Source organism: Eptesicus fuscus, chromosome 2, assembly GCF_027574615.1.
Source record: "Eptesicus fuscus isolate TK198812 chromosome 2, DD_ASM_mEF_20220401, whole genome shotgun sequence".
NCBI classification, from domain to species: Eukaryota; Metazoa; Chordata; class Mammalia; order Chiroptera; family Vespertilionidae; genus Eptesicus; species Eptesicus fuscus.
In genome coordinates this window covers 19,215,970-19,288,058 of record NC_072474.1, presented here as the reverse complement: position 1 = coordinate 19,288,058, position 72,089 = coordinate 19,215,970, and the positions used below count along the sequence as shown (strand labels likewise).

General features: G+C 42.3%; 1 protein-coding gene across 1 annotated transcript; it reads left to right on the top strand.

The window, feature by feature from the left end:
• Nucleotides 1-26,262: 26,262 nt before the first annotated feature.
• MSRB2 (methionine sulfoxide reductase B2) lies at nucleotides 26,263-47,152 on the top strand. Its single transcript, XM_008148890.3, has 5 exons — nucleotides 26,263-26,388; nucleotides 35,218-35,318; nucleotides 40,133-40,209; nucleotides 45,339-45,486; nucleotides 46,379-47,152. Exons 1-5 carry the CDS (start codon nucleotides 26,274-26,276, stop codon nucleotides 46,481-46,483), a joined length of 546 nt encoding a protein of 181 aa, XP_008147112.2. The 5' UTR covers nucleotides 26,263-26,273; the 3' UTR covers nucleotides 46,484-47,152.
• Nucleotides 47,153-72,089: the final 24,937 nt, after the last annotated feature.

The following is a 72,089-nucleotide window of genomic DNA, read 5'->3' as shown; positions in this document are numbered from 1 at the left end:
TTCCAGATGGGAGGGGGGTTGGGGGGGTGGTGAAAAAGGTGAAGGGATAAAGAAGTACAAATTGGTTGTTACAGAGTAGTCATGGGGATGTAAAGTACAGTGCAGGAAATATAGTCAATAATATTCTAATAATTATGTGAGGTGTCAGATGGGTATGAGATTTATCAGGATGATCACTTAGTAAGTTATGTAATGTCTAATCACTGAGGTGTACAACTGAAACTAATAAAATAATGTGTGTCAACCATAATTGAAAAATAAAAAATGATTTTAAAAGATTAAACATACCAACATACTATAGATATTAAAGCCAAAGGGAGCATATGATTTATAGTGATTATAAAGGATGCCAGGAATCATTTTAAATAGTAATAATACTAACATTTTTTTAAAAATATGTTTTTATTGATTTCAGAGAGAGGAAGGGAGAGGGAGAGAGAGAAACATCAATGATGAGAGGGAATCATTGATCGGCTGCCTCCTGCACACCCCCTACTGGGGATCAAGCTTGCAACCTGGGCATGTGCCCTGACCAGGAATCGAACTGTGACCTCATAGTTCATGGGTCGATGCTCAACCACTGAGCCACACCAGCTGGGCAATATACTAACATTTTGAATGCTTACATTCCAGGTAATGTTCTAAGCATGAACATACATTATTCACTTAATTATCTCTGTAATCCTTTGAGGGTACTATTATTATCTCCCCTTTAGAGAAGAAACCTGTGTCTGGAAAGTTAGATAACTTGCCAAGCCCAGGGTCATAGAATAATTAATGGTAGGGCCTTGATTGCAACCCATAGAAAATATGTGCTGAAGAGTCACTCACTTTCCCTTCCAAGGGAAGAGATAAATTATGGAGGTTGGAGGTTGACCAGGATGCCTGAGAGGATTCTGGGAAGACCCAGGCCCACAGGATGGCTAAGACCTTCTAGACCTAAGAGACATCCTTGTCTCCTAATTAAGTGAAAACCTGGCTCCTTCCATGTGCCCCTGCCAGACCATGTGGTCCACAAAAATATCATATCCCCATATTTCTGGAGCCCCCCCCCCCCCCCCCCCCCGCCTACAAAAAGCAACTTCCTTTTCCTTCCCTTTAATCTTTTCTCCCCTCCTCCAGTCCTCCTCTCCTCCCTCCTCCCTCCTTTCACCAGTTTTCTCAGTCCCTTACCTCTTCCTTGATCCCCCTTCTCATCCTCCCATCTGGGGGCTGGCAGGGCTCTTCTCTGTCAAACCAATTAACAGACAGACGCAGGCCTTCCAGGAACAGTGCCAGAGCCTCCCCCAGTTAGAGGCCTCCCAACACCAGAGCTGGCAGCCTGCCTCGCTCTGCTCGGAGGTGAACTATTCTGAAGTGCCTGGCGTCCCCTAGTGGTGATTTATGCCAAATCCCACAGGCACAATAATCAATCGTATCCACACGGGGGAAGATAGATGCCTTTAGTTAGGAGCAAAAAGGTTGACAAAATAATGGTCCTGTTCTAATAATTAAACAAAACAAAACAAAACAAACAAAACAAAACAAACAAAATATAGAGACTTTTTCTGTTCCTTCACTTCCAAAAATATTTTTCCAAGAAATTAGAGAAGAAAGAAACTTGTTAAACAAAGAGCCTCTGCACATTGCCTGTGAGCTTGCTAGTTTATACTAGAATGTAAGTTCAAGTACATGTAAGTTCAAAAGCAGTGAATGTAAGTTCAAGAGCATTAAGAATGCTCTTTGGGGTAATGTGCAGGCAAAAACAGTCAGTATTTGCTTTATACACTGCTCCCCTACACTCCCCCGCCCCAGGAAGTAGAGCTACAAACCACAAACTTTGGAAAGAAAATGTCTCTATTTTGAGCTTAACACCTTCCTTCTGAAGATCTTCAGAGTGTCAGGCTACACCGCTGCTTTCGGAGACTCTGACCGAGTCCCAGCCACAGATTCTGGCTCCCTCCACTGGTGAAGACCCCATTCTCTTTAAATAGCAGATTGTTCCAAATGAAAACCTCTCCTGTACAGTCGCCTGGGATGAAAGCAGATTGTTTTAACTTGTAACATTGAAAGTCACATAGTCATAACCTAGAACTCTGGGAAACATCATCATGAAATCTTAAACGCCTGTATGTGGCCAAAAGTGATATGTTCCTGTATCAATCATGCATGCAATCTTGTACAGATGCTATTCTAACAGATGTTAGTGCATACAAGAACTGGTAGGGCATCTCCATTAATAACTGTCTGCTTGTTCTGGGAGACTGGGAGGCCTTGCTTCAGATACAGGCTCAAGTTCAGGGTGGGTTGGGAATAGTATTTCCATTTAGGCATTTTAAGGTAACATTAGTAGAGGCTTACAAATTCCTGACAAATGGCAGGACATAATAATGTGACCAGTGTGACTGTTTTTAATGGATTCACACAGGCAGTAATTATTCTTTAGTCTGATTTGGTACATGCTAATTTCTACCTTGTTCAAATTGATTTGATTTGAGATCCCTGGGTCTCATAGTAACAACAGAGAAATTAAGAAGAATGGTGCCCTAGCTGGTTTGGCTTAGTGGATAAGGCGTCAGCCTGTGGATTGAAGGGTCCAGGGTTCGATTCTGGTCTAGAGTACATGCCTGGGTTGTGGGCATGATCCCCGTTGGGGGTGTGCAGGAAGCAGCCGATCAGTGATTCTCTCTCATCATTGATGTTTCTCTCTCTCCCTCTCCCTTCCTCTCTGAAATCAATAAATATTAAAAATTTTTAAAAAAAGGAATGGTGACATTCCCCAAGAAAGAGCAGCAGTTCCAAGACATGTCCCAGAGGAAGAACAGGCTATGGTTGGGGCCGGGTGGTGGCGGCTGCTCTAGGCACCTGGGGAAACTGAGGGAAGGGAGGAAGGGCTACAATCCTGGCACCAACTTTTTCTTGGCAGTTGCCCATCTCGTTAATAGAAGGAAACTCAAGGAGGGCAACGCTCTTCCTGGCAGGTTGGGTATGCTCACTACTGTGGCTATTCCTGGGGGATAAGTGTTGATGCCAGCACTTGTATAAAGTTCTTGTCACAATCTTATAGGAACCACTGTAAAATTCAGACATGGACATATTTAAAACTAGGGCCATGGAGGCTGTGTTTAAAGCACATGACAAACAGAGAGGAGACAGGGGTTGGCTGTACTGAGTTTACTGCCATTTAAGAAGTTATGTTCCCTCCAGGATCCGGTTGTTTGTCTGCGATGTGCCCCTGGGTATGGCAGGGTAATCAGCTGTGGGCTGTGCCATGTTCAGGCAACTCTCCAGAAGACTGGCTACTGACCACCCAATTTGTTGACATCATTGTCTAATTATGAACAGTTAAGTAATTACTGACACCATTAACTAAGTCCAAGGAGTTATGCTCACAAAACCACAAGCCACTTAAAAAAAAAAAAAGTAATTCCTAATGTTCTATCCATTACCTACCACCTCGCATTAGCTAAGCCTGGATACATTCTGGTACAAGAAGCTGAAGTGCGTTTATGCTCTTATGGCATGGTTTAATGCAAGACACTTGTCCTCACACTAGACAGATAGAGCAGTGGTTCTCCAACCTCAGCGGGCATCAGAAGCACCGGTAACCTGGTGATACTGCGCATCGCTCTCAGAGTTTCTGCTTCGGCACATCTGGGGTGAGACCTGAGCATCTGCATTTGCAATAAGTTCCCAGGTTGTACTGACTCTGCTGCCTGGGGCCACCGTTTGAGAACCACTAACCTAGAATCTGAAGAAATTGCCCACCTAGTCTAGCTGGACTCTTTCTTTCCCAGCATTTGTGTAGCAAGACACGCAGCAGATACCAGTCACTCCTGAAAAGTTAGCTACCATCTTGATTTACAAATGAAGAAAACATGCATTTTTGAGAATTTCTAAATTAAAGTCCCTTCTTTAAAGTAAAATAAATTAATAACCCATGGAATATCCATTTTAGTTTTCTTCATGCCCCGGAGGCATTATCACTAGAACCAGGAAAACACGAAATTCAGAAACAGGTCATCTTCCCATGGCAGTTCCCACCACACTGAGGGCATGTGAGCCAAATAAAGGTACGATCAACTATTTTTTCTTATTCTGTGCACTAAATTATATGCCAAGTCAGCAGAATCTCTGAGATGTCTGGGACAAAGAATGAAAGTAAAGAGTTATGACCTAAATGCAACAATTCAAAAGCAAGTACAGAGATTTAGAAGCACGTGGTAGCTTTATTATACTAAATTGTCCATTTTAGCACAGGATATTTAAGTTGAAAAAGAGAGAAAATTCTACCTATATCTGTATCAAAATGACTCTCCATTCACTCATGGGACCCCAGATTTGAAGATTGACAATACAGATGGGCTAATATGTAATTACATGGGTAATCAATGTGTGATTAATATGTAATTATATGCCCAGGATGAACTTTAGCTGAGTCTTTTGTCTCAAGAAGATGCCCTTAACCATGAGCTCTGCAGCCAGGGTCTTGAAGATTTGACACTCTCAGCAAAGAACTTAGACCAAATCCATATTTATTCAATGATTACTCTCCATGGTCGTAGTTAATGATGGCAACGATATACCAAGGACCACTACTATAACAGCCTAGGTGGGACTCAGTGACTGGATTGTTTGGTCGTTTTTTTAAAATGACAGAATGAACATATCCAAATTCAATTGTGGGCTTAAGTTCTGGTATGTGTTAAAAATTCTGTCACGTTATTTCACAGTTAAATTTTATGTTGTTCAACATATTTAACATATATCATGTGCTTTATATGTTATGGTGAGATTGGATGGGCTAATGAGATTATGAAGTATGGGGTCCAAGTGCTTCAGGACTGAGGAAGGGAAAAGAAGAAATCTCAGGATTCAAGAAGGAACGAATGGAGCAAATGGAGCTCTGAGCGGGGCAGGAACTGGGAGCAGAAGTATTGGGGAGGGGCATAAGAATCTACAGATGCAATGACTCTGTTCAATGAGTGTCCCTTCCCCCCATGGGGTGATTATTTGGAAAGTCCAGACTTATACCTCTTCCCAGTGGAGATTTCCTCAGTCTGAACCCGAAGAACGTGAGCCATCTTTCAGCGGCAGCAGCACTGTGCTCACAGCACTCGATAAAAAGCAGTTGTTATAATGAAATGTTTGTCAGGCACCGACGCTTGAATGGCTCACAATATCACTATTTATAGCTGGTTATTCATCCAAGTGCAGGTAGAAGATGGATAGTTAGACGTTATTTGTAGGACTCAGAATGATAGCTCTGTCTCCAGAAACCTGAAGCTGTCAAATGTCACATATTTCCTTTTTCTATTTATATATTTATATTCTACCTTGTTCCACCAATAATTTTAAGAGGCTTATAACATGCGTGCCACGTCACAATAAGAAAAATGTGAATTAAAAGTCAAGGTGAGTGATAATATAGGTGGAATGAGATAATATGACCAGAAGATCTTATGCAATTTCCCAAATTGGAGACTAAGCCAGGAATTGGGCCCTGGGCTTTTCAGCAGTCAAAGAAAAACAGGAGAAATGCAAAATTTATATTGTTCTCAAGAACAAAACATACAATTCATCTTCTAATCCTTGGGTTGAAAGACCGTTCCTGCATGCACATTCCTGTGGGAGATGCCCTGGCCATGTTGGGTTAACCTCATCCTTGCAGCCCATCAGAGAAAGAATGCTGGAGTTGGAGCCAGAAGGCCTGCGTTTGGTTGGTGGTTCCAGTTAGATGACCTTGAGTCAGTCACTTGCCTCTTATAAAGTAGCAAGATAGACTCCATAGCTGGCATGAGAATGACTATGAGATAAATGAAGATCACAAAGTGCTGTCTGAAGGTAAGGCAATTTAAAATTGTTTTTGTTTTGGTTTTGGTTTTAACCTTAGTTTTAACCTTCCTTGCATAAAGGTCATGCCTGCCCTCTTGCACATCCTCCTGGGTCTCAGTAGTCCACACACACACTCTCCGTCTCTGGACTCAAAGCCAGCCTACACCCTGGAGAGCTGATTCACTCTGGGGGCTTGCACTCAGTCATCAGTGAGTGTGAGCAGTCCCTGATTTATTACAGTCCTTCTCAAGTTCATTCTCTTGATCAGCAAGTCAGAGATTAAGCTGGGGAACCCATTATGTGTTCATTTGTCACAATTTGTACTTTTTTGCCCAGCTCACTCCATCTGTCCTTTCTCACCATCTTTTCTTCATGGTGCAGCCTGACACACATCTCAAAAGGCTCTGCACACACGGCGAAGTCCAAAGCAGAGCAGTGACAATAAATACAATTTTAGTTTGTGAACTCATTTTAAAGTAAAATAAATTGTATTTATTTATACACAAAATAGAATTGTATTCATTTGTTCCTAAAGCCACATAAAGATATGTCCATTACTTACTTTAAAAGGCTCAATATAAGGAAATATTGGTTTTAATTTTAAATCCCCAAATACCAAAGATATGCAGCTGTAATAAAGAAGGATCTCTTACCCTTTGAGACAGCATGGAGGGACCTGGAGAGTATCATGCTAAGTGAAATAAGTCAATCAGAGAAAGGCAAGTATCACATGATCTTACTTATATGTGGAATCTAATAAACAAAATAAACTGATAAACAAAATAGATCCAGAGACAAACATACTGAGGATCCTCAGAGGGAAGAGGGGGTGAGGGGGAGAGATCAACCAAACAACTGGTATGCATATATGCATAACTCATGGACACAGACAATGGTGGGGTGAAGGCCTGGGGAGGGGACGAAATGGGGAGGAGGGGGCTCAATGGGGGGATAAAGGAGGGACATTTGCACTGTTTTCAACAATAAAGACAAATTTTAAAAAATGCAATTTATGAAAAAAAAGTTACAAAACCAAGGTGAAAATGTTATCAAATGACCTTTAAAAATAAGCTCAGACTTGTAACTAATATGCTAATATCATTGGATGTTGGTCTTGGTGGGGGTGACTTAAGATGATTAAGTCTCTTTACTAAAACAAAGGATCTCATCCAAGAAAAAAGAATTGGGTTATCCATTTCTTGTTCTGTAATTTTCCATTAGTTCTACTTCCTCTTCTCATGACATATGGGGACAGGTTCTGCAGATGAATTTGTAAGATACATGAGTGCATTTTATCCATGAGGTCAGCATCTGGAACAGCATGCTGCTCCAAGGCACTGAACATAGGTGAATAGAAGTGGCACTTTCTTCATGCTTAAAGAGACAAGATGTCTTCTATGTTAGAAATTTCTTTTACTTATGACAATATCCATCCCAGATTCCAGTAATTTCCCTCTATTTTTTAAAACAAGAGATTAAATAGCAAGTATGGCCTAACCAGTGTAGTTCAGTGGTTGAGTGTCGACCTATGAACGAGGAAGTCACAGTTCGATTGATTCCTAGTCAAGGCACATGCCCAGATTGTGGGCTTAACCCTTTGCACTCACTTACTTTTTTATCGATTCCTTTATTCTACTCGGGATTTAATTTTTTAAATACACCAGATTTTACAAAGTGCGGCAGTAGAATAAAAAACTGGAGTTTCTTTTCATACAAACTTATTTATTTGGATTTTTTTATATTTCAAATTATTGATACATTCAGAGTATAAAAAGAGCTGCTACCGATGCTAACCGTGTCGAGTCACACTCGACATCCGAGTGCAAAAGGTTAATCCCCAGCGGAGGGTGTGCAGCCCATCAATGATTCTCTCTCATCATTGATTTTATATATATACTAGCTTTCCCGTTGCAGGAAAAATCCTGCAATAGGATTTCCTGCTGCACTCTACCCCGCCTCCGCCCCACCCTTGTCACCCGCCCCGCCTTCTCCTCCAGCCCGCCCTTGTTTCCCTTCGCCCCCGGCCCCGCCTCCGCCCCCCCTTCTCCCTCTGCTTCCCCCCCCCCCCAGCTTGCTTGCTTCTTCGAAGCTTTACTCCCTTCTGCAGCTCTTGGCTTCTTTGGACGCTGTCTTGATATGCAAATCAGCCACCATCTTTGTTGGGTAATTTGCATACTCGTCCTGATTGGCTGGTGGGCGTGGTTTGGTTGGTGGGCGTGGCTTAGGTGTAGCGAAGGTGCGGTCAATTTGCATATTTGTCTATTATTAGATTAGATATATCTTCCTTCATCTCTGGAATCAATAAAAATATATATATTTTTAAAAGAAAGTATGGCAATACTTCATGTGTCTGAAAAATGTTGGTATCTCATAAATTAATTTTCTAGATAGAATAACCTTGCTTCTTTAAAATCCCAAACTTAGAAAGAAATACACCACCTTGGATGGAAAACTTTCTAAAATAAATTATATATGTAAATTATTTACCAGGAATGTCAATCATTTGAGGATATAAAGATATTATTTTCCCGTCAACCACAACTTTCAGAGGTGCTGTGTCACATGAATTTTTCCCTTCTCCTAATGATATCTGAGGCAGAAACCATAATTTCTGGTTACTTTACGTTGTAAGAACATAGTTGGATAAATTTACAGCTCCTTCTGTCCCCATTACAGGCTAGGTTTGGGGCCTGGGGTCTAGTTTTCTTGTTCATTCTTGCTCCCACCGTAGCACGTAGCACGTAGCACGTCAGGTGTGGCTGGGGTACGGAAGGGCTGCCGGCCCCACTCCTGGGTCTGGTGCTGTCAGTGGGAGGCAGAGGGAGGCTAGGGAAGTGCCGCTGCAGCGCTGTGCTCACACACTTGATAGGCAGCAGCCAGGATAATGAAATGTTTTTCAGGAGCTGATGTTTGAAGGCTTTGCAGTAACACTATAAATAGCTGGATCTTCAAGTGCAAGTGAACAGATGATTTTGGCAGGTGGCATGGAGCTCAGCATGACAGCTCTCTGACCAGCCTTTGTTTGGTCTAAAACCGGTCACCCAGACCAGCGATTTTCTACTGGTGTGCCACAGAACATTTAAAACATGCAATGCCTGACGATTGGTCAGGGACATTGACCTCCTTTCAAGTGACAAAAGTCACAGCAGCCTACACAATGGCTGTTGGTGTGAATGAAGCAAAATTATACCTATTTTTTGTCAGATCGGCAAAAAATATATTTTGGTATATGGAATAAGTCTGTGATTGTAGGTTATGTGTGCCAGGAGCGGAAAAGGTTGGAAATCGCTGGCCTAGACCGATGGGGTAGACGCCACATGGGAGGTTTATGCTCTTTCATTGGTTTATGCCCTTTCGGTCCTCTTGGTCAGTGAAGACCCCTCAGAGTAGTAGTCTACTCTCCCTTTAGCCTTTGCAGCTGTCCACAGTTCTGACCCTTTCTCAGGATGGAGCACCCTGCCATTGGGCTCGGTGGCCTCTTAGGAAGCCCCCCAGCTCCTACCCTCCCTCTAGGCTCCATACTCCTTCGTGTGGAGCATGGGAATAGCTAGGATACTTTTTCTTTCTCTTATGAAATAGAGAAGTTGGTTGGGGAGGGGCTGTACTCCACTTCTTCCTAGGCAGCGCCCATGGCTCAAGACTTACTGGTGCAGAGTGCTTCACTAGACCTTCCTCTCTCACAGTGCTCTAGACAAGCATGTCAAACTCACGGCCCACGGGCCACATGTGGCCCACAACAAATATTTTTGTGGCCCAGCCAATATAATGGTATGTAAGAAACATTTTAATTAAAATGTTGTAACTTAATTTTTACAATATCCTGTTATACATAATTATTAATAACGAACTACACGTTCGCTAATGACTGATTATTATAAACGTGTTGCATTCGTTTTCCTTATGCGCCTTGCATGCAGGCGCACCGTTTCTCTCCACTAATACTAGCAGCGATTATTTTAGCAGCTGATTGCCACTAGTCTTGTACTGACTTGTTTGGTGTGCACAACAGGAAATATTTCGCTTTCGGAGAAAAAGAAAAATAGGTTTATTTGCGTTTTGCTTATTAATTTGTGCAGTTATTCAGTGTCTGGTAAGTTAATGTTCAAGAAAAAATATTAAATTTTATTAAAATGTTCTATTATTTTATGTTAATGATTATTCATTTATTTCAGCCCTTTGTATTCAGCATGTCTCTATTGAAATAAACCTGTATTTCTATGAAAATTGAAGCTTTTGTTTTTATGTGGCCCACATAAACTTAAACCTTGTTTATTTGGCCCATGTTAGTCTTTGAGTTTGACATGCTTGCTCTAGACCAAAAATTGGCAACAGCTCCCCTGTGCTTGTATGCCCCAAACTCCAGAGAATTCATGCCAAGTATTTTTAAAATTTCTCTTACCACGCTTTGCTCCAACTTGTGAAGCCTCCAGCCAGGGGATCAGAGGCAAGTCTCCCCTTCTTGTAGGCACTCCTATTTCAGGAAATAATTATACTGAAGCCCAGTTGGTGTAGCTCAGTGGTTGAGCATCAACCTATGAACTAGGAGGTCATGATTGGATTCCTGGTCCAGGCATATGCCTGGGTTGTGGACTGGATCCCCAGTAGGGGGCGTGCAGGAGGTAGCCAATCAGTGATTTTCTCTCATCATTGATGTTTCTATCTCTCCCTCCTCCTTACTCTCTGAAATCAATATATATATATATATATATATATATATATATATATATATATATATATTTAAAATAATAATTTTATTGGAGAAAAGGAGAGAATTAAGTTAAAGAAAAGGAAGACAGAGTTTGCTTGAATCCTATTCTGGAACACATTTGGTTCAATCAGTAAGTGGACTAAAAGTCTTCAGGAAAAGAACCAGAAGGTGGTTTCACTCTCTGGGAAAGAGTAAGTCCTAAAAAGTTGACTATGAAGAAGAAAAGGAAACACATGGTACTCGTGACCATCCAGATCTCCGTTTCTCACTATGTATGTACCATGGGCTGCTCTTTCACTGTGCGAGCCACACTATCTCTTAGCCTTAAAAAAGAAAGCTCCTTATGCATCATGCCTTGCAACACAGGAAAATATTACCTCATGGCCCCAAAAGATCCCTAGCTGGCTTGATTTGTAAGGCATTAGTATGCTACAATTGATGGAGCATTCCTTGGGGAGAAATTAATTAATATGCAGCATGACTAAAGCTTTTCATTAGTGGTGTGTGTGTGTGTGTGTGCGTGCATGCGTGCGTGTGTGTGTGTGTGTATGTGTTCATGTGTGTATGTAGTGTGTCAAAAACTTTGACTTATATAGTTTGGTCAATGAAAAAATTTATCCAACAACTGAATAGTTATCTCAAAATAATATAGGTTGGAGTTAAACCTAAGACTAGAACCTGGTGTGAGGCTGAATTTAAGAAACTCCACACTAAATGGAAACTGAGATGTAATATTACACAAGCACAAGTCTTCGCAGCCTGGTTTACAAAGTAGGTGAAAGTATATAAGGTTGGTGCTATTTGCAAAATCTTAAATAGGAATCAGTCCCATGGGCTCACAGTTAATGAAAATGGATAAAATACCACCTCTGATTCCCTTGTTGAGTTAGTATTAGAGCACAGTGGTTAAGAGTATGTGAAATGCAGCCAGGTATTTGGAATATCAAATCCTAATCACTACCACCGCCACCACTATTGGGTATGGCGCCTGTGGCAAGTCACTTCCCTCTGTGAACTTGAATTTATTCATCTATGGAAGAGGGACAGGAATCATATCTGTTTCCTATTGAAGTCAGATGACAGCTACTGCCTCATCATTGGGGAGCTAACGAAGGTCAGGTGTGCACAGGGACCGGTGCAGTGCCTGGAATTCATGGACTGTTAGATCTCATTCGTTCTCATTTATTATCTTGCCTAAAGTAGCCCCACAGATAGCCAGCCCACTTGCTCTCTCTGTTTGCTCTGTTCCTCTTGCTTTGAATGTTTTCCCTTTAGTAGCTTCACAAATGCTCTTTCCATACCTACCTTCAATATCACTTCTGTGAGACCATCCCTGACTTTCCCCTCTTTTTCACAGTTATGTTTTCATTCACCAGGATTTACATCTTCACTGCCCACCTTGGTGAGAAACAGGAAGATAGGAATAATATCCTGTCCGTGATTTTATGACCTTTCACAAGCCCCTACTAAATACCTGTTTACTTACAACCTTAAACGAGGTGACAGTTATAGTACTGAGAGTATACAGATGATACCTCTTTATTTGAACATATAAAGTTCTATAAAATTATAAATAAAGAGTAATCAAGAGGCAAGCTATTTTTTATTCAAGTGAACATTATTTATTTATGAAGGTATAAAAATAGATGATATCCCATGTGGATAATTACTAGATTTACATGAACTTACTTTCAGAGAAATGGTGTGTGGTATTCTGCTTCATAGTTTGCAATTCAGTCATCCAAAAACCCAGACAGACCTGGGTAAATCAAGAGAAATGAGGGAAGATGTAATCAAAAGAGGCTGTAATGACCTGCTTATTCAGCTAAGATATGCAGTAAAATGGATGCTTTTAAATAAAATGTGTGCATTCATTATAACAAAAATTAATGTATTCAATGAAAACATAGGCCTTTAGAGCAATAAACTAAGAATTAAGAAAATTAGAATGATCAGCATATTCAAGACAAAATAGATATGATTATTCTAGTCATTTCTATTCCACCATGCCCTCCTACCAACTCTTCAGTGCTTAGAACTTATTGAAAAGCAGATCTACCTCTAATAAGACAAGGAAACCAGAATGAGTGAATCATTCATTTGCAAAGTGGAGCATAAAGAATCTACACTAAAGTTCAGAAAACACAAGCTGTCAACCAGCTTCTGGTCCTTTTCGTGTGTGACATTGGGGGAAACCTCAGCCTCTCTGGACTGATTTGACTAAAATGAAGAGCTTAAATCCGATGACCTCTATGGACCCTCCTACTCTAATTAATTCTTGCATAACCTTGGAAGGATAAACTACTTATACTATGTGTTCAAGTTCTTTATTAGGAGTGTGAAGATGATTGCACCTTTAAAACATTATTTCATGAACCTGTAATGGGTTGGCTACCTTCTAGCTTGGTGGTAGTGTGGGGATAGCTTTGAAGGTGGGGTTTCACTTTAACTGTGATCAAATTCAGAGTATAAATCAAAAAGTCCTGCTATTTGCTTGGGATCGAGACGCTTTTCTAGACTAGAAAATGAACTGAATGGCTCCGGGAACTTAGGAAACTCGAATTGGAGTCCCTTGGCCTTGTCTGACCAAAAGACATCGTTTTGAGATCACTCTTGAACAGTGAGAAATAAAACAGTTTATATGGACATGAATATGGAACTAGGATGAAAATAAAATACACAAGTTTCCTGCGAGCTACGGTTACCTGGTTTTCTAAACCCAGCTGTTTATATGCTCCATATGTATAAACCACTCTCTTATTCCCGTTAATACATGTAATTTACTTTAATTGCCAAAATTCCAGTTTGCATATAAACAAACCTTGGACACTCCTATTAACGAGAATCTTTAAAAGAAGGACCTGGATATATGGAAGAGGAAAAGAGAGAAAAATGAAAGAACAGAAGTTTTTTAGAGCCACCTTAGGAAAACAAATGAACAAATGAAAGTATAGCATTCCATCCCCCAAATATAAAGGTTTATATTTCTTAAAAACAAAACAAAACAAAACAAAAAACCTGAGCTGACTTTTGTTTCTGGTCATGATGAGGCAAAAAGTATCAGATTCACCCTCCCAACATAAAAATGAAAAGATTGGACAAAATATATGGAGGAACTATATTCAAGCCATAGACAACAGACAGCAAAGATTGTGATCTTTGAAGAAAAGGAAACAGCACATTCACCCTGGGGGCACTTTCTAAACTATGGCGCAGGAAAATGGAGCCCAAGCAGACAGCAGTGGTCTGTGGGGACTGAGGAGACAGAGATTGGGTTCAAGGGGGTTAAAGTGTCTAGAATTGGGGGGATAGAACACTTACAGAGGAGGGAGTTACACAGAGAAGGAGCGCCAGAAATCTTGGCTCTTTGGCTGAAGACTAAGCTGTGTGGTGCAAAGACCCTATTGGGCAGAGAACAGCTACGGGAAGATTTAAGAAGGACAGAGTTTCCAGAAGCCATGCAGGTCTGAAAGATGCTGGCGTTCCAACTGGCCTGTGTGGAGAGAACTTGCTGAAGACCTCAGGCATCCAGCTGAGGGTCGAGAAAGGCCACACCTAACGCAAGGATGGCCCACCACCTGCTGTAACCAAGCCTAAAATATGTCTCAGCAGGATCAAACTGGCCCACCAGTCAGTCAACAGCATGCCAACAGTAAACACAACATTCTTCAAAGAGAAACATCCAGTTTAGCACTAAGTAGCCTTTTCAAAGCATATAATTAAAAAAAAAAATTACTACATGTGATACAAAGCAGGAAAAGGTGACCCATAACCTGGAAAAAAAATATTAACAGGAACTGATTCAAAGATGAAAGGTGTTAGAATTACTAGATAGGATTTTCGAAGACATTTATATATTTGTTCCAGGATATAAAGAAAAAAATGAACTTAAAAAAGTTAACAGATATGGAATCTCAGCTTAGAAAGGAAAACTATAAAAAAGGAAACTACCTGGAAACTATAGATCTGAAAAATATCTAAAATATAAATTACACTGTATTGGTTTAACATTAGATTACACATGGCACAAGAATCTGAAGACAAAACAATAGAAACTTCAAAACAGAAACACAGAGAGCGTGCACAAGAGAGAAAGTTTTTAAGTTAACATTAATAGAGCCTCAGTGACCTGTCAGACTGCATCAAGTACTCTAATACACACATAATAAGAGTCACAGAGGAAGAGGAAAAAGAAAGAATGAGGCAGAAAATTTTTTGAAAACTCAATGGCTCAAATATACCCAAACTTGCAGAAAAATTTTAACTGAAAGATTAAAGAATCTTAACAAATCTCAAGTAGAATAAACAGCGATAACCATATCTAGGCACACCATAGTAACAATGCTGAACACCAAGCCTTAAAATTAGTAGGTGGGGGTGACAGGAGGATCACGTGGCATGTATGAAAATAAAAATGATTGTTGATTTCCATAAGACACAATGACTTTTTAATGTGCTGGTGTGTGCATGCGTGTGTGTGTTGTGGGGTCGGGGAGGATTGTCAACCTAGAATTCTATAACTAGTAGAAATATTTTTCAAAATTGAAGGTGAAAAAGGAGATTTTCAAAAACAAAAGTTGAGAGACTGTTGCTAGCAGGCCTGCCCTACAATAAATATTAAAGAGTTTTCTTCAGGCTGAAGGAAATAATATGAGTTGGAAATTCAGAGTGACACACAGGAATGAAGAATACCAGAAATGGTAAATATAAAAAAAAACTTTTCTGTTTGTTTGTTTTAAAAAATTTATTTACTGGTAAGTTGACTGTTTAAAGAAAAAAAAAAAAAGTGCTGTGAGGTGTATACAGGAGTGGTCAAAAGTAGGTTTACAGTTGTTCATATGGAAAATAATACAATTGCCAAGGTGATATCCAGCATCTAGAAAGGTTCAGGAATCTGGAGAAAGGCTGCATGTAAATTAATAAAGAGACTAGAAATATAATATAAATTTGTAATCCATGGGGGAGCCAGAGGAAGCTTAGCTGTAGTAGCTAAATTCTATCTCCAGACCCAGGGCTCTTTTTATTCCCACATTTTGCCCTATAGCAAAGTAGATATACATATCAAAGGTAAGGCTTAGTATACAGTAAGCATTGTCAGGTTAGGGGAAATGCCTTTGGCTGTTCAGCTGTTTGGCCAGCAGGAGGCAAAAACAGGTAGATTGAAATGCCCTCAGCTGTCTGGTAACAGGCAATAATATATGCAGCTCTTCAGGTTTGGGAAAATGCTTTTGGCCATTCCAGTAGGCAATAACATGTATTCAGCCCTGCTGAATAGAGAAGCCCATCAACCTTTTGATGAACTTCTTGCATTTATTATGACATGCTGGAATTAGCCTCCAGCATTCAATAATTAATAATACAAGAGTAAACTGTTCTGTATACTCACATTGTAAAACCTACTTTTGACCACCCCAGTAGTGTACATTGAAGGAGTATAACAACAATAGCATAAAGTGAGAGGGCGCTAATTGGATGGATATAGTTTAATATTTTATATTGGAATTGCTACAGTAGCCTGTGATAAGTTAAGACTGTGTGTGGTACTCTTTATAAAAACTATTTAAAAAAAACAAAACAAAAAAACAAAGAGGTACAACATAAAAAGCCAAGAGTGGGGCCAAACAGACCTGCCAGTGGGGGGTTGAGCAGTCCTCTGCATGAACTCCGAGGTTGCCCAGCAGTTGGGCTGGAGAGAAGGACAATGAGCCAGGTGCAGATGTCCTCAATGAATGTGGGAGAGTGACCCAAAGGTTGACACATGGCAGGACTGAGGAACAGGTCATCAGTATTGTGGACATAAGTAACCCGAGCCTCAGAGTGGGAGTTTGTTTACAGTAGAGAGAGTTGCAGAGGGCACATTGAAAGAGGTTATGTGGGGAGGAAGCCGGGGAGGAAGGGGAATCTGGGCTCAGAGACATCGGATTATGGGAGAGGACATGTGAATGAAGGAGGCTTAGTTCTCGGTTTGTTTCCTTTTGATTTTCCTTTTGCATTAGGCTCTTTAACAACTGTCATTCTGCTTGGGCTGTGCCAACAGGAGCCCAGTACATTCTTTTGTGGTTTACAGGTGAACAAGACGAAGGACTGCTAGCTCCAAAAGGGCAGGCAGCATCCAATGGGACAGAACTGAGACCTTTCCACACTGTTCTCTGCCAAAACATTGAGGGGCTCTGGGCTTCACATATGGAGGCAAATTCTTCCTTGACAGATAATACTTCAGGTTTAATTCCATCACTGCTGCCCTGGCTGGGTAGCTCAGCTAGTTAGAGCATTGTCCTGGTACACCAGGGTTGGAGGTTTGATCCTTGGTCAGAGCACACAAAACAACAAATCTCTCTTTCTCTCTCTCTCTCTTTCTCTTTCAAATCAATAATTTTAAAAAGTAATAATAATTCCATCACTGCTGTTGTAACATGAACACCTGTGACTTAACCTCCACATGGTTTGTTATGACCATCTATAAACTGTGGAACCAGAAGATTTACAATGTACCCCACTTGTGGGGAATCTCATGAAACAGTCTTTGCAAAGACTTTTATGCCACACTTGAGGCCTGGTGCACGAATTCATGCATGGGTTGGGTCCAGCCGGCTCTCCCCAATTGGGGCTGATTGGCCGGGCCGGCCAGGGGGAGGGGACACGGGAGGTTGGCCAGCTGGCCCACCCCTGATCAGGGTGAGGGGGGGCGATCAGGGGTGTGGCTGGATGGGGGGAGGGGCCGCAGGCAGTTGGCCGACGCTGTCCCCTGGTCAAACTCCTGGTCGGACTCCTGGTGGAGGGGACAATTTGCATATTAGCCTTTTATTATATAGGATGTGATAACATAGAATTAAGATTCCATTTCTCCAGCTTTTGAAAACCATGTGTAACGAAGTCAATGCACCATTTTACAATGACCAATAAAATCTAATTTAAATACAAATGTTAGGAACTTATAAAATTGAGAGAAATGTCAAGGATTTAAGTTTTGTTTACTATTTTCTTGTTCTCTCATGACCTCTTGATAGTCAGAAAAGCCAAGATATTACGTATATCAAAAATGCTGCAAATCCATGATAGTTTCTAGAGGTGACTATTTACTCCATCACTTTGGTAGTGTTTCTGAAGCAACATTAGGTACAAGAACTAGTCTTCCCTTCATCTGCTTTGTAACTCTGATTTCCTTGTTTTTCCAGTGAAACTTAGAAAGCTTCACTTTTTTTTAACCTCAGAATAGCCATCAAATTAAAGAAAAACATTCACTCAACTCCCAATTTTGTGTGAGTTACCATTTCCTTTTCAGTTCTGGATTATACACTGGATTTCTATGACTTGCTGAAATGAAGGTGGGGTCAAAGGGGTCACAATTCCCAATGTAAACTTTTCTCAGTAATGAGCTCTGGAAACATCTTGCTTCAGATTGCCTCGAACCGGAAGCCAAACAGGCAAAGTTATGCGGTTATTTCCCAAATCCAATGTTTTGATGCTTTTGTCTTACTTTTAAATGTGGCTAGTTCCAAATGCCTCTGAGATCATGAGCAAGATTAAAAAATAAGTAAATAAAACAAATGCACAAACCGATGCAGAACAGCAAGCTCTCTCACACGCAGATAGAACACAACTCAGTCAGACTCAGCTGTCTGCGTGGCAAAGGGCCTAGAAGAAAGGCTTTGCATAAAGCTTTTGAGGTGGAGAAACCCAAGGCTGTGTAGAATAATTTGCTCTTACTTCCTTTTCCCCGTGTTCTAATTTTTAGGTGTAGGGGATTACCCATTGTCTGTAGCTCATTAGTCACGGTAGCTTTTGATTATGAAAAGTGCAATCCAAAAGACAGCACGCTGAGGATTCGGCAGAAAGGCTCTATGCCCATCCCTTACATGTGCCAGCTCACCCTGCACTCTGCCAACTAGGATTACACCTGGCATTAATTGAAGATGCTGAGAGCGATAACCTTCCTGAGTTTTGTCACCTGGAACAGATTAAAATCTGGGTCTTGCCAGTGAGGAGGTCTGAGGGATTGGGAATACAAGGCTGTTTTAATCTTTTCCAAGTCAGGCTGTTTAGAAATATCCATATATCAAATGTTCAAGGATCTCATACAATTTCCCTCTCAGGGGAGAATTCAATTACCAGTAACATGAAGGGGGATTAGCTTGTTGTGGTAAGCCATCTGGAGGGAGAAGATTCACCGTCCCCCGTAAATAGGCTCAGAGATTTGCCACCATGATTTTGGAGGCAGCGCTGAAGGTGCTCCATGGCACAAACGGTGTTTCCTCTGAAAGCCTTGTTCCGTTGACCCAGTGACATTAAAATGCAACTGAAGGAAACCTAGACCTCCCTCTGTGCTAGAAATATTCCTCAGGCCCAGGAGGCTGATATTTGGGTTCTAAGCACTGGCTTGGGTCTTGTAAAGATATAACAAAAAGCCAGTGGAAACTGTCCTGAAACTATACTGCACAGATAAACAGAAAGGCTCATGGAAAGGAAATGAGTGGAGGGAGGGGCTGACAGGGAAATTCCGTGAGTCAGCATTCAGCTCTCTGGATCATTCTTGAATGTCAAATAGGACTGACTCCCTTGAAGAACATGGAAACAAATTTAGATTAGCCTCAGAAAGCAGAGGACTCAGAGGAGCACAGAAGGCAGAAAAAGCTTTAACATTTTAATGAAAGAAAACAAATTAGCATAATCTGGGGGTAGAGAAAAGATGGCCCAGGAGATCAAAGGCCAACCCAAATTCTGACCCATGATTGAAATGATGCCAGTCTGCGGAGCAGTATGTCAGTCGTCTGGAGGGGGAACTAAGCCTCAATGAAAAAAGTAAGTGCCAGCCATACCAATTTGGCCAGGAAAACTCTGTGATATGGGGACAGAATCAGCTAGATCAGAAAATGATAAATTATTTTAAAATTTGTTTTATTAAATGTTTACCATCTTCACAATTAAAATTACCGACAGACTAAACACATAATATCAACTTCAACTTGTAAGTAAATCATTACATTCAAACAATAGCAAAGCTATTAAAATTATGAGACATAGTTACATCAATTGATTTTGAACAATATACATAAGACTTCTAGACTCATTTGGTGAGGTTAGCACAAGTTTGATATTAAAACCAAGCAATGGCACCATGAGAAAGGAAAGTTACAAACTTAATTTAGTTTTTAATATAATTGTGAAACTTCTAAATAAAATCCTGGAAATTATCTAAAAATGCATTAAAAAAAAGAAAAACATCACATAGTCCAGCCGGTGTTGCTTAGTGATTGAGCATCGACCTATGAATCAGGAGGTCAGGGTTCGATTTCTGGTCAGGTACATGCCCAGGTTGCAGGCTGGATCCCCAGCAGGGGGTGTGCAGGAGGCAGCCGATTGATTATTCTCTCTCATCATTGATGTTTCCATCTCTCTCTCCCTCTCCTTTCCTCTTTGAAATCAATAAAAAAGAACATATTTTTTAAAATAAATCATGACCAAGTTGGGTTGATCTCAAGATTTCAACAATGATTTAACATCAATAGAAAATCTATTAGTATAAGACACTATATTAAAAAGAGAAAGGCCATATGACCATCTTGCTAGATATAGGAAAGTCAGCAAGTAAAATTTAACACTCATTCATGTCAAAAACTCTCATTAAACTTGGAATAGAAGGGAACATCTGCAGCCCAGTAAAGACTACTAAAAATCTACCAAAAATCATATTATTAGAGAAATGTTAGAAGCATTTCCTTTAGAGTCAGGAAGAGAACAGAATGCCTAGTATCATTCTATATATTCAATACTTATTGGAGGTCCATGCCAGCACAATAAGAAATTAAAGATAAAAGGATTAAAAAGAAAGATGAGGTAACAATAAGATTGTTTTCATAGAAAATTCAAGAAACTCTTCAAGACAACCTGTTGAATATAGAAGAGAGTTTGGCAAGATTGCTGGGTAAAATATTGATTTACTAAAACTGCATTCAAATAAATAACTACATTCAGCAAATAACTAGAAATTAGAATATGTAATAAACACACAATAGCAATAAAAGTTACAAGGTTTCTATGAATAAATTTAAAAAAATATGGACAGCTCTTTTTTAAAAATATATTTTTATTGATTTCAGAGAGGAAGGGAGAAGGAGAGAGATAGAAACAACAATATGAGAGAGAATTATTGATCGGCTGCCTCCTGCACACCCCCTACTGGGGTTTGAGCCTGCAACCCGGGCATGTGCCCTTGACCATAATCAAACCTGGGACCCTTCAGTCCGTAGGTGGAGGCTTTATCCACTGAGCCAAACTGGCTAGGGCTGGACAGCTCCTTTTTTGAGACTAACTTAAAGCTACAGAAAAATAACAATTGTCTGACTCTTAATTTATAAATTCAATGCAATTTCAACCAATATTCTAACAGGGTTATTTTTATGCAACTAATATTTCATCAAGTATTAAGGCCTGATATAAAATTATAGTTTAGAAACAGTGTGATATTGGTACAGGGGTAGACAAATAGGCCAATGGAACAGATTAGACTTTCAATAAATGGCTTAACAAATGGACACTTAATAAATGATCTGACAATTGGGTCTCCATGTAGAAAAAGACAAAATTAAATCCTTACCTTACACTACATACAAATTGTGTGCCACCACTAAAAACTTAAATTTGAAAAGCAAAACTGTTAGCTTTAGAAGATAACATTAAGAGAATATCATTATTAGTTAAACTCCATTAAAATAAAGTAGATTTTTAAAATTTGTACAGGTAATCTCTTAAAACAAAATGTTGAGTAAGAAAAGCCTTAGAAAAATATACATACATTTGATGACAATAATATGTACTATTTGTGAAAAATTATATACATAGACACATGTGAGAATAAATAAAATAAAAGGACATGAACAAACTATAAAAGTAAAGGTAGATAAATTTGATTACCTAAAAATTAAAATTTCTTTACAAACATATCATAAGCAAAGTAAAAATCCAATCCATATAATGGGAGAAAATAACTGAAACCCATACAACCAACAAAAAATCAGTATGCATAATAACCGAGAATTCCAATGAGGCTGTAACAACAAAAAGAGAAACAATCAGAAAGAAAAAGAGGCAAGAATACACACAATTCAAAGATAGAAAAACCTTAGAGGTTAATAAATATCTGAAGATTCTCAACCCCATTACCAACCAGAAAAATGAAAATTAAAATGAAGTGAAAGCTCATTTTGCACTCATCATATTAGCAAAAAACAGTGAGTCTTGTAACATTAAATACTGGTGAAGATGTGGAGAAACAGAGTCATAAACCTTGTTCGTGCCACCACTTTGAAGAGCAATAGGGGAAGGCCCTGATCCAGCCATTCTCTAGATGTCTACTCTAGAGAAATCTTGCATGAACAAGGAAGTTGGTACAAAGTTGTTCGTTGGCAGAATGGTAGCATGATTTTGTCACAGCTGAAGAATGAAATCATCTTACTGTCTCTAAGTAGAATAATGGACATCCTCTGGTTTGTTGATATAGCACATTCTATACAGCAGTTAAAATTAGCGAACTAGATCTATAACTATCTGTCTATCTCAATAAATATTTAAAAAGTAAAATTACTGAATGACAAAAGTCAAGTTGTGAAAGAGTACCAACACTATAATGCCTCTTATGTGAGATTTGAAAACGCACTGAACAGTAGTTTAAACTGTTTTTAGAATACAGTTATATGAATGCTCTCTGTGGTCCTCAACCAAGGGTGATTTTGCTCCAAAGAGGTATTTGGCAATGTCTGAACTGGAGGGGGGTGCTAACGGCATCTGGGGGGTAAAGGTCAGAATGCTGCTGAACATCCTACCATGCACAGGGCAACAGTTTCTCGTGCACTTACAGTCTGCACGGAAGTATGTTAGCTACACAAAGAGATAGAGTTACAGAACCTTGCCTTTCCAGGAGATTGGGCAATCAAATTCAGGGCACCAGACGTAAAGTGAAACAGGAAATCCCAATAGCAGTGGTTTAAAGAAAATACGGATTTGTCTCTCCTGTATGGGAAATGTGAAGGTAGGCGACCCAGGGCCATTATATTGGCTCCACGGTGTCACCAGCGACCCAGGCTCCTTCCTGACATCTACTTCTTTAATATCAGAGTGTGGGTCTCCCCATCGCACGTATCAGAAGATTGTTAGTCGGTTGGCCACCAGGACTCCTTTCCAGGCGTAAGGAAAAAGGAGAGCCCAATGCGGGCGCTAATCGCGTCAGGACCTCTTACATTTCCTGCAAACCTTCCGTGACATCTGCTTCCACCACTGCCCAGACTGTGTGAAAGGACCAGCACTGGCCGCGAGGGAGCAGGTTGGTGGGTGCAACATTTTAGTTAGGCACATTGCTACCCTCAATAAGACAAAGACTGTAAGTAAAGAGAGGAGAATGAATGTTGGACAGGAAACTAGTACAGTCTCTTCCGTTCAGTGTCAGTAAGTGGAAGGTAAACCATAAAGTGGTGTTTTGTTCGGGCTAAGACGGTATAGCTAATTAGAGATGAGTGCATGTTCTTAATGGTTACATTGGATTTAGACAAATGGTGGAGGGCAAAGGGGGCATTTCTCAACCAGAAAGGGTCTGAGCAAAGATAAGGCAAGAGTTCTCAGAGCAGGTCTGAGGGAGAATAGCAGCAGGGAGGGAGGCTCTCCCTCTGTATTTGGAATCTTTCTGGAAGTGTGGCATGCACAGAAATGCAGGCATGGTTTGGTTATCAATTCTGCTTACCCATCACTGACTTCCTAATTAAATCTTCATAAAAACAAGTGACATTCGTTAAAACCAATATGTGCTAGAAGGTGCGCTAGGTTTTAAAATATAGACAGTCTCTTATCCTCATACTAACCCAATTTTAGGGATAAGGAAACTGAAGCCGAGACAGACTGAATACGTAACCAAGGTCATGCATCTTTTAAATGTAAGATATCCCGAATTGGGTCTTAGAGCAGACTCCATGTTTTTCACTGACACAAGTTAAATTCATTTTTTAAAAATTGATTTCAGAGAGAAGAAGGGAGAGGAGAGAGAAAAACATCAATAATGAGAATCATCGATTGGCTGCCTCCTACCCATGCCCTACTGGGGATTGAGCCCACAACCCAGGCATGTGGCCTGACCAGGAATTGAACCGTGACCTCCTGGTTCATATAGGTTGATGCTCAACCACTGAGCCCCATTGACCGGGCTAAATTCATTTCTTAACTTTGTGATTGGGAAGTGAAGATGGGTAGGTTAACTTCTGCTATTCCTTTATAGTTTCTAAATTCTTAACTTTAGAGGGACTTTACACACTCTTCCACTAACTAGTAGCGTGACCATGGACATGCTACTTAACTTCCCTGGATCTGAATCGGTTTCTTTATTTCTCAGATACAAAACCAAACAAACAAAAAAACTATCTCTAATGATCATAGACACAAAAACTCTACACAAAGGTTTAATCCATGAAATCCTACAATATATAAAATTGATAATAAAGCAGATAAAGTTGGGTTTATGACAGGAATACTAAACTGGTTTAACATCTGAAAATAAATCACTAAAAAAAGAAAGAAACCATATGATTATCTTAATTGCTGCATAAAAGCAAATACATGGGAATTTCCTTGCTCTGATAGAGTATCTACAAAAAAATCTATAGCTAATTTCATACTTAATGTGAAAGACTGAACACAGATGACATGGTTGTCTATGTAGAAAATGTGATAAAATCCATAAAAATATTACTAGAAATAATGAGTTTGGCAAAGCTGAAGAATACAAGATCAAGACACAATCACATAGAAATAACCAGAAATAAAAAAACAATACAATAGTATCAAAAATATAAAATACTTCAGGATAAATCTGTCAAAAGATGTGTAAAACCTATACACCGAAAATTGTAAAATGCTGCTGAGAAAAATTAAAGAAGACCTAAATAAATTGAGAGGCATATCTTATATATGGGTCAAAAGAATCAATATTATTATATCAATCTTCCCCTAATTTATGGAAAGAGCCAATACAATCCCAATCAAAATTGTAGAAATTGAGCTGAACCTGAAATTTATGTTGAAATACAAAATACCTAATGTAACCAAAACAACCTTGGGAAATAACAGAAAAATTCAGCACTGACACTAGCTGATTCCAAGTGTGGCAATCAGAACATTATGGTACTGATGTAAAGATAGACAAACTAAACAGAACAGAGTAGAACATCCAGAAATAGACCCACACATGGATGAAAAACTGATTTTTGACCAATATTCAAAGGCAGTTAAGTAGACAAAGAGTAGTCTTTTCAACAAATGGTTTGGGAACAATTGGCTATTCATATGCAAAAACAATAGAACAAGAAAAAGAACACACAAAATTTTTGGTATATACAAAATTAACTCGAAATGGATCGTAGACCTAAATACAAAATTAAACAAACAAACAAACAAACAAAAAAACCCAACCCTATGAAACTTAGAATATAGGAAAAAAAGTTGAGTTAAGAGAAGAATTTCTTAAATATACCAAAAAAGAAAAAAAGCATGATCCATAAAAGAGAAAAAAAAATACACTAGACTTCATCAAAATTAAAAACTTCTGCTCTTCCTAAGACACTATTAGGAGATAGAAAAACTAAGCCAAAGTCTGGGGGGAAAACCTTTGTAAAGCATATATTTGATAAAGGATTTATATCCAGAATATATAAAGAACTCAATAATAAGAAGCAGCCCAATAATAAATGGACAAAAGTTTTGAACAGATGCTTCACCAAAGAAAAGATATCCACTGTAGATAAGCATATGAAAAAGATGTCCACATCATTAGAGAATGCAAAACAAAACCACACTGAGATACCGCTACACACTATTAGAAAGGCTACAAATACAGAGGCAGAGAAGCATCAGACAGACTGTCAAAGCCGGGGGAAGGTCAATGGGGAAAAAAAGGAGACAGATGTACTACTATTTGTAATAGTTTAAACAATAAAAATAAAAAGTCAGGATATTCGACTGTTGACAAGGATGCAGAGGAACTGGAACTCTCACACCTGCTGGTGGAAATGTACAAGGAAACGACCATTTTGGAAAACATTTTTGTAATTTCTGAAAAAGTTACACTTACCTATGACCTAGCCATTCCATTTCCAGGTATTTACCTGAGAAAAGCACGTATCTGTACATAGATGTGTACAGGAATGTTCCTAGCAGCTTTATTTCCAATGAGGAAAAACGGGAAACAAGGTACATGTCTACCAACACGTGACTAAATAAATTCTAGTACATTGTGGTATTGGTGTATTCATTCATAGGATAGTCATAAATGGAGTATTAGCACTAACAGGGGATGAATAATTTACACCCCAAAAAACAAGTGTTGAAATATTTATGCTGAGTGAAAGAAGTGAGACAAAATCAAGTACATTTCCTATGATTTCACTTATATTCAACTCAAGAAAATGCAAACCCATCTATAGTTCCCTTCATCTAGAATTCTAGAAAATGCAAACAGACCAGCGTTTGGGTTCGGGGAGAGCGGAGGGGGCCTGGGTGGCGCGGGGCTGGGGCAGGCCCGAAGGAGAGGCCGGGAGAAGGGGAGGGGGCAGTCGGGAGGGCAAGGGGGCGGGGGGCAGGGAGAGCCAAGGGAGGGCGGGTAGGGGCGGGAGCGGGAGGAGGGTGAGAGGAGGGGCGCGGAGGGAGGGAGCGCGGTGCGCGGGGCGGGGCGCAGGGCGAGGCGGCGCGCGGGGCGGGGACTGCGCACGGCGGCGCCATGGCGCTCCTCCTCCGCAGGCTCCGGCCGCTCTTCCGAGAGGCGCCTGCTCGGGCGGCGGGAGGCCGACCTGTTAGTCTTGTGCTCGGCGCCAGGGCGGGACACGGGGACGCAGGTAGGACGCGGGCCCCGCCGCCGCCCCCCGTCTTTCGGGCTCTCCGTTTCCCTCGCCGCGACCTGGGTGCCTGCGCGCTGGCTCCGGGCCCGGCGAGGACACTGGCTGTAAGCGCGGAGGGGCAGCAGGGAGGTCCTGAGAACTGCAGGAAAGCTATGGATCCTCGCCCAGGACGGGCACACATTTTCCTTTCTTTTGCGTAAAATCGCGGGCCCAGGAGCCCCTGACGCTCGTCGTGGGGCTGCGGTGGAGCCCACGGCGCGACGCCGCGCTCCCCTGTGCGCGCCTGGGTGCTGACCCTCCCGCCTCCAGTGCGGGCGCTTTAGACCCGGGTTCCTGTGCATTGGCTCCCTGCCCTGCTGTTTGTGGGTGTGTTCCAGGACCCAGGGACACAGCGGCTAATAACCCGTCCCCCCGAAACTGAGAGTCGTGCTTTGTCAGGGGCTGAGGCAGACCCGAGGAATGTGTGTGTGTGTTTTGCAAAAAGCCTCTGGCGCCTCGGTCACTTCGGGGAGTCTTTGCATGTTACTCTTTCAGATCTGTTTCCAGGTCCTTTAGTGGCCCCTGAGGGTTGGCCTCCAGGCCATCTCTGAATCCACTTCTGTTCTGTGTCCATTGAAGACATTTAGAGAGACCGAACGCCCCTGAAAATGTTCCCCGTCACTTGGAACTCTTTATTCCTGGGAGTTTTCAAAAATGTAGTGTTATGGAGTAGTAGCTGATCCCACATGACTTCCGGTTATGCCCTTCAGAACCCCATTGGTGCCTATAATTAGCCAATCGGACCGTATTTGTTGCCTGCCTACTGTGTGCCACGCACTGGTTTGCTGAGAACCTCCAGTGATGGAAACGTCATAATTGTAGGCTAGAGCTCTCCTTACTTCCCTTTCTGGGCTGGTGGTTTCAGCAGAAACGTGTCCTTTATGAATGTACTTGGTGCTGTCGGAAACAGCCTAATGAATTGCCTTTGGGTCTGAAGCTCTTCAGCAACATTAAAATTTGGCCAGACACCAGTAGGTAATTAGAACTGTGTAACTTATCAGACATCCCTCCTAGGCGTTTATTCTAAGGAAGTTATTCTAAAGGACAAAGCTACGTGCGCAAAGATGTTTTAAGAGCACTGTTTTTAAGAACCAGAAACTGGCTATAACCTAAATGTCCACCAGTTAAGGAATGCTTATATAAACCAAGCAAGCTCAACAGACTCTGAAGCACCCATTAAAAATGATTAACAGGAAATAAAGGGCTTCGGTGTGGACAGTATTCCTTACTGGCTATGTCTTTGGACACATCTTGAACTTGGTGAGTTTAAACCTGTTCTTCTATAAAATATGGATAATGACAATAATGGGGTTTTTGTACAGAACAAATGGGAAAAATAATTTTAAATGCTTTATCACAATAATTGGCACTTAATAAGCACACAATGAATGTTAGTTATGCTTACATAAGTAAATGGGAAAGACAAAAGTGTAGTCCACATTTAACCTATGTTGTGGACTGGAAGATGGCTGGAGGGAAAGAGAAATGAGAAGACATTGCAAGTGACAGAGGACTGTTCTCCAGAGGACTTCTGATAAACAAAAGGCAAGGCCCTTGTGATTTTGTCATCCGGATTGAGAAAGAGCAAATTGAAGAGGAAAGTTAGGAGTATTTGGAGAAAACAATCTGTTGTTTCAGGAAAGCATTCTTCCTAGAGCTACTCTGCGAGGAGACCACCTGAGCCAAAGTTTAAAATGGTCCAGTCACTGTGGTGGGAGAGAAGGTCAAGTCTACAGATGAGACTGGTTTTACCCCAGTCCCTAATTAGTTCTTTTAGTTTCAACAAGTAGTTATTGAAATGAGGCTGGCTCATGTGTGACAATTGGCAGTGTAGCATCTGTGGCCAGAAAGGTTAGCAAAACCAGAGGGAGGTAACCAGTGGGTAACCATATGAGCAAGAGTGTGTTTGCTTGAAGAAGAGAAAATCAAGGTCCCCCTTATGGAACATATGGCCAACAAGAAATCTAGCCTGTGCAAAGCACACAGCACAAAGAGCGTATTCCTCCGCTCAGGCTGCCCTAACAAAATACCATAGGCCGGGTGGCTGAAACAACAGAAATGTATTTCCTAACAGTTCTAGCGGCTGCAAGTCCAAGATCCAAGTGTCCAGCAGGGTTGCTTTCCCCTGAGGCCTGTCTCCTTCCTTTGCAGAGCGCCTTTGTGTGTGTGTGTGTGCTTTCACATCCCTGGTGTCTCTTCCTCTTCATACAGAGACAGCAGTCATATTGGGTTAGGGTCCATCCAGTTGGCCTCATTTTAACATAATCATCTCTTTAACAGTCCTATCTCCAAATACGATTACATTCTGAGATACTGAGGATTGGGACATATGAAGTGTGTTTGGGGGTTGGGGGAGGGGGGCGGTGCACCATTCAGTTCATAACACCCAGCTTAAACCTCTGCAAGTGAGGCAGACCACATATATCCTGACCTGAGAGCACTCAACTGACCATTTGCCATTTGGCTATCAAGGCAGAGTCTATTCCCCTTGACACTCTCATCCACACTGGCAGATTGGCAACAAAGTGTTGTGTACTTGGTGCTTGAATTTGTGCTTCATCAACTAGTCTGAACATTGATACCCATCAATGAAACCTTTTCCACACAATAGCAGCGTAAAAGGTACGTATAGATAAGGATTAGAAGAGCCATGAAAAATGTAGTTTCTCATTGTTTAGATGAAGGAGTCATTACTTTGTTTCAGACTTTAAAAAATATGTTTTAAACTAAAAGCAATTAGGGCAGAGGAAGAAGGTGAGAGTCTGACAACAGGTAGGCACTCTAACAGTTGAAGTAAAATACAGAGCTGGGGGAGAGGGAGCTGGAAGCTCAAACAGGATTCATGCCTTAGGTTCAAAGTTGAAGCATGGGAATCCCGCTGATTCTGGCCCTATAAGAGTTCCCACTTCCCAGTGGTAACTGTTATATTGAACTGCATGCTGAAAGTCACTAAAGGGCAATACTTCCAGGAGACAATAGGTTTTTTCCTCCGATCCCATTCCACTCCCTCCCCAAAAGGACCTAGGAAGATAATGGCAGCTTTACAGACTATAAATCCCAACCTTAATACCAAAAGTTGATCCTCTACTTAGCTATCTGTAGAAATAATGCAAGATCTTCGCCAGAGCCAAGAATACACGTGGAGTGGCCTGGCAGCACAGGTGTTTGAAGGGTAAGGAGAGCTTTCATCAAGGCGCTCTGTTGTTCCTTTCTTTGGTAGATGTCAGTGATAGCCAGGGTTCAGATTTCATAAATTCCCCTCTAGACCAGAGTTAATGCTCTAGAAGGAGAAACCGAAACAGTCCATTCTCACTAGCAAAGCCTGTTTTAACTCTACAATTTTTCACCTTTTGGGGTGGCCTTTGTTGACACGTCCCAGCTTAGATCACTCTGACACATTGGCACTGGTCATCTCTTAGCATCTTGCCCTTGGTTGAAGGCTTGTAAAATGTAGTTATACCCATTCATCTACCAGTTTTTTAAGTAGTCTAAAATGGAATGCCTTTTACTTCCCTTATGCTTAAGCAAATAATTCACGTCCATTAAAACTAGTTCTCATCCTATTTGCTCTTAAAGTAGTAACAAAACAACTCTACCTGATAACCCAGCCTAAAATGATTTTAAAACGTTTCAACCATTCTGTTGGTAGTTAAGCTTGCAGTGCTTTATAAAACTCCTGTATTATCATCTTGAATAGTTATCTAAAGCTTATATAGTCAGTTAAATTTTTCTCAATTTAATTGTTTTCCATATTTGGTGTACTCAAGGTAGAAAATAACTCCACAATGATCCCCTTTCTTTCCTAAATCATCAATTTATCCTCTCCACTGAATTAGTCCCATCAACATACTAGAATACTGTGACTTTCTCATGTTAAAAAATGCTCTTGACCTGACTTTCCTTCCCAGCTTCCTCCAGACACCATCTCCCTTTCCCTCTTTCTTTTCTTTTATTAAATCTATTCCAATCAGATTCGCCTACACTCCTCCTTTTCACATCACCAGTGATCTCCACATTGCTAAACTCGGTCAATTATCACTCATCTCTTTCTTGATCTTTCAACACAGTAGATTATGCCATTTTTCTTAAAATACTTAGTGGCCAGGACACCGCATTCTTTCAGTTCCGTTCCACCTCTGTCCATTCCTCCCCGAATCCTCAGCCTGCATGTTTGGAGTGCCTCAGAGTTAAGCCCTTGGGCCTCTCTGTTCTGTCTACACTCATTGACTTGGGGCTTTAAATACATCTTAATGCTGAGGAGTCCCAAGTGTACATCTCTACCTTGAGCCTCTCCCTGAACTCCAAATCCATATATATCCAACTGCCTACCTCACCTCTCCATTTGAATATCTCATTGACATTGTTAAACGTACACCTAACACCAAGCTTCCACACCTGCTTCTTCTGTAGTCTTCCCCTTTGTCCAGTGCACGACCAAAGCCTTGGAGTAGGGACCTGTGACCCTTTCCTTTCTCTCATACTCCCTGTGTGACCCATCAGCACACCCTCCTGCTCTGCCTCCAGAATGCTTCTGGCGTCTGACCACTCTAGTGTCTGCTCCCACCCTGATCCCAGTCTCTTCCATCTCTCAGCCAGATTGTTCGTTGCCTTCATACTGATTTCCCAGCTTCAGCCTTTGCCCTGCTTCATTTTTTTTTTTTAAACGTATGTCAGCCACTAATCCTTTTTAAATGTTAGGTCATGATATGCCTCCGCTAACCTTCCAGTGACTTCCAAACTTACTCAGAATAAAAGTCAGTGTCTTTACACTAGCCTTCAAGGCCCTAACTGATCTGGCTTCATTGCCTTTCTGTTCTCACTTCCACTAACCTTCCCTTGCTCACTCCACTCCAGTGCCTCTGCTCTCCTTGCTGTTCATCACGCGTGCCAGGCCCACCCCACCTGCCTGCAGTGCTCTTCTGGTACATATTCCCATGGCATGTTTGTTCGTTTCCTTTAAGTCTTAGGTGATACGTCATCTTCTTAATAAGGCCTTCTCTGACTACTCTATTGGAAATTGTGTGTGTGTGTGTACATGTGCACATATATATGCACACATAAATACACGTATACACACATCCTCACTCTCTGCTTGCCTTTGTGATTTTTGAAAAAATCACCTAAAGGTCTATATCCTTTACTTAGTTAATTTTACCTCTACTCCCTAACGGCAGTGATTCTTATCTGTTTTCTTTACCCCTAAATCCCTAACATTTAGAATAGTATCTGGCATACAGTAGGTATTCTATAAGTATTTGTTGACTGACCGAATGAAGAAATGAATATTAAATGCCAAAGCACTACAATATATACTAGGGATACATTGGACAAAGACAATTCTTTCAGATGTTCAGCTTCTAGTCTGGCTTCTATCTTACTACTTTATAGACTCGGTAGACTTTATAGACATCCACACAAATTAGCTTCCCATCATTGTGATTAAATAGTCTATAAAGGAAGAACACAGAGGAGGATCTTGCAGCCCAGACTTGGGGAGGGGGTGGTGGTGGTCAGGGAGGGTCTCCTGGAGAATTAACATATAAACTGAGACCAGAGATTGAAGGCCTCCAGTTTCTGGTCCAGAATGTAAGGATCTTGGAAGTTTTCACTCCCATCTCACCAACAAGTAAAAAGCTGGGCACACCATGACAAGTTCTGAGGACTCAGAGGACTGCAGTTCAGAAGAACTGGAACATAGTGGAAGGGAGGAGTTGAAGGTGGTAACTAGGCTAAGGTGACCAGATTTTAACATTGGTAAAGCGGGACACCCTTGACCGGGGCCAGGGGGGGGAGGGGAGGCGGGGGGCGTTCTTGATTAAAAATTTGGTCTATATTGTAATCGCTTTTGTTTTTTTTAATAAAAGGAAATTCACTTCTTAGATCATCATTGAATTTGCATCCTCTTTTCTTACTCATTATCTCATTATGTTAAAAATATAAAAAAAATAATTTAAAATTATATTATAAATTATTATATACATATTGCTTAAAAACACAGTAAGTAGGTACATAATTACATGAACATATTTTATTGTTAGTTTATAAATTAAATTAATTTGATTGTTATAAAGTAACTATATTTTAAAAATTATTTTAATCCTATATTTCTTTCTAAATAATAACAATACTAACTTGTATTATTTTTCCTCTGAATTTGCTGTAACGTAAGTCATAAGTGTCACTTTTAAGGCCGGCGCTAGACTTTTTGCCGCCACTATAAAATATAAATAATATGAGTACTGTCTGCTAAATTCAAGAAAATTTATGTATTTATGAAATAAATAAATTACTTACCTAAATTATCTGAATAGCTGATTTGTAATGACATCACTTGTTTAACTAGCTTACTAGCACGCAGTACGATGTGTATCGTCTGAGATACAGTTACAAAATGTTTTCATCGTTGCCAATCCCAAAAAATGCCATTGTTCATTAAGTCCAAACAATGGTGGTCGAATTCTAACAACTGATCAACAATGCGAACTTTGATAAGCAGTTCTCGATAATCAGTTCTCAACAATTATTTGTTATTATTAAAGTTTAACATTATAAAATTAACAAAAATAATATAAAACTCATATCCTGGCTAAATAGCCACATGGCCGCCGAAAACCGTATATTCCCTTCCCGTTCTCCCGCTGTTCCCTAGCTTGTCGTGCATTCTTTCCAAAAATCGGGACTTTTTTAAAACGCTGTGGGACGCGGGACAAATTGTTAAAAAGCGGGACATCTGGTCACCTTAATCTAGGCTCAAATCACACAGGGCCTTGAAGTCACATTAAGGAGTTTGGAATTTAACTTGAGTGTATTATGTTGCATTGAACAGTTTGGTGCAGTGAGAAAAAGGAAGTGGTTAGGATGGGCAAGGGCATACCAATGAGACTTTTGTAATAATCTGTGCTGGAGATAATGGTGGCCTAATGCAAGGTGGCAGCAGAAAAGTGAGAATGAACAGATCTAGAGTTATTTAGGAAGTAGGACCAACAGGGCTTGGTGCAAGGAAAAGGGAAGAATCATGGATCATGGCCTGGCTTTCTGGTTTAAATGATGGGCTAGAACATGTGAGAAGGGGAGCAGATTTGGGGTGGGGTGGGGGAGGTACATAAAGGCCTTCTGTGCATGTTGTTTGAGATGGGACATCCTAGTACAGATATCCAAGTGTCGATTATACAGGGTGGGCAAAAGTAGGTTTACAGTTGTTCGAATGGAAAAAAGACATGTAGATTATGATTATTATAATAGCTTTATTAACAAAAAATGTCACCCGCAACTGTAAATCTACTTTTGCCCACCCCTGTATATGGATCTGGAGCTCAGCAGAGAGATTGAGGATGGGGATAAAAATATATTTGGGGGTCTTGAAGCTACCAGATGGATAAACCCACCCAGGAAGCAGGTGTGGAGTGATGATAGAAGAAAGCCTAGGATGGATAGATTCCTCTGAAGCACACCGAGATACCAGGGATGGCTAGGGGAAGGGGAGTTGAGTAAAGATACTGAAAGGGAGTAATTGGATGCTCTAGAGAATTTGGTGTCATGGAAGCCAAAGGAATAGAATATACCCCAAAAGAGAGATGATCGAGTGTATTATCGAGAAGTAAAGGAGATAGGGATGAAATGTTCCTAGGGACACTTTTACTTAGAAGTCCTCCATGAGCTATCCGAGAACAGATTCAGTGCAGTTGGGGGGAAGATGGGGGGGTGGGGGGTGATGTATCCCCAGTGCATCACACGCACGACACATTATGTGGGCTTGCCCTACTGTTGCTGATGCTAACTTTGCTTACTTGGTTAAGGTGGTGACTTCTTCATTTTTCCATTGTCAAGGAATATTTTGAAAATATTCTTCCTTGTAATTAATATTTGGCATCATATTTTGAAAATGTTTGACTATTCCATTCTTCAACAGTCTTTTACCTAGGGAGTTTGGAATCCCCTGATGATTCTTACTTGAATCGGTTATTATTTTAGTGATTGCAAAAATGGTGACTTAAACATTTTTATCATTCCTTCTCCATTTATAACTTGGCGTCCTGCCTGATAACTCTGAAAGCCACTGACCAGTAATTATTGTCACATAAATACATTTCTCAAGAGATGGGTTCCTGAAAAATTATGTGTAATTGAGCTATATTTCCATAGGGATAGAAGTAGTAAGATAGAAGCCAGAGAGAGTAGAAGGAAGAAAACAAAATGTGAACAAAAACCACGAAGCATTAGAATAGATTATGGTGGGTCTCAGTTTCCCTTTCAGGAGTATATGCTATAGGAGTCTTTTTTTCCTCACAAAAAATTTTTTTAATAAAGACCTCCCTTGCCAAACAAAGTCAGAGATAGCTTTATAAACCCGCAAGGGAAAGGAGTTTAATAATCCACCAGCTCAGCGTTCTTTTCTCTCCAATCACTCAACTACTCCCAGATGTATCCTGACAGAAACTTCTCCTTTGAACATAAGTAATGGAAGAAGGATCAATTTCTACCCTCAGGTACCTGAGGGGAATTTATTTGGCATTATTTCATATTTCAGCTGCCTCTTTAGCTTCTATGCTCTAGGGAGACTAGAAAACTGGCTCTCTACTTATTACTCATTTCTTATTAAACTAATGACTCAATTAAAGCATTTTGTACCGGAGCTTTCTGGTTCCTGTGAAGAATGAAGGCGTGGGAGAAGGGAAGGGATGGACTTATTCTGCTGGGTGATAGTGCCCTTTAGGAGACAGGCTGAGGAAGAAAAGGTCATTATGCCTTTTTGTTTTAATAAAAAATCAATCTTATTTAACAATACAGGGTCTCTTACAAAGCATGAGCCATCTCTCACCAAGAGTGAGTGGCGAAAGAAGCTGACTCCCGAGCAGTTCTATGTCACCAGAGAAAAAGGAACTGAACCGGTAAGCTAAACTGACGGACAGTTTTCTGCTTGCAGGCCTGGAGATCAGGATTGGGAGAGATCTAATCACAAAACCTAACTCATCATCACCTACTCGACAGATCGGGGCCCCTGCTTCGTTCTCAGGCCATTGCTGTCCATCCAGCTGTAGAAACCAGACACCTTCCCTGGGCCATGTCACTCTCCACCCTCCATCTCTTCTGCCTCCAAAATTACCTCCCACTCGCTCTCCTGCTGTCCACTGCTCTTGCTGCCAGGCTGGCCCAGGTTCCCACCCTCTCTCGCTGGTCAGACTGTAGTAACCTCCAACTGTTCTACTTACAGCCATTCTTGCTCCTATTCCCCACACGGCCGCCAAAGATCTTTTCAAAATGCAAATCTGATCACATCGCTCCCCTGCTCAGAATCCTTCCGTGGCTCCCACTGCTTTAAAGGCAAAGAGGGAAGTGTTTAAATAGATAACAAGGACCTAAGGGGTCTGACCCCTACCTCCCATCCCCATCCTCAAATCCTGCCTTTTTACCTCTCGATCTCTGCATGTTAACCACACTGTCCTCTCACCTCTCACAGGCCCTGGGCTCACTTCTCCCCTAGGGCTCTTGTACCTGTGTTCTCCTTTCTCATCACCCCCGCCCCCCAATTCATTCAGACCTATATTTCAGCTCTCAGCCCATGTTTCATTTCCTTAGAGAAGCCTTTTCTCAGCCCCAAGCTGGGTTTGCTTTAACAGCCCTTTTCCTTCATAGCATTAGCCATGGTTGATGTATTCCTAGCACATAACATGGTGTCTGGCAATAAAAAATAAATTTTCTGAATGTTAAGTGACTGAAGACTAAGAGGTGGAAACATTATTTATACTATATTCAACAATCTCACCTTTATTCATTTCCTGAGAGAATAGGCCTCAGTGGCTCCTCATTATAATGTCATTTTTACAGCCCTGCATTTCTTAACAGGTGGTCTGTCTTAGACCCACATATGGGCACTGGAATATAAGTATTGAACTTGTTATTAGATGCTTTCATTTGTGAAGCAGACCCCATAGAGGACCACAGCACAGTGGTTTGCAAAGTTGTGGAGTATTTATATCTTTACCTTAGCACTCCCGGCAAAGTTCAAGTAGCTGTCCAATTGCATGTGGCCTTATAATCATGGTCTCACCCTCAGCTTCTCCTATGCTGCAGTCATAAGACAGGCCAGCAGATCCCAATAGATTTTCATGAAAGACTGGTAATTTTGAAAACTTCCTGTGGGCGGCATTTTAATAAAGCCTTTACTGGGAAAGAGACTATATTCACCATTATTGCAGATGGCACAAGGGAGCCATACGTGATGCTCTGTATAGTAGTGCATATTTCCAGAATATTCTAAGCCAGCCCTGCTCTCAGGCAGAGTTTGGAATGTTTACAGAGCCTGGAGATGAATTGCCAGATGTTTAGGAGAATAAATCTGTGGAATTCTCAGACAGATGGTACATTATGTTCTGTGCATTTGGCCATTTTACAAAATGAGCCTCATCCATTATTTTTAACTAATGTTATAAATCCTTTTCACTTGATCCGTTGTCACATTTAACTTTTTAGAATATAAGCCTTTGTTGGCTTCATGGGCCTAAGGAAAGAGAAGTAAAACATCTAAGCTTTCTATTTGGTGACTCAAAGTTAACATTGAGTTCCACGTGTTTTTATTGGGCAGCAGTAATGTGCCAGCACTCTGCGAGGTGTGGTGAAGGAGCTTACAGCGTGGCTGAGCAATAACTAGAAGTCAGATAGCAATAGAGGTAGGCTTTATGCAGGCCTCTGTCTGGCCTCCACATCTGCTCTCCACTGGGCTTCACCTGCTCTGAGCACTGAGAAGAGTAACCATCTCCCTTGTCCTCTGGCTACTGATTGAGCTCCCCCAATGGGAGATGCCGGGAGGTGAGATGGCAGGATAGAGAAGCCGGGAACCACAGTGCTTCCTGGAACTGTGTTCCTCTAGTATGAACAATTGAGATGGAAGCTGAGTTTAGCCCTAAATGAGAGCTAGGGCTGGATGAAATTGGGGACGGGAGAGGGAGACATCAGGAAATCAGGCAAGGAGGCAGCTCAGAGATGTCGTTTCATCTAATATGTCAGCTAGGGCTTCCTTTTCATTTCAGTTTTTAAAAAAGTATAATACCTGCCGCTTTCTGTGTCCAGGTTGCAGCTGCCCAGGCAGCCCTCGCCTACAGCTGCAGGGTCACAGGTCCTGCTGACCGCCCCTGCCTTTGTCCCACAGGCTTATGGTCATTGGCCCAGGGGTGCCTACCCTCCCTTGTGGATGTCCATTCGCCTTGTGGAAATAGTTTGTGAGTAGTTCTGTATTAAATTACCCACAAATCATCCCTTTTCAGGGTGTAATCTGTTTCCAACAGGTATGTTGTATTGACAAGATCAAAGAAGGGAGAACTCCCATTGGTCCAGATAGTCTGTCTTAGTCAGTTTGAGCGGCAGTAGCAGAATACTATAGACTGGAGGGCGGAGACCACAAACATTTATTTCTCACTGTTCTGGAGGCTAGAAAGTCCAAGATCAAGGAGCCGGCACGTCAATGACTGGAGAAAGCTTTCCTCCTGGTTTACAGATGGCCGCCTTCTTGCTGTGTCCTCACATGATGGAGAAAGAGAGCAGTTTCTCTCTCCTGTCTCTTCTTACCAAGGGCTCCGTCTTATTCAGGAGGGCTCCACCCTCATGACCAAGTCACCTTCCAAAGGTCCCACCTCCAAATACCATCACATTGGGGATTAGGCTTCTACAAACATTCCGTCCATAGCACAGACCTTGAAAACCCCAAGGGTATCTTGAGAGTCATGCCATCTCTGACCCTGTCCCCTTCCCCATACAGTCATTCAGTTCTCTCTTCGAAATAATTCTTGAATTTATCCTCTTATTTTTATTGCCACTGCTCCTGCCGCAGCTAAATGTAGGCCTGTATTAGTGGCTATTCGATTATTATCTGCCTCCGGTGTGTTCTTCCCCTGCTCCAACCCCTTCTTCATGTGGACACCCAGTGTGCACACCCAGTTTAAGTTTCCACTGGGCACATATTAGGCTTCCAGGTATGAACACTAGTATGAACAATTGAGATGGAAACTGAGTTTAGCCCTAAATAAGAGCTATGGTTCGTATGAAACTGGGGAAGGGAGAGGGAGACATCAGGAAATCAGGCAAGGAGGCAGCTCAGAGATGTCATTTCATCAAATATGTCAGCTGGGGCTTCCTTTTTATTTCATATTTTTAAAAAACTATAATACCAGTTCTCTGTTACTTTCTCTGTCCAGCTGGCCCCTGTAATGATGCAATGACAAAATTATATTTTTTAAAATATATTTTTATTGATTTGAGATAGGAAGGGAGAGGGAGATAGAGATAGAAACATCAATGATGAGAATCATTGATTAGCTGCCTCCTGCACGCCCCCTACTGGGGATAGAGACCGCAACCAGGCATGTGCCCTTGACTGGATTCAAACCTGGGACCCTTCAGTCTGCAGGCTTGCGCTCTATCCACTGAGCCAAACCAGCTAGGGCCAGAATCATATTTTTAATGTTATCAGGTTGTCTGGATCCTATGAGTAGGTTTTTCTAGATCAGCTTTAGGATTGGGAGCCCTTGGGCTTGTGTTTATCATCAGGCCCGGTGGGAGGTATGTGAAACTTCATCCTCCTGACAGGTGCTCATTCATACCAACGTTGGGAGCAAGCGTTCAGGGGGATGGGCCGTAGAACAACCAGGTCACTACGGTTCAGATTTCTTCAGCTACGACGTTTAGGGACTTTAAAGAGGAAAAACATCCAAGTGTGGCCAGATGGTAGGCTCAGTAGGTTAATTTGAAATGGTCCATTATTTAGCTCCCTGGAAATGTGCTGTTAATACCACTTCAGGGAATTTGAATGTTTAACCTGTGAACTTGTTGAGTTGAGAAATCGAGAGTGGCCAGAAGAGTCCAACGTATTTCCTGAGTCAGCTCTGTGGCTCAGTGAGCCATTCTGTACTTCCGCTTCTCTTCCATCCCATAAAATGAGACAGTGGTTCATAGTTGGCTAGTGAAAGGGTTATTTTTCTTTAATTTTCTTTGACAAAAAGAATTGGACAAAAATCATCTTTTTTTTTAAACCAATGAGATTCATTTTGTAAAATAACTTTTAATAAAACATTGACTCAGCTCACTCATTGCTTGAAGTCTCTGTGTTCCTCTTAAGAGACCTTTGAAAACCTACAAACTCTGAAGCCACAGTGAGCATAGTAATTCCATCTAAGTCGTCACTTAGGCACTGGAAGAATTTAGCTCATTATTTAACATTTATTAAGTATGCAGTGTCCTGAACACTATGTGAAGCATATTAAAGGCACAATCCTGATCTCACTGAGCGATACTTTTTATGTATTTATGTTCTCTCTTTAATTGGAGATTTCAAAGTGTTTTCAACGAAAAGCTAGATTCCTGTTGTATTGACTCTTTTCAAATGGAGACTGAAATCTTACACAATCCAGAGGACTGTTCTCTCCCCTTTTCATGGACTTTGATGTTCCCGGATGAAAGGTGCTATGTAAATACAGGGCATTATGAATGTCATAATTTGAATATTTGGCACAATTAGTGTCTGGGTTGTAAATAAGCCCACAGGCTGCTTCATTGGGGGTGTGGTAATCTTCTCTCTGGTGATATTTGCACTTTGTCAAATTAGTACATAAAGTCCTTTATTTGGGGACTTCATCTTGGATTTAAATCTATTGTATTATCTCCTGTTGGTGTTATGAGAAACCTGAACATGACGTATCGGATTGACTTTCAGCCTTTCAGTGGGACCTACCTGAATAACAAGGCATCGGGAATGTATCACTGTGTGTGCTGTGACAGCCCACTCTTCAGGTGAGATCAAAGACCAAGGGATTCTGAAGGGTAACAGACTTCTAAGGTCCTTCAGCTCTGCCTCATTTGAGGCCCTGGATAAAAACGTACTCGTGTTGTTTTTAATTGTCCTTCTCATCTGGCATGGTTGCTATAAGGAGAGCTATTTGTATAAGATCCTTGCTTGTCTTAATTATTTCTAGCATTTAGAGCAGTAAACAAGACTTCTTAGCCTATATTCTTTCTTTCTGTATCCTCGAAAAACAGCAAGATAATAAATCTTGGTGGGCACCATAAGAGAAAGCTATTAGTAGTTTTTCCTGGGAAAGTATTTAAAGAAATCTAAACCATAATAGCATTTGCTTGGCCATGTGATTAAAACTATATCTCTCCCAGGGAAAATGGGTTTATAATTCAATTTAGAAAATGTAGAATTTTATGAGGACAGATTCCCCACAATGCTTGATAGTAGTGAATACCATCCCTCTTCTATGTAGCTGAAAGTAAATTTAATTGTCCCTTGATTTCAAAGCCTCTTTTAAGTCAATCAGGATCTGAAATCTCTCAACAAAGACTTTTTTGTTTAGACATGCAGGAAACAGTCTAAAAAAAGAAGACTCAATGGAGAAGAAAGGAAAACATCTTTGAAGTCTTGTTTTTTAGAACTTCAAAGATGTTGTTTTCTTTTTGCATCAACCCTAAATTGGTTTAGAATAAAATATAAATCAAGCCAGTTCTGTGAGTCTTCCATTAGGCAGTGCTTCATTCTGTCCTTTGGGCTTTGAGCCGACTGGGTTTTCCTGCTAATGTGAGCTGAGTTTGGAAAGCCAGGCCCGCCTTCAAGAATGAGGAACAATTAAGATTGATTTTCCTTCATGCTCATGGAAGGCAGGCCTTTGCCCAGATTCATTCATTCTGTCAGTAGCCCGTGAGGAGATATCTAAGATGGCAGTCAGCCCAGGATGGCCTGGGACAGCTAAGAGACAAAGGTTAGTTTTGACACAGTAACATGTGCGTATTCTGAGACGTTAATTATGCCATGACCTTTGGTCCCATTGAAGAGGAGGAGCAGGACTTGAGAGGGCCAGCCTGCTTTAAGCCCAAGAACCATGTTGTGAAAGTATCAAGGACTGCTTTGTCACTATATGGCAAAGAGACAGATGTTCTGTGTCTGTCTTTGGACTGTGACGACAAAAGATTATTATTATTTTTGTTCTTAATCCTCACTTGAGGATATTTTTTCTGTTGATTATTAGAGTGAGTAGAAGGGAGGGGGAAAGACAGGAGAAAAACAGTGTGGTAGAGCTGCATTGACTGGTTGCTTCCCACACACACCTCAAGGGCCGGGGATGGAACCTGTAGCTGAGGTACGTGCCCTTGACTGGAATCCAACCCAAGATCCTTCAGTCCATAGGCTGACACTCTAACCACTGAGCAAAACTGGCCAGGGGGAAGACAAAAGATTAGAAGCCGACCTTGTAAGAACATTCTCCTACATTTCCTTCGATGAACTGAGTTCTTAGTTAAGACATGCAAGAGCATCAGAGCAATGCCTCACACATGCCAAGCACTCGATACTAACAGCAGCATTAGCAGTGATAGAGATAGATCCTTTTTAGGGCTATATACATGAGTGGATCTGATAATGAGGCATTCTTGAGAAGGTATTCTGATTAGTGAGAACCTATAAATGAAGACTATATTCTTGAACATGCTTCCCATTTAAGAAGCTAGTCTTGGGAATTATTCTTGTTTTGCCTCTCATTTCCCCCTCTCTCTGTCCCCAGTTACCAGCCTTAATAATAGGGAGTAGGGTAGAGAAAAATACACATTCCTTCAAATACTTGTACAGAGTCAAAAGAAGGTGAAAAGATGGTCCACCACAGCTAAACAGTTAGAGTCAAGTGGATGTGGGACCACTGCCTCTGGGTAGATGGGTTCGTTGCTGCCTGCAGACTTTCCTTCACTTGGAACCAGTATGGTGCAGATTCTGGGAGACCTGCTGACTCTCCAAATCAGAGACCTTTAAATCAGGGTTTCCCAGGGTCAAGGACACTCTCAGGATGTTATCACTCCCCTGGGGACTCCAGACTGTCACTTTGTGACTTTGCCCCCTCCCTACTCCCTCCATTCACCTTCCTTCTCCTTCCCTCCAGACACCAATTTTGGAAGTGTGTACTAAAATTTACTGTGGTCATATTTCATGGTCATAAATCTTAGGAGAAAACAGAGCCTGATATTAGTTCCCTTCTTTTTTTAAATCCTCACTTGAGGACATTTTTCCATTGCTTTTCAGAGAGAGTAGAAGGGAGAGGGGAGGGAGGGAGAGAAGCATCAGTGTGAGAGACACATCGATTGGTTGCCTCCTGCATGCACCACACCCTGACCGGAGTAGGAAGCAAACCCATACCCAGGTATATGCCCTTGACTGGGAATTGAGCCTACGACCCTTCAGTGCACAGACCAACGCTCTAACCAGCGCTCAGGGCTTAGTTCCCTTTTTATGTAACATCTCATGTCCTACATGTTACCAGTAACTAACATTGTTTAAAACCCCCTTTTTGAAAATTCGAATTCTTTCAAGTTAACAGAAATTTTTCTAAGATACTACTAGGGTTGTCAGTTATCACCAGATGCCTGTGCTATTGGTTTGGAGGCTTTAGAACTTTCAGAAATGAATAATAAATGAAAGAGTATATGAGAAGCAATGATCCAGAGTGGTTTTAGTTTTCCAAGGGTGGGCCTTATAATCTGCTAATTATTTCATTATGTATATTAGAATTCTAATTGGCCTTAATATTTAGGTTCTCAGTCTTAAATTATGTATGATGGCCCTCTCTTATTACTTGGCAAAATCTCCAGATTCTGTTAATTGCATCAATAAAGGTTTATTGTTTCCCATAAAATATTTTAAGTGACTTTTTATTAGTTTGAGATTCATTCATTAAAAAAATTTATTGTGTTCATAATTCTCCACGGAAATTCCTTTAATAACCACTAGTTTATATATAATGTTGAGAGTTGAAAGGATATGTTTAAAAGATACTTGAGATGTTTCTACCTGGGCCAGAGTGGCATGGATGAATATTTTTGAACCCTTACAAAAGGATCGTAAAGAACTCAACCTGAATATGCAGACACTTCTAATTGGACCCCCACCTGTTCAAATGTCATGGATAATAATGATGATATTAAAAAAATACTAGCTACTGACTTATGTACCATATGTCTGACACTAGGCTATACAGAAAATATCTCAGCTAGTCTTCTCAGTACCCCTGTGAGGTAATGATGACATCACTAATCTATTGATTAGGATGCTAAGGCTTTAAAAAACTAAATAACTTGCTAAGGTCACATAGATGTAACAGGCAGAGTCCAGATTTACACCCAAGTCTTTCAGAAGACAAAGCCCTTACTCCTCAAAGTCATACCTGTGGTTCTCAAAGCCTGGTCTGAGGGCCCCAGGAATTCCTGGGACCCTTTCATGGGACCTCTGAGGTCCTCTCTTTTCTAACTGCATATTTGCAAGGCCACGCCTTCTTCCTACACTTCACTCAGAACAACACTGCAGCAGGCTGAATGCAAAAGCCCATATAAAGGTTCAGTTGCCTTTAGTTAAGCTAGACATTAAAGAGATTTGCAGAATTGTAAAGCAATGCAACTCTTCTCACTAAATGTTTGTTTCATTATGGAAAATATGACCATCATCATAAAAATGTTATTTATATTATGTAATGAATTTATTGTTTTTTTTAAATAATGCATGCATATTTTTTAAATTCTCAGTTTTTATAATTTGTTAAATATTGATACATATAACTCATGTAAACAAAAGCTCTCAGCAATCCTCAATAATTTTTTAGTATTAAAGGTTCCTGAGACCAGAATGTTGGAGAATCACTGCATTATATTAGATGTTTCTGCTGGGAATCATGCTCTAAACTGAGCTTTCCTTCCCTGTTCATAGTCTAGAGAATTGATTTGCCAGATTTTTCTTTTCACTTTGCTCAGGGGTTTTTTTTTGTGTTTTTTTTTCAATATTTATAATTCACTTCTATTCATTTTTCCTAAGAGCCATCTCACTGCCATTTAAAATGTAGATATCTATTTTCCTGGTGCTATTTAAGGGAGCTTGTCTGTTAAAGCACTTACAGAGCAGGCGGGTCTTAGGTGGGCAGATTGTTTGTTGCCTCCTCTTGCCTCCCCAGCCTTCAGCACCACTGGTCCCTGTGGGACTCCCCCAGAGGGTCAGCTTCACTGCAGTGACTGACTTGGAGTGACCAGGCTTATTAATTAATAATAATCATAGTGAACATTCTTTCATAAGCACATTCCATATGCTCCACAAAGTAGCTATTTAAATGCTCAAAACACCTCCATAAGGTAGGTATTGACCCCCTTTTGCAGATGAGGAAACCAAGGCTGAAAGGTGAAGCAGCTTGCCCAATTCCACACAGCTGGGAAGTGGCAGGGTCAGCTCGTGGATCCTCACAGGTAGCCAGGCCTCTGTGTGTAGATAACCCAGAGTTTCTGTTGCTAAAAGTGGCTGCTTCATCAGACCTCAGGCTTCTCTGACAGGCCAAGCTCAATATGCCCTCCTTCAACGGCTGCTACTTCACTCTGATTTCCCCCTTTTCTACATTTACAACACATGGATTTAATCTGTTTCTTAATATGCAACACAGTCCACAAAGCTTCTTGTTGGACATTGAGAAAGAAACCTTTAACATCAAAGAAACACTGTGATGGGACAATGTGTTTCATAGTGAAGGTGCAGTGGGCAAAATCCCTGTGGAATTGATTGTCATATCACCGGCCATGGGATCTGGCAGAGGAGGGAGGGACTCAGATCTGCTGAGTAGAAAAATGAGTTGGGACCCCAGCCGGTTTGGCTCAGTGGATAGAGCGTCGGCCTGTGGACTCGAGGGTCCCAGGTTCGATTCCGGTCAAGGGCATGTACCTTGGTTGCGGGCACATCCCCAGTAGGGAGTGTGCAGGAGGCAGCTGATTGATGTTTCTAACTCTCTATCCCTCTCCCTCTCTGTAAAAAATCAATAAAATATATTTAAAAAAAAAAGAAAAATGAGTTGGAGCCTAAAATGCTCTTTGTGTGTTAATAACGGTAGTATTGGGAATGTCTTCCTTAGTTCTGAGAAAAAGTACTGCTCCGGCACTGGATGGCCTTCGTTTTCTGAGGCCCACGGTACGTCTGGCTCTGATGAAAGCAACGCAGGAATCCTGAGGCGCGTGGACACCTCACTGGGAGCAGCTCGCACAGAGGTTGTCTGCAAGCAGGTGAGTTTCTTTGTGTTGTCGGTCGGGTTTTCCCTGATGCTGTCCCAGTGCCCCAAAGAGCTCCCTTGTCCTTGGCATGTCTAGTTGTCACTGAAGCACAGGGGATTTCTACTCATGCAGCTTCCGATCCCTCCCTCCCCTCATTCTGGGCCGGGCCGAGAAGAGAAAGAGCCTTCCTCCCACCCCCTGAGAAGCCTGTCCTGGATCTAGCCTTCCAGAGCTGGGGCAGAGTCCGGATCAGAATCAGAAGGAGTTGGCCCTACACATTCTTTAGGACAAGGACAGGCAGCAAAGGCCCAGTGTGCATGGCATCTCCCCACCTCCTTCCCCACTTGGCAGTGTGTCATGGACAGAGTGACACGGCAGTGACGTCAGCGCACTGTTCCCTCTGTGAGCTTGGTAGGAGAGCGCGCTTCAATCCAGACAACAGACTCATTTTGATTCGCTTGTGTGCTCAAATGTTCTGGTGGTGTAAAACACCGGAGGCAAGCAGATAAGTAGAGCCTAGTTTTATCCTTAATAAAAAAAAAATAATAATAATATACTGGCCACAACCACATTATTGAGTACTTACCCAGGAATTGTGTTAACGCTTTATAGGCATCATATCAATTAATCGTCAACAGCTCTCTTAAACAGGTACAATTATCATTCCTATTTTATGGATGAGTAAATCAAGGCCTAAGTTCAATAACTTGCTCACATTCTCTCTGATAAAACAGAGCAATTGACCACTTCTGTGCTCTGCAGACTTTCATGTCTTAATCAGATTCAGTGGACTTTCCCCCACACAGATGTTGAGCACGGGGTGGCCTGTGGGGTTCATCTGACTACTTTCACGTAAAGATCTCTGTCTCGGTGGAGAAATGACAGAGGCTTCTCTCCTTTGCAGTGTGAAGCTCACCTCGGCCATGTGTTTCCTGATGGACCTGGGCCTGCTGGTCAGAGGTTTTGCATCAACAGTGTGGCCCTGAAGTTCAAACCAGGGCAACCCTGACTCTCTCCAAGAGTCAGTCCCTTTCCCTTGCCACTCCTTCACTTACACCCTCACTTTTTAAAATTCCTGTGACTGACTGGTTTTATTTAATACCCAACTGGGCTACATTTGCTGCTGGCACCAAGCAAGTCACAACCTCTCTAATTTATTTATCTGGAATGAACTCATCCCTGACTCCTGCTCTGACTGAGGAATTTCACAGAATGACAGAAGGGCAGCCATTTCCAGCCACTGACTTCTGTAGGCTCTGCCTGGGATGCGAGGGCATGATTCTTTGGGGACATTAGGAGGCTAATGGACTGTAAGCCCAAAAATTCCTACAAAACTACCCTGAACTTTCCATTGCAGTTAAGTCCTTCATGGATGTATATACATGAGGCATTGAGTGAAAAAGTGGAAGGAAAATAAGGGATTAATCAACAATCCAGCATTGAAAGAAGTACCCAGGAGTAGGATTGTGGAAGAGCTGTGATTTGGGAGGCACCCATGGTGATGGATGGGGTACATGACTCTTAAAATTTTGGAATGTCTTGAACATTCTAATTCCAATCTTTTGACCCTCAAATAAGTTCTAATGGGAGCTTGTTAGATTTCAGCAATAGTGAGTAAAAGTGCATACTAAACTTTTCAATGTTGAAATAAAAACCAATATTTGTTCACTTTTTGTCTAAGTTTATGAATTTGCTCTTTTATTAAAAAAAAATGACTAAATCGTCATGAAAGTTATTACTTTTTTTACTTCTCTAAGAATGCTAACCTTTAAACACTTTAAATTCCATGAATATCCTTCCATATTTTATGTTACTATTGTCATGTATTTAATTTTACACACATCTTAAACCCCACAAATTATTATTAATATGTACATGTCAATATCATTTATATTTATCTGCATATTGCAACTCTCTGTTGCTCTTCATTTTTTCCTGATATTTCATGTTTCCCTGTGTGATTATTTCCCTCTGCCTGAAGAACTCCTTTTACATTTTCTTTTAGATCATGATTCCTTGTGGTGAATCTTCTGTTTTTGTTGGTGAGAAAAATGTATTTATTCTCCTTTTATTGCTTTAAGCTTTATTAAGAAAATAATTATAAAAATTTGTACATATTTAGTGTATAAATTTTTATGAATTTGGTCTCCTTTCATTTTTGAGGAATTATTTTCCCTGGATATAGAATTCTAATTTTGGAGAAACTTTATTTTGGTATTTTAAAGTTCTATTCCATTGTCTTATGGCTTCCATTGTTCCTTCTGAGAAATCAACTTTCAGTATTATTGTTGCTCCTTTGAAGGTAATGCGTCCCCCTCCTTCCCCAGCTGTTTTTGTGAATCCCTGTTCTCCTTTGATTTTTAGCAGTTTACGATGTGCTCTGGTGTGGTTGTCTTTGTGTTTATCATGCTTTGGATTCATTGAGCTTTGAATCTTAGGTTGATGTTTTCATTAGTTTTTGAAAATTATGTTATTATCTCTTCATACTTGCTTTTTTCCTACTCTTCTTTCCTTCTGGAACTTGAATTACACAAATTGTAGACTACTTATTGCATTCCACATATCTCTATAAGGCTCTTTTCTGTATTTTTCCCATTCTTTCACATTTCTGTACTTCAGTTTGAATGTTTTCTGTCAACGTGCTCTCTAATTTACCAGTCTCATCTTTTTGCTTTTCTATTCTGCTTTTAAACAGATCTTATGAGTTCTTAATTTTAAGTGTTGCACTTTTTTAGTTCTAAAAATAACCATTTGATTCTCTTTTATAAATTCCAATTCTCTGTTGAAATCCTCCATAGGTGTATTTTTCCTTCATATTTTTAATTTCTTGCCTTCGGGAATATCTAGGAGAGTTTTTTTTAATTGAATTTCAGATATTGTGTATTTTTAAAATATTGCACTCCCAGCTGATAACACCTTTCACTAGAGAGGATATACTTTTCTCTGTGCTGAGTAGAGTGGTAACCACTTGCTTAAATTCAATCAAAGACTGAATTGTATGTCCAGAAGCTGTTTATACACTTGAAAAAGCTCAGTCTACCTATTTTACCCCTGACCTTCCAGCCTGAAAGTCAACTGAGAGCCTGTGTATTCTGTGAGGCCCTTGTCCTAAAACAGTTTGAACTGTTAATCTTTGCTCACAAAAGTGATGAAAAGCAATACTCTGTTTTTCAGAGACTTTCCACTTAGGGTTTTAGCATCCTGACCCACACAGATCCCATATTCATCAAATGAGGAAAATTAGCCATTTACTTTGGGTTCCAAGTCTGCTTAGTGTTCCTATTTCCGTGTCCCCTAGCAGATGCCCTTTGTGCGAACAAAGCCCAGATTCTCAGGCTCTTGGCAGAGTTTACAATTGGCAAATGATCCCAGAATAAAAGTGGCTCTTTGGGGGTTCTTCCCTCCCTGGAGTTGTGGTAGGCAGAATAATGATTCCCCAAAGATGTCCAAATCCTAATCCCCAGAAGTGTAAATATGGTATCATTCTTGGTGATTATAATGTATTTGTGATGTGAATAGGTTAAGGACTTTGATATAAGGAGATAGATTATCCTGGATTATCCAGGTAAATCTGTTCTAATCACATGAGTCCTCAGAAGTAGAGAACTTGGATGGCTGAGGACAGAGAAAGATGTGATGATGGCAGAATGGTCAAAGAGATGCTGCATTTCTGGCTTTGAAGATGGAGAAAGCGAACCATGAACCAGAAAAGGCACAAACACAGATTCTCCTGTAGGAATGCAGCCCTGCTGACGACTGTTTTGTCTCAGTGAGTTTCTATTCTCACAGTTACATGAGATAAATATGCATGTGCTTTTTGTTTTCAACCCTCACCAAGAATATGCTTCCACTAATTTTGGAAGGGAGAGAAAGAGAAACATCGATGTGAGAGAGAAACATTGATCGGTTGCCTCTTGCACGAGCCCCAACCGGGGATTGAATCTGCAACCTAGGTATTAGCCCTGACTGGGAACCGAACCTGCAACCTTTTGGTGAGTGGGAGGATGCTCCAATCAACTGAGTCACCCAGCCGGGGCAAATTGTGTGTTTTTTAAGCCATGACATTGTGGTTATTTGTTACAGCAGCAATAGAAAACTAATACAGGAGTGTTGGCCCCTTTAGTTCTTATTACCGCAGGAGATTTCTGTTGCCTAAAGAGAGGTAATTTCCATGTTTTTGTTTATCTGTTGTAGTTTTTCTGGATGAGAGTACACCTGGTATGCTGCTAACTACTCATTGCTCCTGGATAATAGCCCACAATTTTCAGTTTCCAGTTTTAACTTTGCCCTCACAAACATCCATGAGAGGGAGATAAAGGCAGTATTTTTATTCCCATTTTACATTTGAAAAGTTCAGGAAGGTTAAATGAATTACCCAAAGTCAGATAATGGGTAAGAAGCCAAGTCAGGACTACAATACTAGTACAGGTCTCCGGACCCCATTATTCTAGTTCCTATGACCCACCATCAGAATCAAGGACTCCTTTTTCCCCAAAAAATTATTTACTTATAGGAAAATGCACTTATTTTAAAATGTACAACTTGCTGAATGTTAATAATTTTATGCAATCATGTAAACTCTACCACAAGTTTTCAGATCATTTCCTTCATGTGTTACAGGAAGCTGCCTCTTCTGTTAGAGTGCTTGCTATGCTTAATATGTACATTAACTCTCTTGGCAGGAACCTTGCCCTTCACCTTGTTAGTTTACCCAGCACGCCAAGGTTAGGCATGCTGGGTAACATTGTAGGCTCTCCTGGTTTTGCCAGGGTAACATTGGTGGGGCCTTCCCTTGATGTGTAGAATATCACTGTCCTGTGCACTCACATGTATGTGGCCAAAGGAACAGCTCCATGCTTCCTAATAGACCTAGAGAACATATAACAGGTTCTTCTCCTGTTTCCCTTTGTTTTTGTCATTTTGGCAAATTCATTGGAATATGGTGGTTCTGGCTGAAGCCCTCATAGCCTTTTGTGGTGCTTCAGGATGAATCAAGGTGAATCAAGATGTTTTGTGCTGGATGCTGACTATGAATACAGACTATTTGCTGTATTCTGGCTCCCAAACTTTAGTGGATTGTAAAGTGTGTTCATTATATTATAGCCAGTTGAGATCTTGTTACAAACATATAAATCACCATTAACAGCTGGTTATCATCTTATTATAAAAAATATAAATCATTAGTAAGGACCACAGATTCCATTTGCAAGCTGTTACGCTATCAGTTAAAAAAGAAAAAAATCCCTGATGCCAATTTCATTTTGCCTATCAGTTGGGTTCTACTGTTTTATTTTTTATCCCTGTATAATAGTTTGAGGAAATGTATTTATTCTAGAAAGGAAGGAATTCTAGGAAGAACAGTTGTATATTTATATGGTGACCATTTTTCCTTAATATTAAATGTTGATTTCCATTTTTTGTTTGTTTCTAGAAAGCAAACTTTGCTTGTCTCTGCTTCCTCTCTTTGCTTCTCACCCAACTTAAAACAAAGAAATTGAAGTCAATCTAGTTGTCAGAGACTATATAATTCAGACTCTTGGGTGCTCAGAGAAGAAAATTCAGAAAATACTGACTGATCAGAAAGGTTCCTTGGCCCCATTCAGTGTCCACCTCTGTAGCACTTTTTCCCCAGGATTTCCTGATTGCAGCAGTGTTTTCCACATATCGATTTTGCCAGTTTTCACTTTGATTAAATTTTCATTTAAGAAGGACTTTCCCCAAGAATAGCAACAGTTATTGCTTCCTCAGTCTACCCAACTTTCTGGAGGCCTCTACATGCAAACCAAGTACGAACTGTGTATCACTCTCACACTAAAGCGCTGAGTAATGCAGGTGGAGAAATTACAGCAATTTAATAGAATATTATTATTTTTCTCTCCAGGTATGATTTTCTTTGGCCACAGAAGAGAATCTTAATCATTTTCATGGATTAACAACTTTATAGATTAACCTTATATTCAGGCACTTTATGTCTACCTCATCATCAAATCAGTACACATATATACAAGTGTAAAAAAAAAGATGTAGTAAGAATTTGTTTGATGTTTGAGTAACTAGAGAGTTATGACTAATGAAATGATCATTGGATTATGTGTGATGGGTTGGTTACATATCTGTTCCTCTTTGTTAACAAAAAAAAACAAAACAAAAACCCCAAAACATACCATAAGTGACTGGTTTGACTTATATCTTAAGCTCTGAAAGGAATATCAAAACATGAGAACATTTTGGGCAGAGGATATGAATAGATATTCCTCCAAAGAAGACATACATATGGCCAACAGACCAATGAAAAGATGTTCAACATCACTGATCATCAAGAAAATGCAAATCAAAACTACAATGAGATAACACCTCACACTGGTCAGAATAGCTATTATCAATAAGTCAACAAACAACAAGTGTTGGAGAAGATGTAGAGAAAAAGACACCCTTGTGCACTGTTGGTGGGATTGTAAATTAATGTTGCCATTATGGAAAACAGTATCATGGTTCCTCAAAAAATTAAAAACAGAATTACCATGTGATCCAGCAATTCCACATCTGAATATTTATCTGAAGAAATTCTGAGCACAAATTTGAAAAAATATATGTGCCTATAATAGTCAAGATAGGGAAACAACCTAGGTGTCTATTGCTAGATGAATAGATAAAGAAGATGTGGTACACATACAGAGTGGGTAAAAATAGGTTTACAGTTGTTTGTATGGAAAATAATACAGTAATTAATAAATAATTATACAAGAATAAACTGTGTTTTGAATACTCACAGCTGAAAACCTACTTTTGCCTCACCATGTCAACAATGGAACATTACTTAGCCATGAGAAAAGAATGAAATATTGCCAATCACTACAAATGAAAAGACCTAGAGGGTATTATGCTAAGTGAAATAAGTCAGACAGAGAAAGACAAGTGCCATATGATTTCACTTAAATGTGGAATCTGAAAAAAAAAAAAAAAAACAGAAACAAGCTCATAGATAATGGTCGCCAGATAGCGGGGGTGGGGGGGGGGGATTAAGAAAGGATGGGTGGAAAAGGTGAAGGGATTAAGAAGTACAAATTGGCAGTTACAAAATAGGATTTAAAGTACAGCTTAGGGAATATAGCCAGTAATATTGTAATAACTCGTGCCAGATCAGTACTAGACCTACCAGGGTGATCACTTCATGAGTAATATAAATGTCTAATCACTATGTTGTACACTTGAAACTAATATAATACTGTATGTCAACTGTAATTAGAAAGTAAACTCATTTTTAAGTTCATTATTAATTTAAAAACATGACATTAATAAAATAATACATAATATTAAATATTAATGTTAAGTACTATGAATAAAATATTAAATAAATATTGACTGCAATGCAATTCAGATGCTAAGCACCCAGAGTTAGCATCCACTCCACAGTTTGGGGCACAGTCCCCAGTGACGCTGCCCTTATGTCAAAGGCCATCTGCAAATTTGGGGGACCCTAGACTACCTGCACTTCTGACCAACTGGGCTTCAAATTCAAGGGTGCTCCTACCAGCCCTCCTCCCCCCACTTAGGTGCAATAATTCATTAGAAAGACTCACAGAACTCAGGAAAGTGCTATGCTTATTACAGATTTATTCTAAAGGATACTAGTCAAGACTAGTCAGTGAAAGGACATATAGGTTGAGATCCCAAAGCAGAGCTTCTGCACCCTCTCCCTAGGAATCAGGCATCACCCTCCAGCATGTGGATGTGTACACCAACCAGGAACTCACCCAAGCCTCAATGTACAGTTTCCTTACATAGAAATGACTGATTGAGTCACTGGTGTGGGGATTGAAGCCAACCTCCATTTCCACTTCCCTACCCAGTGGTCTGGAGGTCGGACTGATATTATGTGCCTCAAAACACCTGAGGTTGGGTCTGAATCAGGAATGGAAGAGAGGATCCCCTTTTAGAGCCCATAGGGTGACCATTTCCACCTTGTCCATGCCATTTATAGTCCCTGGATCCTAAGGTAAATTCTTCAAAGAATGGGTAGTCCTTGAGAGAACCAAGATGGCGGCATAGGTAAACACCTATACTTGCTGCCTCTCACAACCACATCAAAATTACAACTAAAAGGCAGAACAACTACCACCCAGAACCATGGGAAAGCTGGCTGAGTGGAAGTTCCACAACTAGAGAGGTGAAGAAAGCACAGTGAGACTGGTAAGAGGTGCGGAGGCACGGAAAGTGCTGGCACCTGGATGTGCTGCTTTTTCAATCGGGAGGGAGATACAAGCTCTCGCTTGCTCTGAACTCCAGTTCCAGGCAAGACTCTAGGGGACCCAGACACATACGGGGAGAAACTGGACTGTCTGCCATCGGGACAGGAACATGAGGGCAGCTTACTCTTAGAGGTGCTTGCAGCGGTCATTGTTCCTGCACCCAATTTACAATCCCACCTAAGCTGTGCACAGCAGCTTTTGCATATGAATGGCCTGTCCTTTCTCCACCTAAAACCTGTCAAATTGCAGCTGGGTCAGAGTCCCAGAGCTTCCAAAAGAAGGCCCAGCAGCAGCAGCCTGCCTTGCTTCACAGCTGGGCCTCATCTGGGCACTTCCAAACCCCATACAAAGAGGAGGAATCTGCAGATGTCTCTGTAGCTCCTGCTGGGCGGCCCCAGACAGTGGCTGACCTTGCACCTCCTTGGAGACCCAAGAGCCAGTGTACCCAGTGGTCAGTGAGAGACCATACCAGATTACAACTCTTCACATCCATAAGAGACACACTCAAGGGGCAGACTCAGTGAACACCAAAGCCCCACTGAAGCAAGTCCTGCCCCATAAGGGTGTCTCCTGCACAACAGATCTTCCAGTGTAGACACAGCTGGTCATCACAGCCAATTGGCTTGGAGGTCAATTCCTCTCAGTGGTACCAACAGCAATCAAGGGTTAACTACAACAAGACTGTGCACACAGCCCACAAAGGGCTCCACCAAGAGTGTCCACCTCAGGTGATTGGGGAGGCTGAGCCACAGGGCCCTATAGGACACCTACCACACAAGGCCACTCTATCAACATAGGGAAGCAGCCAAAATGCAGAGACAAACATGTCACAAATGAAAGAAATGGAGGAAAGCAAACTACTGGATATAGCGTTCAAAACCACAGTTATAAGATTACTCAAGAATCTTCTAGAAACCTCTGAAGAACTTAGTGAGACCTCCGAGGAACTTAGTGATACCTTCAAGGATCTTAGTGAGAATGCCAAAAAAAAAAAAAAAAAAATGGAAAAGGATCAGTCAGAAATTAAGCATACACTGACTGAAATAAAGAACAATATACAGAGATTCAACAGCAAACTAGAGGATCCCAAGAATCAAGTCAAAGATTTGAAATACAAGGAAGCAAAAAACACCCAACCAGAAGATCAAAAAGAAAAAAGAATCCAAAAATATGAAGATAGTGTAAGGAGCCTCTGGGACAACCTCAAGCGTACCAACATCTGAATTATGGGGGTGCCAGAAGAAGAGAGAGAGAGCAAGATATTGAAAACCTATTTGAAGAAATAATGACAGAAAACTTCCCCTTCCTGCTGAAAGAAATAGACTTAGAAGTCCAGGAAGCACACAGAACCCCAAACAAGAGGAATCCAAAGAGGACCACACCAAGACACATCATAATTAAAATGCCAAGGGCAAAAGACAGAGAGAGAATCTTAAAAGCAGCAAGAGAAAAACAGTTACTTACAAGGGAGTACCCATATGACTGTCAGCTAATTTCTCAACAGAAACTATGCAGGCCAGAAGGGAGTGGCAAGAAATATTCAAAGTGATGAATAGCAAGGATGTACAACCAAGATTACTCTACCCAGCAAAGCTATCATTTAGAATTGAAGGTCAGATAAAGAGCTTCACAGACAAGAAAAAGCTAAAGGAGTTCATCACCACCAAACCAGTATTATATGAAATGCTGAAGGGTATTCTTTAAGAAGAGGAAGAAGAAGAAAAAGGTAAAGATAAAAAAAATTATGAATAGCAAAGTGACAACAAATACATATCTATCAACAAGCGAATATAAAAATCAAATGAATAAAAAACCTGATGAACAGAACAAACTGGTGAATGCAATAGAATCAGGGGCATGGAAAAGGAGCAGACTGACAATTCCCAGGGGGAAGGGTTGTGGGAAGAGATTGGACAAAGAGCTTACACCTATGGAAGAGGTCAGTGGAGGGCAGGGGGGAGAGATGGATGAAGGCCTGGAGTGGGGTGGGAACTGGGTGGAGGGGAGCTATGGGGGGAAAAAAGAGGAACAATTGTACTAATCTGAACAATTATGTAGATATGATACTACATGAACAATGTAGTTATGATACTCAAGGTTACAGGTGTCTTTATAAATATGTTATATACTCAAGGTTACAGGTGTTTGTTAGATATGATATGTACTCAAGGTTACAAATTGTCTGTAAAAATAACTTACACAAGGACCTAAAAAAATATATAAAAAGAGAATGCTTCCTCCTTTGGGTGTTCAGAATTTGACAGAGGTAATCTGCTCTGAACCTGCATGCAATAAAGATGACTCCTAACTAACTGGCTCATTAAGGCGTCTTGTCCAGCTCGCTGATTTGTGATACAACATTTTCTACATCTGTCCAATTGCCTCTCCTCATACTCTGACCTTTCTTCCATATTAAAAGTCTAGTTCTGGGAAGCAGGGGTGGGAGGCTGGCCTGCTGAGAGGCTTCTGCTCATCTCATGGGAATGGGGGCCTCCCCAGGCTGCCTCCCTGCCTCTGTCAGGACAGGGAGGGAGGTAGTGTCTGTCCAAGATGAGGTCCTGCCATCTCAGAGCATGAGATGCCCTTCGCCTGACCCTTTATCTCCTTCCCTGAGAGTTAGGAACAAAAGAATATTTCCTCTTACATTTAGATGCTGATTATGGGGGAAGGGGGGTAAGAGATGCGGGTGGCGGGAATATTCTTAGTCGGAGTATTTGGCTGATTGGTAACTATTTACAGCTTGTTTCTTTGCAGCGCATACCCCTTGAAATCATTTTCTTTGTAAATGTTAAAAGCCATATTTAAAAAACCCAACCTTGATTACTCTTCTTTATGCTTCAATCAGCAGCATGTCAGCCTCTGAATAAACTGTAATTCCTCCACCATGCCTGTCGAGGAGAACATTTAGGCCACATTTTAAAAAATTATCTTGGCAGGGGTGTCGAGAACAATTAGCAATTAAAATAATCTATTTTCTACACTTTACAACATAAACATGGCTGGGTGGCTGATTTCAAGTCTCGGGCACAGCTTTGCTCAGAGAATCGTCTTCCCCAGTCCTGCAGTGCCTGGAGTCACGGCCCTCGCAAGTGTCGGGAGGCAGCTCTAGTGCTGCTGAATCTATTGCTGCATCATTAACCTTAGAGCTGAACTTGATGCCTTGTCTGTCCTAAGGACGTGCTTCTGGGAGTCACCAGGACCCCCCTCATATCTCCATTGCTCAGGACCAATGTCTTCATAAGAAAACACCTGGCAGGGCGACTGCTGGCAGAAGACCTGTGCGCCTGTGCTCTCCCTGGCACCCAACCACAGCCCACAGGGCGCTTTGCCTAAAGATACTATCCTATCGGGATTATTCCCAGAGCAACAGACTCCTACAACCATAAAATGCCACTGACAGGAGAGAATGAGAAGTCCCCGGGTCCAACCCCTGTGGATTTTCCAGATAAACAAACGGAATCTCAGAGACACTCAACTAGCTAGTGATGGCATGACTGTACCCAAGGCTCCAGAATCCTTAGGCCAGTCTCTCCCCTAGACGGTCTTTATGAGTGGAAATTATGTTACATGGTTTCTTGCAGAAGCAAGGTGATAAATTCGCACACAATTCCGCGTGATCCTGATTTCAGGCAGAGGAACGGACTTGAGGAGCCTCCGAGCTGCAGGAAATGTGTCTGTGCTCCGAATAAGTAGTGGCTGCCTGCACCACCTCTTCCCCACCCTCTGTCTTAGAGCAGAACCCGCAGGATTGGGCTGAGGCCCACAGCAGGGCCAGGACTGGGCTGAGGTGGGAGAGGCACCTCACTGAACAGTAGGCACTCACTCTCAGACGCCCAGATAAGCTGACATTTTACATCCTAGATGCCTCCTTTGCCTCACCCTTATTCCTAGGGATACCCCAAAGGGTGTAGGCACGGGGCATGAAAATGGCAAGGGGCAGCAGGGAGACCTGGACAGGGTACTGGCACCTGGAAGAGTCACCAAGATGAGGTACAACAGAGAAAAAGTGTCGCCAGCAGGAGTCAAGCTTACCACACCTGGGTCCTTCCTGGGTGTGAGTCAGGAATGGAAGGGGGGGATCCCCTGTTAAAGCCCCTAGGTGACCTTGCCTAAGACATTTGTCATCCCTGGATCCCAGGCTAAATATCATTCCAGGATCAGAACAATGACTGCAGAACAAGGACATCGCTCAGGCAATCCAAAAGCAGGGGACCCTGGGAAGAACAAACATCCCCCTGCAAAATGTCTTCAGTGGCTGGTGAAACCCAAACCAAAACTGCAAGTTCAGCGACACTCCCAATGTCTGAGCTAATGTTTTAGTTATTGTTTTGCTGCGGATTGAAAGTGGCCAGGACCCCGGAAAAGTGGCTTGGATTTATTTAAAAAAAAAACAAGTAGGTTGATACCTTATGACACTGAATAACCACTGATGGAAATGATAGTAAAACGTTTATGTGCTCTTAAGCATTTTTTTCTCATACCATGATTTTTAAAAAATATGTTTTTATTGATTATTTTCAGAGAGAGGAAGGGAGAGGGAGAGAGAGATATAGAAACATGGATGAGAGAGAAACACGGATCGGATCGACTGCCTCCTGAATGCCCCTCACCGGGGATCGAGCCCACAACCTGGGCATGTGCCCTGACTGGGAATCGAACCGTGACCTCCTGGTTCATAGATCGAAGCTCAACCACTGAGCCACGCCAGCTGGGTGCTAGTATTTTTACTGTTAATGTTTGTGTGCTCCATGGTGATTACATGTAAACTAGAGGCTCAGTGCACACGATTCTGCACGGGTGGGGGGCCTGCGGGATTGGCCTGCTGTGGGAGCTCCGCTCATCCCAGGCAGCCGGTTGGCTGTGGACCCACCCTCTTGAGTGGCTGCTCCCACTGCGGGGAGCATCTGCCCCACGGTGGTCAGTGCGCTGATGGACTCTGCCCTCACCCACTTCTGTGTCGTGGAGCAAACAGCCCAACGGATCTCCCAGTGAGGACCTAGTAGTGAAAGTCCTACCCCAGAAAACGTGGCAGAGCCACCCACGGAGGCAAAAAGCCTGTTTTCATCACTGACAGATCAGCCCGGCTGGGCCCCATCTCTGTGACAGCCCCGACACAGGATTGCTGGGTCCCTGGAAAGATAACACCCGAACACAGGAAGCAGCAACAGGGAGTTTGGGATATCAAAATCCATCAGCTCATAAAAGCGCGCGGGCGGCCCTGACGGAGCACAGCTGCTGTCCCCGCTGATGGGGAGACCCCAGCGCACCAGTCACGGTGACACTGGCTTCAGGCGCCGATCAGGGTGGGCTCTGGGCTCCGTCCCCGGGCAGCGTGAGGAGGGGTTTGGTCCTCCCCCTCCTGGCTGTCCACTTCCCGGGAAACGGAGCGAGACTGCTTTACTCAGAACCTCCAGAAAGCCTTTTATTGCTGTCAAATGCTCACAGGGACCTGCGGCTTTCAAGATCAGGATGTGATTTTTCTTTAAAAAAAAAAAAAAAAAGAATTAGAAAAATGAAGAAATCAAACATATGGACGTCCCTTCTTTGTGCTCCAGCCATATTAGAGTCATTTGGATCCATGAATGTGCCATGTGCCCCTTCTCCCTTGTAAACACACAGGACCTCTGCATGGGACCCAGTTCCCACCCCCCACCCCCTCTTTCCAGCCCAAGTCCTATGTCTCCCTTAGGGCTCAGCTTGCTGTCACTTCCCTAGGAAACCTGGGAGTCCTAAACCAGGTCAGATCCTCCTGTCCTACACCCTGGACGCAAGTCACTTATTACACTTGCAATTCATAAATTATGTAATTCTTTAACCTTCTTCTCCGGATGATGGGCTGCAAATACCCCTATAATTAGCTGTGGTCCCCTCCATGTCCTCATCCCCCCACCACCACTCCCCACCATAGAGGAATCAAATATAGGTTTAAATGCAAGTCTCATGTGTAGCTTAAAAGCCAGAGTCTGACCTTATTCTCCTCCAGAGCGGTGGGCCCGGGAGACACGTCCAAAGGCAGGGCTGGCGCTGTCAGTGGAGGTAATGAGCTGTTTTTCCAGGATCTGTGTGGGGCCTGGGTCCCAGAAGGTGCTCAGTAGATACTCCTGGCCTCACTGAATGGATGTTGGATGCCGGGCCTTCTGGGAGCTGCACAAAGCACTTCCAACGGTCAAACTGTCCTGATATTCCTGGGGTCCTCACCCTGCCTAGAACGGACCACCCTAGCAGCAGTATCCATCCATACAAAGTCTTCTATTAAATAAAAATGTCGTAATGGGGAAATCAAAATCATTTTACGGATTCATATTTTTGAACCAACTTTCACATCGTGTAGCGCAGGTCTTTTAGACGTGTGCTCTGAGCTGGAAATGAAGACGGAAGTTGTTTCTCTCTTGTCTACGGAAAGTGGTCTATCACTATCTGATCCTTGCCCCAGGCCTTGTGTAAAGATCAATACTGACCCTAAACGCTTCTTTTTGAAGAAGAAGGGGAGTCCGGCTTAATTTTACTTTTTCCCAACAGCTAACACTCAAGGGCTGGGCGGACATACTGACCACAGAGGAAGGGATGAAAATATTTCCCTCAGGACTCTGAGTTCCTTTCTTACATGGATTCTAGATTCACCAGAAATTTACATGTAAATCTCTTTTCCTCTTATTATGAAGGTAGTAAATATTCAATTTGGAAAATTTAGAAAATACAGATATGCAAAAAGGAGAAAATTGAAATCACCATAATCCCAACATCCAGAAATAACCACTATGAATGTTTTGAGGTCACCCCCGTCCGAAAATATATACTTTTTATTTTATAAAAATGAAAGCACACTTGGGGGGAGGGGTGAAACATGTTAATACAGAAAGTACAGAGCAATCCAGTAGCACTGACAAACATGACCTGGTGGTGATACTGTGTGGGTTTGTGTGTGCACATCGGCATGTGTCTGTATGAAGGACATGTTCCCCATCAAGTTGGCATCCCCTTCGTTTCTCTCTGCTGTTCCAGTCCCCTTCCTCCTTTTCCAACAGTAATCAATAGCATCAATCCTTCCAGGCCATAGATAGGTATATGCACAGCATCCTCCCTTACCCACGGTTTCACTTTCTACGGTTTCAGTTACCTGTGGTCCTGAAAATATTAAGTAGAAAATTCCAGAAATAAACAATTCTCAAGTTTTAAAGTGTGATGAGTAGTGTGATGAAATCTCCTGCGGTCCCACTCTATCCTGCCCAGGACATGAGTCCTCCCTTTGTCCAGCATCTTCACACTGTAGACTCTCTCCCACCACCTCTAGTGACTTAATAGACACCTTGGTCATCAAAGAGAGAGACCACATTCACATAACTCACAGAAAAAGTGATGTGTATTGTGATAATTGTTCTATTTTATTATTGTTGTTCATCTCTTAATGTGCCTAATTTATGGATTAAACTTTATCACAGGTGTGTATGTATAGAAAAAAAAGCAGTGTGCATAGGGTTTGGCACTATGTGTGGTTTCAGGCATCCACTGGAGATTTTGTCTCCCGAGGATATGGAGGGACTACTGTATGTGTATGTGTATGTGTCTCCTGTGTGTCTACATCATTTACATACAAGGTGATGACTGTGCATAATGATCTGCAGCCTATCACTTCCACTTTACAGTTTTTAGATCTGTCCATGTTGACATATGGAACAGTAACCGATTTGTTTAAACAGCTGCATGCAGTCTGTTGTATGAATGTGTCACATTTTATTTACTCCTCTATTGTTAAAATTTAGGTTGTATCTAATATTTTACTATTACAGCCATTGCTGCAAGGAAGCCCCTTGTACGAATTTCCTTGTGCATGTCTTCTTAAGATGTGCATTTAGAACTGGGATTGCTGGGTTGAAGGGTATAAATATTTCAAGATGCCAAGTTGACTCCCAACGTGATTTTGCCAGTTTGTACTTCCTCCAGCAGGATGTACAGCTTTAGAGTTAGGTTTCCAAGACTTGGCCGTTATTAACAGCACGTGGGAGCTGCTACAGCAGAGTGGAAACCATGATGGACTTTAGATTCAGACAAACCTGCTTTCAGTCTGGGACCCACCACTTACTAGCCTTGCAGCCCTGGGCAGGTCCCTCAGAGATGACGATACTAACATGGATCCCCCAGGATCTCATGGCACAGCAGGGGTTCAGCCTGCAGCCAACCACTGTTTGAATCCTGGCTCTGCCACATACTAGCTGTGTGGCCTTGGGAACATTCTTTAAGTTCTTTGTGCCTCTATTTCCTCGAGTATAAAATTGGTTGTTAGAAGGAAGATGCAATATAATGGATGATGTTAGCACAGCCTGGCATATATGATATCTAGCATTCATTATATGCCTACTATTCAAGTCTAATTGAAATAAAGTGGATGTGTGTACCACAAAGGACCTTTGTGGTCAAGTCCGATTTGCCCGGATGAAGGAAGTGAAGTTCACAAGAATCAGTGACTGGCCCCAGGGGACGCAGCCAGTTACTGCCAGCCCGACCCGTGGGGATAGAATGAGGGCGGCCATCAGTGTGCTTCGTCTGGCTCTTCAAGCCTTGTGGTGACAAGGGACGGCTGGAACGCCGCACATGTGCAAACCACAAATCCCGACCCTCGGCACGCTCTCATTCCACGGGGTCCAACTGCCATTCTTCTCAGCAGCGGTCCTGCAGTGTGAGCTGCTGCAGTCACCCTTTCTTGAGGCGGGTGTGCTCCAGACAGACGGCGTCAAGCACATTACCGTCAAACCTGGATGCAGAGCGTTGGGGGTGCAGGGCCCTGTGTGTTCTGCTCACCGTGGGAAACAGGAGAGCCTGGTCCTGACTGTGGCCACTAACACAGCAGAAGCTCTGAGCGTCTGCCCAGAAGCCTGGTGGGGTGCCGGGAAGGGGGGGCCGGCCAAGGAGGGGGCGGGGCGCAGCTAAGATATGCAGGTTGCTGGCAGCACGTAACCATTGTGACCCCAAACATCCTGTTGCTGTTCCTATGATTTGTTATCTCACCGGGAGCAGGCTGGGGCACTCCTGCCCTGGGTGCCTGCTCAGGCTGGGCCCGGCCCGGCACCAGGCACAGACAGGTGGCAGGGTCCCCGGCGGGGCATGGCCACCAGCTGGCAGCACAGGCCCTTCCACCCCTGTGCTTACTCTGTTCTGTTTCAGAATAGTTCCGGGGCTTTGTCACTAAAATGGACCACAAGGACATTTCCAAAAGGCAACACATATCGTTTCCTTTTAAGAGTATATCACGTAGGGATCCAGAAGTTTCTCCAGACACAGAAATGTGACTGATGAGCTTTCTGGAATCTTTCCAGTGCTCTGTCCGTGTGCTAGGGTACAGGAACGGGTCCTAAAAGCCTGGAAGCCACCCGACAGCGGGCCCTGCCAGCCCTCCTCCTGTGGGCACAGAAACGGAGTCCGGGAGTTCCTCCTGGATAAATTGAACAATGTGTCTTCCTTTCAAGACCCTTCCAGAAGAAGATAGAATATAGTCTGTTTTATTTATAGATTCTACTGTGTGTGTGTGTGTGTGTGTGTGTGTGCAGATTTATGTATATGTATGTATGTAAATTGTTTATTTAAAAATCTCTCTCATCGCCTTCTTTCTCCATAGGTCTTTCTCGTTGGTTTTGAGATCAACTTTACAAGTGACGGTTGGTCATTAAAAATACATTACAAAGCCAAAATGCTTCATGTGTCCACTTTAAGATTTCAATACTTTTTAGGATAGCCCAATTGAGAGTTGTATGTGAGAGAAAAGAAGCAGCAGAGTTGGGAAGACGGAGAAGATGGGCAGGTCCTGGGAGGTGGGGGGTGGGGGGGTAAGAGGCCAGCCTGGCGGGAAGCAGGGAGAGGAGGCGCCAAGTGACACTTTGTCACGTGGGGTGGAAGCTAAGGCAGGTATCTCCATTGCCGCACATTCTTCCCTCTAGAGATTAAGGCAGATTCCTCGGGGCAGGGAGAGCAACTCTGCCTGGAGCTGGTGAGGGGAAAGGAGAAGGAAGCTTCTGACTTCTGTGAACAGGCTTTCTTCGCCACAACAGAAGTTAGTATTAAAAATCTCACAACAGCCGTCCACAAACTGCTGGGGGGAGTGGAAATCGGTGCAATCACTTTGGAATAGTATTGGGCAGCGCGGTAAATTACAACGGTCTCGGATGCTCTGCTCCTTCTCCCGTGCAGAGGTGGGGCTCCCCCCGCCCCTATATAGGAGCCGCCTCAGTGCCCCGCGGGACCAGGGGGATGTGGTAGGTGACGCTGCATATCTCCCAAGGCCCATCATGAACAGCCTTGCAGACTTCTGCCTCTGTCTCCTCAGGCACTGGCTCTGGGGGAGCCGGCTGCCATGTGAGCCATCCCACTCCCCGGGAGTGCCACGCTGGAGAGGCCTCATGGAGGGTCCGACAGTCGCAGCCTTGCCCGGCCTCGCTGATGTCCCCGCTGCGGCACCAGATAGGTGGGTGAAGTCATCTGGGACCTTCCAGACCACCTGGTGGCCAAACCTAAATGACCGTAGTCCATGCCACAGGTAGAGGAAGAACCACCCGCCAAGCTTACCTGAATTCATGGCCCGCAAAATGGATTCATCGTGGTGGTTGTTTCAAACCACTGGATTTGGGGGTAATTTGATCACCAGAACAAGGAACATCCACTAAAGCTGAGCATCCTCACACCTAGACCTGCCAGTTCCACTCCGGGGTAAATACCCAGCCAACTGTGTGTCTGTTTGCACCGAAAGACACAGGCAAGAATGGTCATAGCAGCTCCATACGCATAACAGCCCAAACTGGAAACAACCCGAAAAGGCAAGATGAGAACTATCCATCTGCCTGAGGGGCGGGTGGCACAGTAAGATCAGGGAGAAGGCAGCAGAGCAGCTGATGGGCTGCTTGTGACCTAACTAGGCGAGTTCCCAGTGAGAGGGTTGTACGGTGTTGAGTGTGACACCCATTGTCTCAGCTAACCACCCACGGACGAGGAGGCACTCAGTGGCCACCTCCCTCCACCCCGTTACCACGTGTGAGCCGGACCCTCTGAACCACACATTTTCCTCGCCTGTTTGCTCTCGTCATTGCAGGCTGACAGTGTGCCCAGCTTGGTGAGAGGGAAAGCAGGGAGGGAGGCAAAGGGAACAGCCAGTCTTTCACTGAAGAAAACAGGTGTAAACAAATAGTTGCCGTAAACCAGACGGCACTCCAGATTTGCACACCGCTTTTGAGCTGGTCACTCGATTTTACACACCTGTCTTCTGTTCCCCTCCTAGAAAGGAAATGCCTCGAGGGCAGGAATTGTGTTTTACTGACTTTTCAATTTCCATAGCATCCAGCACAGGGCCTTGTGTGTGGAAAGTGCTTCAAACTTAGTTTTTAAAAGATAGAGTAGCTGAGTTAAGCCAGCTAGTTGGGTTAATGGAGTCACTGAAGAGATCACCTTGATCTGACGTGAACCCTCCTCTGTCTGCAGACGAGAGACAATGTGCCTGGGGTTGAGGACAGGAGAGCATGTGAGGTACTACAAGAACGAATGTCCCTTCCCTAGTGTCCCCTGACGAGGCATGAGGGTCCCATTTAAAGATGCAGAATTATAAAAACACAGGCAGAAACAGTCCTTAGTCAAGGGGGCAAGCCAGCCTCCAGGTAGAAGGAACACCAGGAGGACACGGTATGTCACTGGGCCTGCTCTTGTCCTCCTGGGGCTCCAGAGAGCCATGGACCCTCCCAACCTGGGAAGGCCCGTCTATCTCCTCCCACAGCGAGGGCAGGTAAACCATGTCCCACTGACCGGCTGTAGTTTAGAAACTGTGTGTGGTTTTGAAAGTGTATGTGTGTATACACACACACACACACACACACACACACACATGCACCATTGACAGAATGCCAATTGTGCATTAACTTCATTGACTTTTTATCATTAAACTAGAGGCCCAGTGCACGAAATTCGTGCACGGGTAGGGTCCCTAGCGGCTGCCAGCTGCCACATGAGGCCTCCTTTCCCTGGCTGCCGGCTGCTGGCTGGGGCCTTCCTTCATTTGGTGCCACCCCTTGGTGGTCAGTGCATGTCTAACTCCCGGTTGGTCGAACTCCCGCCGTGGGAACAATTTGCATATTAGCCTTTTGTTATATCGGGTATAGTTTATCAATCAATGAGAACTTACATTGTGTGGGTTTGAGTGGGGGGGTGTGTGTCCTGGAACTCTAAAAGGCTCATAAACATTGCTCTAGAGTAGCCACAGATTCTGATTATTTCAAATGGAGAAAATAAATCTCCCTTAGGAGACTTATCCAAGCCAACAGAGGGCATCCTTCAGCCTTTCAACACTTGAATTTTGAGGAGGTGGGGTGGTGTGCGTCAAAACACTGAAATGTATTAAATGGGCTTTTGCTGTAAACTAAGGCACTGCAGGTGGCAGAGTGGGACCAGGGGGCTGGTAGCTAGAAAATGAATATCAATAATGCTAAAGGGTCATATCCCTTTTGCATAGAGAGTAGACTTTAATCAATTTTATCTCCTTGATTAAGTTCTGGTTCCACCTATAAATGGACCTAAAATCCTTAGCCCTCCCCCCTGTCTTGGCACACAGCACGGAGTATGGTTGCATCTTTCCATTTTCTAAACAAGAGTGAGTTTGGTACCTGCGACAAATTATACCTGGAGGAATGAGTAATTTTTCAAAATTCCACCAGAGGGAGCCAAATAACTGCTTTAGAGCTATTCAATGCAGGTGCAGGCTTCCTCTTTGGGTGGCTGCTTGTGACTATTCATTGAGCTCCCCTCCACCGCCCCTCCACCGCCCCTCCACCGTTTTTGCTCCTCCTAAGATGTTTTGAACTTCAAGTCACCATGGCACTAGAAATACATATTTTGTATTTTCTTAACAACCCACAGACTTTAAACAAATACTGCTGTGGTGGCAATGTGAAGATTTTCTGCCCTCTTAATAGAGAATAGAATAATTTTTGAGTGCACAGTGAGGAATAAATCCAGTCAAGTATATTGCTGGGCTAGGGGATGGGGGTGGAAAATGATTTGTAATTGTAAACAATTTACCCAACAGTGAATCTTTCTCTTATACTATGACATGGGTTAGCTCTTCATTAGGAATCCCCTAGACAAATACATGTTTCCTGCTTCTGTCTAGTTTTAGACCCGTGAGACCGTCCATGAATATCAGCAGCATTCTCCCATTGGCATTGGCTGTGGCTGGGCGTCTTATAGTCCAGGACAGCTGGGAAAGGGTGTATCTGAATTTCAGCTAAGTTCTTCATACCCACCCTCACCTCACCTGTTCAACCACAGCTGGGACCAGTGGGTCCTTCTGAGATCCCATCCACCTTGTTTGCCTTATATTATAGCTCCAATCCCATTATATACTTATTATTATTAAATTTATCTTTATTGTTGAAAGTATTACAGATATCCCCTTTTTTTTGCCATGGACCCTCTCCCCCACCTGCCCCTCCTAGGCCTTCACTATGCTAGTGTCTGTGTTCATGAGCTATGCACATATGCATAAAAATTCCCTGGTTACTCTCTCCCTACCCACCCCCACCTTCCCTCTGAGATTCAGTAGTCTGTTCCATGCTTCCATGTCTCTGGATCCACTCCGTTCATCAGTTTATTTTATTAATTAGATTCCACATATAAGTGAGATCATGTGATATGTATCTTTCTCTGACTGGCTTACTTCACTTAGCATAATGCTCTCCAGGTCCCTCCATACTGTCTCAAAGGGTAAGAGACCCTTCTTTTTTACTGCTTCATAGTATGCCATGGTGTAAATGTGCCACAGCTTTTTTACCCACTCACCTACTGATGGGCACTTGGGCTGTTTCCAGATCTTAGCTATTGTAAATTATGCCGGTATAAACACAGGGGTGCATACATTCTTTCTGATTGGTGCTTTGGATTTCTTAGGACATACTTTATACCTGACTTCCTTATTAAACTGTCAGCTCCTCGAGGAAGGAATTTTGTCTTAATTTTCTCCATAGCCCCAGAACTCAGCAAAGTATAAAGCACACACTAAGAGTTACTCAATGTTTATGAAATAAATAATAACTTTATAAACAAGGTGTAAAATAATAAGAACTAAGAACAGGAAAGCATTTACTGTGTGCCTTGTCTAAGCACTAGATGGTGTTAACTCTTAATCTTCAGAAATGCCCAGTAAGGTAGGAAATAGGTACGGCCGTTATCTACATTTTAAAGTTAAGAAAACTGGTGGTTGAGGATTAGGTAACATTCCAGGGTCAGGAGTGGTATAAACTGACACTAGGGTTTGAGCTCTGGGACAATGATGTGGGAGCCAGTACACTCAGCCGTGGTTCTATAAACCAAAGAGAACAGCTCTACAGATCTGTGGTTCTATAAACCAGAGAGAACGGCTCTACAGATCTGTGGTTCTATAAACCAGAGAGAACGGCTCTACAGATCTGTGGTTCTATAAACCATAGAGAACAGCTCTACAGATCTGTGGTTCTATAAACCATAGAGAACAGCTCTACAGATCTGTGGTTCTATAAACCAGAGAGAACGGCTCTACAGATCTGTACCTGCTTCATGACTGTGCTAAGCATGTTGGATAATTCACAATTGCAGAAACCTTGACTAAAGTAACACACAACTCACCTCGTGTCTTAGGTGCAGCAAAAGGCTAAGCTGTGGTAATAAGGCATCCCCCACCCCCAATACAGTGGCCTAAAGCTAAGAAAACCATTTATTTCTGACTCATATAATAGTCTGGGGTGAAAGTTCTGAGCCAGTGAGCAGCTCTGCTCCATGTAGTCATTCAGGGACCCAGGTTCTTCCATTCTGAACGCTGCCATTCCCAAGAGCCTTGCCCTCTGTGTGATTGGAGCTGGACCACACTATGTCCAAATCACACCCAGTAGGAAAGTGGAAGAAAGCAGGGGGAAGGCACACCCACTGTCTTAAATGCCCTGTCTTTGGAGAGAACTTGGTCACATAGCCACGTGTAATTACTGGGAAATGAGCTCTCACTGGACAGCCATGCACACAGCCACAAGCCCATTACCTGGAAAGAGGCAAAAGGAGATTGTGATGGAGGTTAGCTGTCTCCACCACACTCAGTACCCAAGCCTAAGCCAGTCAACACCTTATTAATCACTTTCATAATGCTAGACATTAGTTACCTGCTCATTAAATTAGAGGATGACACCAGTATAGAAAAGAACAAAAATTACATTGGTTAGTAGATGAGGGTTTTAATAAAAATCATAACCTTAGGCGATGGTTTCTTAGATGTGACACCAAAAATACAAGCAATAAAATAAAAAATAAACTGGACATCATCAAAATTAAAAGTCTATTGTGTTTCCATGGATACCATCAAGAAAGTGAAAAGAAAACCCACAATATGGGAGAAAATCTTTGTAAATTATATATCTGATAAGGGACTTGAATCTAGAATGCATGAAGAGCGATTGCAGCTTGATTATAAGAAGACAAATAACTCATTTCTTTTTAAATTGGCAAACCCTCTGAATAGCTCTTTCTCCAAAGAAGACATACCAGTGGCCAGTAAGCACGTGAAGAGTTCTCATCATCATTAGCCACTAGGGAAAGACACATCAAGCCTCAATAGACACCATTCTGTACCCATTAAGGCAGCTCTAACCTAAAAGACAGACCAGAACCAGTGTTAGCAAGGGTGTGGAGCCACCGGAACGCCCGCACTGTGAGTCGGCGGGGAAATGGTGCAGCCGCTTTGGGAAATAGTCTGGCAGTTCCTCCAACGTTTAAACACAGAGCTCCCATGTTCTACTCCCAGGTGTTGCCCAAGAGAAACAGAAACACATGTCCACACATGAACTTGTACACAAATGTTCATGGCGGTATTACTCATAACGGCCCACGTGTGAAAACAACCTAAAGGAGGGAGGCAAGGTGGCTGCAGCCTAGGGAAGTTGCCTCCGCTTGCTCCCAGCACCTGACCGGGCTTGTGGCTAAACTGCGGAACATTCACCTTGAAAAAAAAAACAGCTGAACTATAGCTGATCTTGCCCAGCCGGCATGGCTCAGTGGTTGAGCATTGACCTATGAGCCAGGAGGTCACAGATGGATTCCTTATCAGGACACACGCTGGGGTTGCTGGTTCGATCCCCAGGCCAGGGGCGTGCAGAAGCAGCCAACCAATGATTCTCTCTCATCATTTGATGTTGCTATCTCTCTCTCCCACTCCATTTCTCTCTGAAATCAATAAAAATATTTTTTTTAAAAAATAGCTCATCTGAAATACGGTGAGTGGGTAGTGCAAGGAGGGGACAGGAGAAGAAGTGAAGTGGTGAGCCAACTCATGCAGCTGCGCAGTGTGGCTGGGAAGCCGGAGAGCAGGCCGGCAGCACAGCCCCTGCTGCCTGCCCCCAAACCAGAGCAACAGAGAAGGGAAGGGGAGCCCAGGGAGCTTCGGGCAGTGCGATTCAGTGATGTTCCGGTCCGTCTGGGAGACTTAGACCGCACTATCCCAGGCAAAAAGCAAGTGCTTGGTTACAGCACCAGCTTGGAAAGTTCACCCCAACAGTGTTTGTGGGAGAGGCACCCCGCAGAACTCCAGACTGGCCAAGGGGCTGAGCAGTTCAGCCAGCATGAGTCTGAGAGCCCAGCCACTCTCTGGAAAAGCGCTTTTGATGAAGAGCAGGATGGGGGCCAGAGTGCCTTGGGAAAGAGGAGCGGTCCTCTCCACCCGGAGGGAGGAGGAAGCACCCCTTCCCCCGCCTGGGGAATGGCTCTGAGCTAGAAATCTGCGCCTGTGCGGCAGGCCTGGCGGCGTGGGCACTGAAACATCTGGCCTGGAGGGAGCCTGGGCAGAAGCTCTGCCCAGTGAGACCTGGCCATGCTGAAAGATAAGAGAGCAAAGCAAAGCTGGGGTTTTGTTGCTGTTGTTTTTTAGATTTTTAAAAAATATCCCCTCTTGCTTGGGGTGGTGACAAAGGGGTACCAGTGACTCAGGCAGAGATGAGGCATTGGAAAGAGAGGAAGTGCCCACCCACCCCTCCTACAAGCTATGGGCACCACTCCTGGGCACCTGACCAGACTCCTAATGCAAGTCTGTTTAAACCCTCTGATGGGGACCTGGATACCCCTGCAGAGCCCAGTTCCATGGGGGAAAGAAGAGCAGCTCAAAACAAGGACATTCAAGGTGCAAGTTTTGAGGTAGACTTAGCCTCTGGGTGAGGGAGGCCCCATCCACTGGACTACTTGGGGTTCCACCCTGCAGGGCTTCCGTCAGGTCGCCCAAGGACAGCCAAGGACAGCAACTCACATTGGCCTGCACCACAGAACTTCCCAGGAGGCCCAGGACGAACATGCCAAGGGGCCAGATCCAACAATATCGGAGTAAAACCCAGCAAGCTCCACAAATAGGAGATCCAAAGGTTTTTTGTTTTTGTTTTGATTGGTTTTTCTTTCTCTTTCTTCTCTTTTTTCTTTCATATTCTCTTATTTCTATCTTTCATTTTAGTCTATTTTCTTTCTCTTCACTTTCAAAAATTTTCATTTTTAATTTAATATTTTTCTTTTTCAATTTTTATGTTCCTATTCTAGATTCTTCTATTCTATTCAGTATTATTACTTTTTAAAATTATTATTTCATTTTTTTCCTTTCTTTTATTTTTTATACTTATTTTATTTCTTGTCTCTTCCTTTGTTTTCATATTCTCTCCTTTTTTGCATTTCTTTTTCTTTCTCCTCCAGTTCTTTTGGTCTCATGTCTTTTAATATTCTTTTTATTGTGTATTTTTGTTTGTTTGTGTTTTAATCTTTATGTTGTGGTTGTTGTTTTTATTATTGTTGTTGTTTTGTTTGTTTTTGTGATGTGTTTGGTTTGGTCTGGTTTGGTCTGGTTTTGTTTTGTCAGCACCTATAACAGTGGGCACAGCGTGGTCCAGGTGAGACTCACAGTCACCAAGCCTGAGAGCTGATGCCACTCATGAATGGAACATCCTTCAAGACCCAAACACAACAGGACACATTCCTAGAAACATATACACTCTTCCAAAAGTCAACCAGAAAACCTGAATAGGTAAATAACAACTAATAAAACTGAAGCAGTAATAAAAAAAAATCCCCGTAATTAAAAGTCCTGGACAGGATGGCTTCACAGGTGAGTGTTTTACCAAACATTTAAAGAAGAACTATCACCCATCCTCTTCAAACTATTCCAAATTAGAGCAGACGTCATTCCGGACATCCTTCCGGACAAAGCCGGGGCCAGAGGGAAGCCAGTGCTGGCAGCCGGGGGAAGGAAGGCCTACTCTTGCATGAATTTCATGCATCGGGTCTCTAGTATATAGATAATACTGGAAGTCCTAGCCACAGCAATATGACAGGAAGAAAAAAATCAAAGGC

What these genes read in the sequence shown, in the direction of transcription:
- MSRB2 (XM_008148890.3), top strand. Translation starts at nt 26,274, where the DNA reads ATGGCGCTCCTCCTCCGCAGGCTCCGGCCGCTCTTCCGAGAGGCGCCT. An exon ending in GAGAAAAAGGAACTGAACCG is followed by an intron (nt 35,319 to 40,132) that starts GTAAGCTAAACT and finishes ATTGACTTTCAG; the next exon opens with CCTTTCAGTGGGACCTACCT. An exon ending in CAGAGGTTGTCTGCAAGCAG is followed by an intron (nt 45,487 to 46,378) that starts GTGAGTTTCTTT and finishes TCTCCTTTGCAG; the next exon opens with TGTGAAGCTCACCTCGGCCA.